Source organism: Marmota flaviventris, chromosome 4 (genome assembly GCF_047511675.1).
Source record: "Marmota flaviventris isolate mMarFla1 chromosome 4, mMarFla1.hap1, whole genome shotgun sequence".
Classification (NCBI taxonomy): Eukaryota; Metazoa; Chordata; class Mammalia; order Rodentia; family Sciuridae; genus Marmota; species Marmota flaviventris.
Genome location: NC_092501.1, coordinates 96726771 through 96798859, shown reverse-complemented (window position 1 = coordinate 96798859; position 72089 = coordinate 96726771). Strand labels below are relative to the sequence as shown.

The following is a 72089-nucleotide window of genomic DNA, read 5'->3' as shown; positions in this document are numbered from 1 at the left end:
AAACTGAAGTAAGTGGCTCAGGGGATGAACTACATGAAGAATTTAGATGCTACACGACTTATAAATAATGTTGGTTCTGAACTTTTGGGTCAGTTCAAAATCTGGATAGTGAGATGTGGATCCAGAAGAGAGATCTTGATGTAAAGAAATTGATTCTGCCAACAGATGGTCTAAATCATTGGGTTTGTCAAAAGTATGATCAATCCATAAGGCCCACACTATCACCAAGAAAAATGAATGAGTTTCTCCTTTCTTTCCAGGCTTCTGTTATGAGATATTATATTTCTTTCTGAGATGAACATTTATCGTAATTGTAGTTTGATTTCTTGATATTTTAGATGTGCATTCACTCCTAAGGATGGCCTAGTCTTTAAGCTAATTTCAAATTAGATGTTCACTCAGGATTTTCAATTTTCTATAAAGCCTCCAACTATATTAATTTGCTGATACCAGTTCTTACTCTCAGTGTATGTTCTTTCAGCTAGTAGTTTGGCTGCATCCCATGTGCATAGTCTGATAGGTGCTGAGGACAAACGGCACCTACATCCATGGAGCTTATACTCTGGATGAGAAGACTGGTATTAAACCACTGTACTCAGATTGATGGAGTTCCAAAGTTAAATGTGGAGCATGATAAATATGAAGAAAAACTGTGGTTCAAGTATTGCCTGATAGTTTTATGTCTACTGATGACAATCTCATTTGATTTCTCAAAATTTTTTGTTATGGAGGGAATATATAAAATTTTGCTTGTGTGATATAATGAGGAGAAGATACATTATTTGGTAGAAACACAGAAAAATATATTTACTTTTGGTTTGACAAAGCCACTTCTCCTATTCTTGGTATATAGTATCAAAGCCACTCAGAATTTGCATACAGGTCTAAGAATCTTCAGGGAAGGTAAAAGATTCCTTTTCTGAGACTCAGTCCTAGAACCTCGCTAATGAACCAAGATGTTTCTGTCACAGGCAAATGTAGAGCTGAAGCTCCAAGCTGTGGTTCTTATGTCCCAATCAAAGAAAACTTAGACATGAAAAGCTGAGCAAGAGAATTTTACTATAAGTGAAAGTAAAGCTCAAGCAAAGAACACTCTTAAGAGAAAGAGAGTGGATTGTCTCTGAGAACAACAAAGGAAACCTAGGGCTACTTCCAAATTCATTATTGTTTGGTGTTATCCAGGAAAACTGGGGTGCACCTTCTGCAGTCTTCACCAATACAGAGTTTAACTCCTCCTTCACTTTGGGTAGGGGAAGTTTTTGACCCTAGTTGGTCTTTTCTGGAACTGTCATGGAGACCATTCCATTAGGGGTGGGGTTTTATCTACAAGTCAATCCTTCCTTCATGTGGGTGGTAGGGTCAATGACCAGGAAGACTTTTCCTAGGACACCTCTGCTACCAATGAAATTTCCCTTCTGAAATATGTTAAAAAACTTGTGACCCTGTTAGGATTTAGCCCCATTGATCTTTCCTTCTTGATACTTTTCTTAGTTGGCTCCCTTTGTTTCCACCTGTTTACTCTCAGGGTTGTTTTTCTACAAGTTACTGATAATTCATTAAAGGCAATTGAAAGAAACCTGGGCACCCTGATGCATTATTGGTTTGCATTCCACACAGCTCATTATGAACAGCTGTATTTTGAGTGGCTTCCCATGGCAGTCTTAGGAGCACCACAGTCCTGTTCCTCTGAGGTGAAAACTATTAATTAAAGTGTAGAGAATTTATTACCTAAAATTTGTAATACTTACATACATAAAATAAAGTTTCTGGAAATGGCCTTAAGAGCCTACAGAAAATGGAAACACATTTATTCAAGAAAACCTGTCTCAGTAAGAATAATAAGAGTCTGTGGCACTTGAACTACACCCTGTTCCTTCTCCCTGAGTTCCTCCTCATGATGGAATCTTCACTCTTGGTGGGTGTTGCCAGGAAGAGAGGGCACCTTTGCTGCTCCCAGCCCCAACTCTAGTACCACTCAAGGGGTATTGTGTTTTTCCCGGAAGGGATAAGCCATCAGCAGTTTTTTCATTCTTCCCAGTACTTTATTGCGGAGGTTGAAACTTTAGCAACCTGTGGCTGAAAGGTTAATCTATATGGTCAAGGCTCTAAACCAGGAATGGCAAACTGGAATACTGGGTTTCCTGTGACCCTTGCCTAAACTTGCTCAAAGGGTGGAGGAGACCCCACTGGAGAGGCAAGTAGAAACCAAAGACCTCAGTCCTGCCTACTGCCTTGATCATGAAGCAGGTGTATCTCTGAGAGCAACAGGCACTATGCCTGTCTTGAGCTCTGGTGCTTTAGAGATTTTGCCTAGGTAGAGATGTGGTTTGTAAAACAGAGGGGCCTGACAGTCTCCCCCAAAGTGATCGATTTAGGTAAAACAGAGTGAGAATTCAAATCTAACAGTGATCTTGAAAACAATGCGCAGTTTGATGGTAAACAGGAGGAGCCTGTTGGCTTCATAAGAACAGCAAGATAAATTTTAGGTTAGCTACTTTATTAGAGGGAACCAGAGAAAAATATAAGAGCTCTTCTAAGGAGGGGAACTGACATTAATAATTGTCTCTATCAAGGGGCTTACATTTAATTGGATCAGACTATGGAGAAATTTATGCCCTAACATGTAATCTAAACAGTAGAGCAATCAGTCAGAATCTACAGGAGCCTAACAGAGGCAAATAGCTTAACAAAGAGATCAGGAGAAAAGATGGTTGAAAGAGCCAGTAAAACCACCATCATTTCAGAGTGGTTGCGTCTTGCCTAAGGCATTATCCTCTGAGGAGAAATGTCAGAGGTTTCAGTGTGGGGCAGCAGACTTCACTAAAATAGTATAGCCACATCAATTAAAAAAATAACTAGGCTAGCAGTAAAAAGCACTTGGGGATCATTACCCAGATTTGCTATAATTATTACCTAAAGTACTCATAATCAGGAATAAAGCAAGCAATAGGATCCACCTGTAAGAAGCATCAGATGTTGGATTTATCAGAAACTTCAGAGCAGCCATTATAAAACTGGTCTAAAAATGAAAGGAAATCATGCTTTAAAAATGCAGTGGAGTTAGACTAGTTGTGTTTTCATATCTGAACATAGGAAAGTAATGTCTGATTCATTCTACTGCCTTTCCTACTCCCATGTACAACTGCAATAATGGGAAGTTATACTCCACATGTATCATGTATGTATAATATATCAAAGTACATTCTACTGTCATTTATAACGAAAAAGAAGAAATAAGAAAAATTTAAAAATGCAATGGAAGGTATGATGATAATTTCTCATCAAACAGAGAATATCAATAAGTGACAGTTTTTTTTTTTACAGGACCAAATGGAAATTCGTATAGTAACTGAAAAGAAAGATCCTTACAGTTGCTTAATAGTAGATATGAACAGGCCAAAGAATCAGCTAACTTAGTAATAAATCAATAGAAATGACATAATATGAAGAACAAAGACAAAAAAAACCAACAAAGAAAAATGAATAGAATCTCAGAGAAGTGTGAGACACTAGTAAGCACGCTGTCATACACACGTAGTAGAAATACCAGGAGAGAAAGAAAGGAGTATAGAAAATATTTTAAAAGAATTAAAGGCTGAAATATGAGGAATATACCCATGGACTCCCCAGGGAAACTTTCCATGAAGGAGTCAGACCTGGGCTGGCATTCTTTTTTGTTCTTTGGTACCAGAGATTGAACCCAGGGGTGTTTTACCACTGAGCCACATCCCCAGTCCTTTTTATGTTTTATTTTGAGACAGGGTCTTGCTAAGTTGCTGAGGGGCTCACTGAGTAGCTGAGACTGGCTTTGAATTTGCAATCCTCCTGCCTCAGCCTTCCCAATTACTGGTATTACAGACATGTACCACCACGCCCAGCTCAGACTGACATTCTGGACCCCAAACCAAGTTTTGAGAAGGCTGGCTCAAGGCTCAGCATGCTGGATGCTGGCAGTTCTTCTGACTTGGCTTCCCTTGGTACGGGAAATAGCTCACATCCTAGAAGAAATGACATTGAAAAGGAGAGCTGAATCATTGGGATGCAGAGCAGCATTTGTGCCCCCACTTTGGACAGAGGGACTAGGTGCCATTTCTCTGAAACAGAATGGAGAATTGTGTGAATGTAGAGAGTGCGGGGAAGAGAGTCCCAAGTGAGGTTGAGGGTACGTTGATATTAGCCCATGCAGGGATTTTAAAAAAATCTTCTCATTTGGGACAAATCAGGCTCAAAGATATCCTGTGCTTCAACCCCTTGAATGGGTTGAAGGTTAAGACACAATTTTTGTATTCACTGGATTATCCAAACTTCTCCTGGGATGAAATTTTTTTTTTGTAAATTAAACGTACAGATACTATTCATAAGGATTGTTTTAGAATATGAATTTAAGAAAGAATCCAAAACTAGAAAATATAAACAAAAGTTATAGGTATGGAAATATATTTTAGTATAGAAAATTAGAAGGTAAAATAAATATTTCTGGATGAGAAAGTATTTTGTCTGGCAAAGTAATATTCTTGTGCTAAAGTCCAATATGAAAGAGTGGATAAAACTGAGAATGTTACAAGTTGTGAATGTCTAAATAATTCACAGAAGGTTTGTACTAGGTAATCTCAAAAAGTTTGTGTTTGTGATTACATTGGCTATAATTAGCAGTCAGTCAAAATTATTTGAATTTTAATGTATTGATATGAAGCAAAGGTTTTATTACTTAGGAAAAATAAGTCTTAAAGGAATTAGGGTTTGTACCTGTTTTAAAGCCTTTTAAATGATTAATTTGTGACAAGTTAAATAAACAACTTATTTTTTTTGTAACAATAAAGTTGACACCCTAAATATATGTTACTTGGTGTATGTATGTCTCTGAGAACTGAACCTGTCTGTAAGCCTTGTCTAAGTGTTATGTAAAAGTTTATAAAATGAAAACCTATGTAAGTTTACTGGCAAGATAACCAATAAGTGTTCTCTTTTATACATGATACCTTGACATGGAAGGACTACACTGTCATTTGAAGACCTGTCTTATATTTGTTTGCTTTGACTAAGTCCATTTCTGACCATTAACAGTGTTTCCTAAATGTATAATAGAGTTAAGGCTATCCTTTGTTTTTTAAAAATATTTATTTCCTAGTTGTACACAATACCCTCATTTTTAATTTATTTTTATGTGGTACTGAGGATCTAACCTAGGGCCTCGAACATGCTAGGCAAGTGTTCCACTGCTGAGCCACAACCCCAGCCCTATCCTTTGATTTTTGTTAGCACTGCTAACCCATGCAAACCTGTGATTTATTGTTACCATACACTCAGTGTTCTGAAGTGTACTTTAAAAGTTAAACTTAGTTAAGTGTAAAGCTTAGAGAGAGCATCCTACCAAGTAGCTTTTTTCCAAACTAAAATTATCTGTAGCAATAGTCTCAGATTTGAATAGAAATAACAGATTTGGTTGGTATTTATTCATGTCATTTTATGTTTTATAGCTGGATAAAATAACCTGTTGATAAGTTATATATACAATTTTGTGTTACTTTTCAAACTGGTATAGGAATTTAAATGTATTTTTGGAAACTAATAAAAACAGCCTGATAAATTTAAAGGTTACATTATAAAATGTTTGAAAGCATTTGCCACTTTTTCCACAAAAAGAAACCTAAAAGCTCTCTTGGCTTTTGTTTGATTTGTGTTTTAGATGTAATGTGTATTGTGTTATTTGTCAAGAACCTCTCCTTACCTGAGGTAAGGCTCTGCCTTCCACCTTAGAATGGCTCCAAAATAGGCTAGACTTGAGTTCACTTAGAGTTGTGTTCAAAAGACTGAATTTTGTTGTAAAGATTACTGGGATCTCAAAATAACAGGAGATATAATACAAAACTAAGTAAAGGTCAAAGATTATAAAAATCATCTTACTTGGCTCATAGCTATTACACAAACTGAGTATGTTTTTTTCTCTATTAATTTCATTTTGTATTTTCCTTATAAACTTTGTAACTGCTGCCTATTAGTGTTTTAAATTTCTTTTATTTATTTTTATTACAGCATCATAGTTAAACTCTTCTTTAAATTTGTTCTAATTAGTTATACATGATAGTAGAATGAATTTTGACACATCATACATAAATGGAATGTAACTTCTCATTCTTCTGGTTTTACATGATGCAGAATTATACCAGTCATGCAATCATAAATGCACACAGGGTGATAATGTCCTATTCATTCTACTATCCTTCCTATCCCCATACCTGCTCCCCTCCCTTTATTTCCCTCTGTCTAATCCAAAGTATCTTTATTCTTCTCTAGCCTCCTGTTCCATTATTGTGAATTAGCATCTACACATCAGAGAAAACATTCAGCCTTTGGTTCTTTGGGATTGGCTTATTTCACTTAGCATAATATTCTCCAGCTTCATCCATTTACAGGCAAATGCCATAATTTCAGTCTTCTTTAAGGCTGAGTAATATTCCATTGTGTATATATATATCACATTTTCTTTATCCATTCTTCTGTTGCAGGGCACCTAGGTTGGTTCCATAGTTTAGCTGTTGTGAATTGAGCTGCTATAAACATTGATGTGGCTGTGTCAGTGTAGTATGCTGATTTTAGGTCCTTTGGGTATAAACCAAGAAGTGGGATAACTGGTCAAATGGTGGTTCCATTCCAAGTTTTCTGAGGAGTATCTATATCTCTTTCCATAATGGTTGCACCAATATGCAGAAATTTATGAGTGAACTTTTTCCCCTACATCCTCACCAGTACTTATTGTTGCTTGTATTCTTAATAATTGCCATTCTGACTGGAGTGAGATGAAAACAGTGTAGTTTTAATTTGCATTTCTGTAATTGCTAGAGATGTTTAACATTTTTTCATATTTTTGTTGGTTGATTACATTTCTTCTTCTGTGAATTATCTGTTTAGTTCCTTAGCCCATTTATTGATTGGGTTAATTTTTTTTGATGTTAAGTTTTTTTGAGTTCTTTATATATCCTGAGATTAATGCTTTATCTGCAGTGCATGTGGTAAAAGATTTTTTCCCATTCTGTAGGCTCTCTCTTCACATTATTAATTGTTTTCTTTGCCGAAAAGAAGCTTTTTAATTTGAACCCATTCCATTTATTGATTCTTTATTTTACTTCTTGCAAGCCAATGTGATGGAGATTTGGGTCTACTTTTTCTTCTATTAGGTGCAGGGTCTATATTCTAATGCCTAAGTCCTTGATCCACTTTGAATTGAGTTTTATACAGGGTGAGAGATTTCATTTTGCTACATATGGATTTCCAATTTTCCCAGCACCATTTGGTGAACAGGCTATTTTTTCTTCATATGTTCTTGGTGCCTTTGTCTAGTATGAGATAGTGGTATTTATGTGGGTTTGTCTCTGTGTGCCAATATCATGCCATTTTTGTTACTATAGCTCTGTAGTATAATCCACTCAAAGAGAAATTAGTAAAACTACTTCATTCACAATAGCCTAAAAAAAATTGTGAATCAACCTCACAAAACAAGTGAAAGACCTCTACAATGAAAACTACAGAACACTAAAGAAAGAAATTGAAGAAGACCTTAGAAGATGGAAGGATCTCCCATGCTCTTGAATAGGCAGAATCAGTGTTGTCAAAACGGCCATACTACCAAAAGCGTTATACAGATTTAATGCAATTCTTATTAAAATTCCAATGCCATTCTTCATAGAAATAGAAATAGCAATCATGAATTTCATTTGGAAAAATAAGAGACCCAGAATAGCCAAAGCAAACCTTAGGAAGAAAAGTGAAGCAGGAGGCATCACAATATCAGGCCTGTTAGTATTTTATAGAGGTGCTACTTATAATAAAACAACCTGAGTCAATTTGAGATAATAATCCATCAGCTATAGAACAGATAAGATATAATTCTGACTTACAGTGCTGATCCTGACCTCTGGGTGTTTAAAACCAAAAACTTGGAGACCAAATTCAAGGAAGTAAAAGTTCCAAGGAAAAAGCAGTCAACATTTTGGCCCTTGCCCTGTATAGTCAGCCAGGACCCAGACAATGACCCCTCTGGGCCCTCTCTGGACCCTGCAGCTCTGGTGAGTCACCCAGTCTGCCATCAGAGGATTGAGAAGACCCTAGAGAACAGGAAGCCAACCAGTGCACATTCTGCAAAGAGGAGGGTCACTGGAGATGGAAATATCCCTGATGCTTCCAAGAGAAGTCACATATGGTCAGCAAGACCCTGACCCCATTCTGGCAGATGGCACCACTGGTAGAGGAAAGCTAAAGGGACCAAGAGGCTTTACACATGTCCCCAAGAATGATCTCTGAGGAATCTCAGCTGACTTTTAAGAGTATATAGGAACAACGTTGGTTTTGACCAACTTGGTCTTAAACACCTGGTAGAAAAGTTTAGCCTAAGCACAGTCCTATATGAACATTTAAAAGGAAAAACAATGTTGTGTGTGTTTACTATACCTTAAAATGTACACTTGGGTCAACCCTACCAAAAGTAAGTAAAGCTGGAGACTATAAAGGAAGGGTTCTTGTGTGGAAGTGCCTAATAATGATTACAAAGGACCTTAGAGTTGCAAATTTGTCCTGAGTTAATTTGAACCTGATGTCATAGACTTACAAATCTTCCTAACCTTCTGCATTGATAAACTCAATCTGTTTTTACTGGTATGATTATGAGTTACCGGTCTTCAGGTTTTCAGAGACTGGATGAAATACTAATTGCTTCTGTGTGAATTGATGAATTGTTCACAAAAACGTAATGCTTTGCCTTGTTTACTCTTGTCTTAGCATGGTCCTTGCCCTATGTATGCCTTGTCCAGTCATCTACCATCTGCCACCGTGGTCCTCTGGACTGCTCTGATGCTGAATACTCTTAACTATCCATACCCCACATGATAGAGAACAAAGACTTTGGGTTACTTCCTCCAACTTCACCCTATTTCAACAGGAAGGAGCTTGGAGATATTGTCACCCATATTTCCATAGAAATGGAATGTAGAAGTTGACAATGCAGAAATGTAACAGTGGTCCATTTTATGCTTTGGATATAGCCCTTGTTGCTCTGCTACTGCAACTTATTTTTAAAATGGACATGTTTCTTTCTCTTCCTCTCTCCCTACCCCTCCTTCATCTTCCCCCCAATCTCAAGGGAAACAGGATTACCTTTCTCCCCCATTTTAGGCAGATTTATCTGTCCTTGCACACACCCACTATAGGAATGAAGTAATCCAGACTTTGGGGCTGGTACCAGCAGATCTCAGAAATGACCATCTCCCAAATTAACAAGTGAATTACAACTCTAATAGAGAATACATGGAATGTAGACTTTGAATCACCTCTTTATTTATTTATTTATTGGTTGTTCAAAACATTACAAAGCTCATGACATATCATCTTTCATACATTTGATTCAAGTGGGTTATGAACTCCCATTTTTACCCCAAATACAGATTGCAGAATCACATCGGTTACACATCCACATTTTTACATAATGCCATATTAGTGACTGTTATATTCTGCTACCTTTCCTATCCCCTACTATCCCCCCTCCCCTCCCCTGAATGCCTCTTTAAAAGCCCCTGTTCCTAAGAATACGAGAATCACAGCCTCAGGGACAGGAGTCCCTGTGTTTCTCCTTTGCTAGCAAAGCAATAAACCTTCTTTATACTTCTTCTCAAAAACAAACAAACAAAAATCCCTTTTCATTTGGAGATAACTGTAGATTCACTTGTGTTTGTGAGAAATAACAGAAAACCTATTTACCCTTTACCCCATTTTCCCCAATGGAAATTTCTTGCAAAACTGTAGTACATTCAGAATATTAAAACCATATCTCAACATTGATAGAGTTAATATACAACATATTTCCCTTAACAAGTCCTTATATAGCTGCACCCACTTTCCTCTTGTTCCCACCTCTTTCTTTTTTTTCAGGAGATACCTGGATTGAACTCCACATCCCCAGCCCTATTTTGTATTTTATTTAGAGACAGGGTCTCACTAAATTGCTTAGCACCTCACTTTTGCTGAGGTTGGCTTTGAACTCTCAATCCTCTCCTCACAGCCTCCTAAGCCACTGGGATTACAGGCATGTGCCACAGTGCCCAGCTTCCCACCTCTTTCTTATCCCCAGGAAAACACTAATCTGTGCTCCATTTCCGTAAGAGCAATGGCAAATCATTGCAATGATTGCATTGTGAGATGGTAGAGTTTGAAAAGCAGTTAATTTTCCAAGTAGATGTTTTGTGGTAGGTAGAGATGTCAAAAAAACTTACACAATTGGACCAATACTAGTTAAATGATATCAAATAATATAGAAAAGTCTTGATATCCAGCTGTCAGTAAATTAGAAAATTGAAAAAAACAATAACGTGAATTGAATAAGTGAATTGAAAAGTGAATAAGTGAATTGAATAGCAAAATTCATGAGTCAGTCCAAACTTAGCTAAAAAGACGTTTGTATACCTCCTCCAAAGCTATTAGGAGGGGTTGCAAATTTGGAAAAAATAAAAGAAAATTGAAAAGAGATGCACTCATTTAGTCAGAGACTAGAAAAACTAGCAGTTTCTGTGGGCTCGGAACATACTCCCTGAGAAAGAAGGAGATATATGGTGAGGCGGGGAAGTGCCCATGGGGCAGGCTTAAAGTGTATCTAGAAACAGGCTTGAAGGGTACCAGATGCTCAGAGGCATCAGAGGCAAAGAAAGGCCACAGGAAGCTTTGGTTAGAAACTGAACATAAACTTGACTTGTTTAATAATTTCATCCATGAACAGTGCTTGTTTTAAGACATTGATAAGAGTGGGGAGAAAGTATAGAAAAGTTAATTTCCTGCACAGTAAGATCAGCTGAGGAGATTTAAAAATTATCAGTGCCTCAATCTCAGAGATGATGACTTACTCGAATCAAGGTCAGGTCTGGGCAACAGGAGTTTTAGCAGTTCCCCACGTGAATTAATGGATTGGCAAGGTTGAGAAAGACTGGTTACATAGAAATCTGTCCAGTATTATAAAATTGATGGTTTATGCATTTATGGTTTTTTTTCTTTCAAAACAATGTGAGTTGGGATAAATAACTTAGTATACAAATAAGACAACTGAAATTAAAATAAAGACCAAAATAATTCACTTACAAGAGGTAATTCAGCCTTACAAGTGTCTTGGCTTTCCCTTGAATCCCCTTGGAAAATATTTGAGATATTCCAGTATCTGGGTCCCAACCCTAGGCTCCATTGAAGACGTTTGAAACAGGGAAAATTTCTAATGTGCAACTAGAGTTGGTAGTTTCAGAAGCAACCTGGAGTATTTATAAGATGCTAGCAAGCCCTTAAACTTATTACCTCATTTGAATATTAAATTGAGTTCAAAGTCCTTGGCAAACACATGAGAAGGCTTCCATTTTCTGGATGAAAAAGTCTATAAAACTCTTCTTTAAAAAAGATATATCTCTTGGTCTGGGGATGTGGCTCAAGCGGTAGCACGCTTGCCTGGCATGCCTGCGGCCCGGGTTCGATCCTCAGCACCACATACAAACAAAGATGTTGTGTCTGCCAAAAAAACTAAAAAATAAATATTAAAAATCTCTCTCTCTCTCTCTCTCTCTCTCTCTCTCTCTCTCTCTCTTTAAAAAAAAAAAGGATATATCTCTGGAACAAAAATTAAAATGGAAATTTCCCAGGTTGACCCTCAGGTAAGCTCTTGAAATAGTGACTTAGAGTTTCAGCCAAAGCCTTACAGGAGACACTGGCATACTGCTAAAGCAAACAGTTCTTGTAGAGACCTGTTATGAAAGCAGAAGCTGCATCTTTAAAGTAAGTCAGTGAAATAGTATGTGGTTAGCTGAAAAAATAAGGAGATCTGAGAGAAGGTCTTTTATTGTTAATCTATTTTAGATATAACTCAGGTACCCTTTAGAATTAGTTTTCATATCTAGCTTGGAATCATAGACAGGCCAGAATACTCCGGAGACTTCATTCACACAGGTACTTCAGTGTTCCCGGAAGAGATAGTTATAATGATCTATCTCAATTTGGGTGAAGTTTCTTAGTTGCTTATAGTTCATTCATTGCCTGAGGAATTCTGATGAGAGTGCAGTGAAGAGCTTTAAGGTAAAAGCTATTTCTGAGACACAAGACAGGTAAGAACCTGAGTCTTGCCTTAAGGCATAAAGAAAACAGAGCTCAGAGGCCATCCAGAAGCGTGACACTAAACCTAGTAGGGCATATGTGCCTTAGAGCATATGTCTCTCATTGTGACCCATACAGAATGTCTGCTCTATAGCTCGCAGAAAGAGAATTCATTCATGAAATAACTTCCATCTTGAACATGAGTGGTGACTTATGTCTGGGCATAAAGAAATACCTAAGAAGCAGCAAGGAATTTAACAGACAAATTTATCTAGGCGTTATTTAGTTTCTCATGTTCTGTGCCTAAGTAGCTCTGTTGGGAACACTCTGTCAGCTTACTTACTCTTGGATTTATATTCATTTGTGCAAGATATTCCTGAGTTTCTGGGTGCCTAGTCTCATTGAGATTCATGGTAGGAAGCTGTTAGACCCTTTTCTAAGGATGAATAAGAAAAAGAAATCAATAAATTCCACCACTGTTAGGGTTCATATTGTGAACCCTCAACTTTCTAGATGAAAGTTTGTAAGTGGCAAGTTAACTCCTTTGTGTCTCATTTAGCTCATCTACAAAATGAGGGTAACACTTGTCCTAACTGATAAGGTTGCTTTAAGAACTCAGTGAGATAATGCTTGCCAAGGTTGCTTTGCACAACTCCTGATATACAGTAATTTCTCAATAAAAATTAGCTATTGTGGTCTGAATAGTTGTTTTCTTTCCTTTTTTTTGTACTGATGGTTAAAATCAAATGTGCTTTACTACTGGGTCTTGAGGCAGGGTCTTGCTAAGTTTCTTAAGGCCTTGCCAAGTTGCCCAAGCCTTCAGCTTGCAATCCTCCTGCCTTCCTCCTAAATCACTGGGATTATATAGGTTTCCACCGCTGTGCCTAGCTAACATAGTCATTTTCTTTATCTTCACCATCACCATCACTCCTTGAGTTGAAATACTGTGGTCTCTCAGGTAGGCAAGGGAAGTGAGAGGTGGAATACCTATACAGGGAATGTTAATATTACTAAGATATTGAAGGGTTGGGATATACAGAGAGACATTAAGAAAAACTTAATTGTGTTATGAAATAAATTTCAAAAATCACATGAAGTTTTAGGCTGAAATGCGACATCAAAGCAATGTGTGCCTGCAGAGTTGCCCATATCTGTGCAACTTTATGCTATAAAGCCTCAAAACTCTGGATGTTACATATCCTTTTTCCTCTGTTATCAGTGGAATTTTTCTGGAAAATTTGGAAAGTTCCATAGTACAGAAAAACTCTAGGGTCAATTTCATCATAAATAAATCCTTTCCCTGGAAGAGTTGTATACTCTTGTAATAATGAACTAAGTAATAATGAACTAAGGCTGTGATGGTGGTGTTGACATGGTAGTTGAGGGGTCAACTCAAGAAATAGCTGAAGCACTGGGAAACACATGCAAAACCCTGCATGTTGACAAGAACTGCTGTAGGGAGATGGCTACTGGTTCTCTGTCTTCCTAAGAACAGCTGGGAGAAACCACTGAGCCCTGGGGCTCACCTCCAGGACAGCAGCTGCTACCCTGCTGGACCAAATGGCCATGGGAAGCAGCAGATAGGGATTCTCCACATGTCTCTATTACTTCAGAATGAATCACTTGAAGGAGGAAGTGAGTGTGTATGTGTGTGTGTGTGTGTGTGTGTGTGTGTGTGTTATATGTGCAAAGGAGGGGACGGAGGGAAAGTTAAAATTATATTGGGATTTGTGGGAAGTGATGTTTTCCCTTCATCATTATTGAGGAGAGGGATTAATCCAGTGGGACTGCATGCCTGGGAATTTAGGATGGACCCTTGATCCAAATTAAAGAGACCTAATAGTAACAGGCAACCAAAGTGCTGGTGTCTCAGGGAGGAGGACTCGTAAAAAGCTAGAGTTGCTAAGTGATGCCAGGATTAGTCTCTCTCAACTCTCAGATATTTGGAACTTCATCAAATGCTGGATAAAGTTGCATTCTCTTTCTGAGTTTGGTAGAGCAGATATTTTATGTTGATTTAAAGGTCAGCCATACTGAGAGGATGTCAAATTAATCCCTTACTTGTGACCCACAGAAGGATTGCTCATTTCTGCTGTGCTTAAGTAGAAGTGGATCTAGGATTTTTATCAGAGGTTTGTACTTCTGAACTACTTGTGCTCATATAGGTATGATATAGTCTTTTAAAACACCGAAGTAGCAGCAGCCTTTCCACAGGGCTTGTGTCCCTCCTTGAAGTCCTGTGATTCTGACTCATTTACATTATACTTATTAGGGTCATCATTATATGAATTATATGAGTATCTGTTAAATGAACTTGTATAAATATTCAAATTGCACTTTTCGACTTATATTTCCAATAAAGACTAGTAACTGAATGGAAAGGAAATTTAAGTCCACAAAATGCCATGGAAAGAAATTCTGATTTGCAGTGAGCTCTTTTGTTTTAGATCAAAAGAATCTGAGTAATATCCTGTTATTTTAACCAAGGATTGCAATGAATGTCTAAAATGAAATAGGTAAATGATTTTTGGCTCAAGTGTGCTTAAGATGACTAGACGAAATATGAATTTCTATACCCTAAGGCTTAACATGTGGGTCTCCTAGTATGAAATACATAACTCTAATAATTTTATCCCAAATGGAAATTTACTAGACATGATAGGACAAAAGTCATTTTACAGTGACATGGATATTGCAAGAAAACTTCTCCTTACTTCAGTCTCAGCAGTGCTACTTACTGACCCTTCCGCCATGATGTTCTACCCCAGAACATCTTGTGGCCCAGAGCAATGGAGTCAGTAGTGAGTAGGCAGGGGACTGAAACCTCTGAAGCTGTATGTGCAAAATAAACTTTTCCAGGAATGCGTGCTTCTTGGCAGGTACTTCAGTCACAGCAATGAAAAGCTGACTAACATAGCAGGCGAGTGAGGACCTAGTGACTTTGTTCCTAACTGTGACGAGTCCAGGTGGGTCCCTGCAGGGCCATAAGAGACCTGAGCTGATTCACTCCTGGTACCAACCCTACTTTTACTTCTTAGGGTAATTAATGAATCAGTTTGATTAGATAAACAAGAAAATCCGTATTTCACAGATTTCCTCTAATTGTTTAAAACTGTTAGAAAAGAAAGACGAATGTCCTTGACCCTCCTAGAAAAGACTCTCTACTTTCTTGAATCCTCAGACTGCTTTTTCTCAAAATTAGAACTTTTTATTTGGTAAGTATTTCCCTTTTATCATTGTTAGCTCTGGAAAGTGTTGAGAATATAACCATTTTCTTAATCATTTAGCATTTTTAGGGGGTGCATATTAATTATGCAGAATGGTGGATCTCATTGTGGTATATTATACATGTGTAAAAACAATCTGGTCAGGTTCACTCCCCGTACCTCCCCCACCCCATCCTTTCCTGTACCCTGATGGTTTCCCCTCTACTTTCATGGAACCCTTTGATTCCTTCTGGCTTCCGCATGTAAGAGAAAACATATGATGCTTTTCTCTCTGAGTTTGACTGACTTTGCCCAACGTTATGATCTCCAGTTCCATGCATTTTCCATATATATCACATTTTCTTTATCCATTTACCCACCTATTGACTGTCATCTATGCTGAATCACAACTTGGCTGTTGTGAATTTGCTGGATCTCTGAGTCTCTCCAAGTCTTTCCACTGACAGCATAATACTGTACTTCAGTGCATTTCCTCTGTCACCCATCTCCCTGAGTAGCTATTATCTCCCTGTTTGAATTCCAGACTCTTGAAGAGCTAGGATCTGCAATCTGCTTCTACTCAGCATCTTCTCTTCCTTTTACCAAGTTTTTGACAATAGCTGGCTCAGTCTCGGTAAAGCGCTAATGTTTATGTGAATAAGCAAATACATATAAGAATAAAATCTTTTAGTGTTTGCAGCTCTTAAAGAAGTTTTTAGCCCTTTTAAAAGTTTTAGAAGCTGTGCTGAGCCATATTCTTTCAGGACTTACTGTCTGTCACAAGGATATTTAATAAACTCATCTGTGCTACTATGTTATATTCTTCCTGTTGGACAGTGGTGTCCTTTATTAAGGAAATTTTGAACTCTATCCAATAATTATATCTAAAACCTACCCCCATTGCAAAAAAAATCACTTAATACTGCAAAACTAGTGAAGGGGGTATATCAGGACTAGGGTGTTTTACATCATCTCCATAGGCTGTTTTCTCCCAATACATAATTCGATGACTTAATTATATGAACATTCAGAAGTCCATAGAAATGCAAATGAATTTTATCTGGTGGAAAAAATAAATCTCTATAAATCTCATTCTCACGTGAACAGATTTTCCATATTTAACCTCTTTGCTCTTTGAGAGGTCTTACATCTAGTCTCAACCCATATCTTCTGGAGTCACCATGAATGTTGGGAAGCTAGCTCAAGAGTAGTTTAAAAACAATTCCAAATCAATGGTAGAGGTTGCAAGGAATAAGATGTGGTGGGTGAGATGCACTTGTGATAGGTATACATTCTGCAAGAGTGAGCAGTCTGAATAGTTGGCCTCTGAGCAGGGAGAATGATACTGTCTTCCAGACAAACTTGAAAGGAGAATAAACAAAGCATTCCTCTTCAGTAAAGTACGTCACTGTGCTGATTTTTTTTTTGTGTGTAAGAGTTTACCAAAGACAATCTGGAACCACTAAATGCTGCTTGCTCAACCAGTACCCTGTGACTATAACATCTAGCTCTTTGGAAGAAAGAAGGATGAAGAGTATTTTTAATTAACTGAAGTCCCTGTAAATAGCAGGCACACCAGTCAGTCTTGAAGGGAATCAATGAGGTTTAGCAAGTTTTAAGACTATAACTCAATTTTAAATTTTATGAGCATGCACATACTTTGTTTCCAGTTGTATCACAAAAGAGGTTTACTGAACTGTCACAATATTAGTGACTTCTCATTTTGTCAAAAGTCTCATAGGACATAAGGAACATCCTGGGAAAGTAGTAACTGTTTTTTCCTTTTTCTTTTTAAACACATTATTTGGCTCTTTGTCAAAATCAGTTCTGTGATTACTCGCTCTTTTTTTTTTTTTTATGAGAGTAAACAAATGTTGGATACATAGACCTTGGAGGGAAAATCAAGAACAGATACTTCCAGGCCAATGGAATTGATTTTACAAATATCTTAACACATGAAAAATTTCTGTAAGTTTATTCCAGTGTCCCAGTGTGGGATTTCTCCTTCCTTAGCCATCAAACATCTTTTCTATTGTTAATACTCTTTAAAGATGCTTAATACATTGACCCTTGGCTAAATGAAAGAAGGCACTTTCTTATATATAGCTGTAAAGGAGCCACCAACCAGGGCCTGGATTTCTCTAGGCGCAGGATAACAGGTGGAGCTATGAATACAGCTCTAGATTCTGGGCTCCCTACGGGTTGGCTAATTTGAATAATTTCAAGCTCCAGGGCATAGGATTTTTCCTAATTGTCTGGTACCTGGCCCTAGGGCAATTAGGGCTATTACATGAGGTGGGGGATGAGAATAAGAGAAGTGGTTGGGAAGTGGATTTAATATGGCCTGAAAACTAGGTCAATACAGATTAAAAAACAAATACCTATGTCCAGCATTGTGCTTGGGCCTGGCAAGGTTTATGTTATAGAGATGTGTGGGAAGACATTCTGCTATTAAAGAAGCTCCAGTATAAATCTGGTTCCTGGCAGGACCAAATTCCCATTTACACACAGATGTTTTGCAAATTGCACAATAAGAGTAACCTTGGACTCTGGTTCAAAAATTCTGCTCAAGTAATCTTTTTCTAATATAACATTTGCTTTTTCCCAGCTTTACTTACCTTAAAGCTTATTTGAGCCTGCTCTAGATTACTGGTGCCATTCCAAAGTTTCTAGAGGCTGTATGTCTCTCTGAAAACTTTACTAATTTCTTGTGAATGTTTATTTCTTCTTTTCTTAAAAAAAAAAAAAAACAAACACAATTCTACTGTAATACAATGTAAGTGTTATAAAATTTATCTGATTTAAGTATATAACTTAACAATTTTTTAGTAAATTAAAAGAATTTTGTATCTATTGCTGTAATCTATTTTTAGAGCATTCCTATCATCTCAGGAAGATACATGTACCATTGCCATACATCCCTTTTCCAAGTCCCAAACCTAGGCAACCACCAGTATACTTCTTTGTGTTTTTTTTTATTATTCTTTATTTTATTTATTTAGTTTTATGTGGTGCTGCAGATTGCACCCAGTGCCTCATGCATGGTAGGCAAGCACTCAGCCACTGAGCTATAACCCTGGCTCTAGAGGCGTCTTATTTTTTTTTTAACTTATTTCTTACATACATGACAATAGTGGAGTGCACTACATTCATAATTATCCACTCACAGCACAATTTTTTTATATAACTCTGTATATAAAGTATGTTCACGCCAAATTATGCCATTATACATGAGCTCTCTTATTTGTTTGCATTACAATTCTTAATACACCTTTATACCACAATTTACCATATCTCTGTTTGTGTGTAAGGTAGGTTGACACCAAATTCACATCTTCATACATGTATTTTGTATAATGATGACTGTCTCCTTCCACTATCCTTGCTATTCCCCTTCTCCCTCCCTTTCCCTCCCACCCCTATTCCCTATCTATAGGTAATTTTCCACCCATGTTCTCCCTCCCTACCCCACTTTGAGTCACCCCCCCTTATATCAGAGAAAACAGTTGGCATTTGTTTTTTGGGGGGGATTGGCTAACTTCACTTAGCATGATCTTTTCTAATGCCATCCATTTTCCTGCAAATGCCATGATCTTATTCTTTTTTAGTGCTAAGTAATATTTCATTGTGTATAAATACCACATTTTTTTAAATCCATTCATCCACTGAAGGACATCTAGGTTGGCTCCACAGTTTAGCTATTGTGAATTCTTTTTTTTCTACATATATTTGCCATTTCTGGACATTTCGTATAAATGGAATTTTATAATAAGTGGTCTTTGCATCTGTATTTTGTGTCTGGTTTGGTTAAATCTAATGTTGAGATCCATCCATGTTGAAGCTTTAATTAGTAGTTTGTTCCTTTCCATTGATGAACAGGATTTCACTGCCTGGATATATCACATATTTTTTAATCTTTTGAGCAGTTGATAGACAGTTGGGTTGTTTGCAGTTTGGGGATATTATGAGTGAAGCTGCTATGAATGTTTATGTACAAGTCTGCTTCTGTGTGAGCACTTGAGTAGGTACATAGAAGTAGAACTACTTAGACATATTTTACATGCATATGCAACTTTTTAAGAAAGTACTGGACTATTTTTTCAGAGTAGCTGTGTTACTGGCATCTTAGGCCAGAGACCTGACTCTGGGAATCACCAACTATTCAGGTCCAGTGACTTACCTCAAAAAACCACACAGAAAAGGACATGGTGAGGAGCAGGAAAGAAAATTATAATCAATATGGCTGAATTGGGATGGCAAAGTGAGATCTATCATCTCAGCCCTGTCTCTGTAGAGGCAGTAGAGAGATCTAAAATGTTACTTGTGACACTAATGCTGGCCAGGAAGAGGGTAGGACACATAGCTCAATGCTCCAGAAATATTTGGAGTCAAATTGATAGGAAAATGGGTTTTATCCAAAGCCACCTCTGAAGGAAAATAGAAGAAACTTATTTTTTCAAAAATTCCCTCTTTTCCCCAAAAAATTCCTCCAGAAAACTTCTAGAATAAATGAATTCAGCAAAATAGCAGGATATAAAAACAACACCCATAAATCAAAGACATTTCTGTATATTAGTGACAAATCCTCAGAAAGGGAAATAAGGAAAACGACCCCATTTACTATAGCCTCAAAAAAAAAAAAAAAAAAAAAACCTTAGGAATCAACATAATGAAAGAGGTGAAAGACCTCTGCAATGACAACTACAGAATGCTAAAGAAAGAAATTCCTTGTTCCTGGATAGGCAGAATTAACATTGTCAAAATACCTTACTACCAAAAGCACTATACAGATTTAATGAAATCCCAATCAAAACCCCAATGACATTCCTCATAGAAATAGAAAAAGCAGTCATGAAATTCATCTAGAAAATAAGAGACCCAGAATAGCTAAAGCAATCTAGAAGAGTGAAGCAGGAGACATCACAATACCATTCCTTAAACTGTACTACAGAGTAATAGTAATAAAAAAGGCATGGTATTGGCACCAAAATGCACTGTAGACCAATGGTACAGAATAGAGGACACAGAGACAAACCCACATAATGACAGTTATTTTAGCCAAAGGCACCAAGAACATATATTGGAGAAAAGATAGCCTCTTCAACAAATGGTGCTGGGAAAACTGGAAATCCATATGCAATGAAATGAAAGTAAACCCCTATCTCCCACCATGCACAAAACTCAAAGTGGATCAAGGACCTAGGAATTAAGCCAGAGTCTCTGCATGCACCTAATAGAAGAAAAAGTAGGCCCAAATCTCCATCATGTCAAATTAGGCCCCGACTTCTTTAATAAGACTATAATAGTGCAATGATTAAAATCAAGAATCAATAAATGGGATGGGTTCAAACTAAAAAGCTTCTTCTCAGCAAAAGAAACAATCAGTGGGGTAAATAGAGAGCCTACATCTTGGGAGCAAATTTCTACTACATGCACATCAGAGCACTAATCTCTAGGATATATAAAGAACTCAAAAATCTTAACACCGAAACAAACAAACAAACAACAACAACAACAAAATAAACAAATAACCTAATCAATAAATGGGCCAAGGACCTGAACAGACACTTCTCAGATGATATACAGTTAGTCAACAAATATATGAAAAAACGTTCAACATTTCTAGCAATTAGAGAAATGCAAATCAAAACTACTCTAAGATATCATCTCACTCTAGTCAGAATGGCAGCTATTAAGAATACAGACAACAATAAGTGTTGGTGAGGATGTGGGGGAAAAGGCACACTCATACATTGCTGGTGGGACTGCAAATTCGTGCAGCCAATATGGAAAGCAGTATGGAGATTCCTTGGAAAACTTGGAAAGGAACCACCATTTAACCTAGCTATTCCACTCCTTGGTCTATACACAAAAGACTCAAAAACAGCATACTATAGGGACACAGCCACATCAATGGTTTATAGCAGCACAATTTACAATAGCTAAACCTGTGGATCCAACCCAAGTGCCCTTTAGTAGATGAATGCATGAAGAAAATGTGGTGTATATACACAATAGAATATTATTCAGCATTAAAATAGAATAAAACCCATGGCATTTGCAGGTAAATGGATACAGTTGGAGAATATAATGCTAAGTAAAGTTAGCCAATCCCAAAAAAACCAAATGCTTAATGTTTTCTCTGATATAAGGATGCTGATTCATAAGGGTATTGGGTTGGGGAACACGGGAGGAATAGATGAACTTTAGATAGGGCAAAGGGGAGGGAGGGCAAGTGTCAGGGTTTGGGGTAGGAAAGGAAGTGGAATGAGAAGGACATCATTAAGTACATTTATGAAGACACAAATGGTGTGGCTCAATGTTGTGTATAACCAGAGATATGAAAAATTGTGTTCTATATGTGTAATATGAATTGAAATGCATTCTGCTGTCATATAGAATAAATTAAAAAAAGAAAAAAAATCCATCTTTTGAATCTCTTAGGGTGAGCAAAATTTTTAAAGGGGAATAGACGGTAAAGTAAGACAAAAGGTAGGAAATATACCTATGCAGATTTAGTTAGCCCTATGCTAGGCAGGTCTGGGGAGGGGACAGTCTCCACTCTCAGCTTCCATGATTCCTGTAAAGACAGGTGGGATGAGGTGGAGTTTGTACTCTGTCAGCCTTTGAAGTTGCTCTCAATTTTAGGGGGGGCGGGCATAAATTCAGTCTGTTTCTGGAACTTGAGGTTCAAATAGAGGAAGAGTTGGGTGGTGCAGTATGCATAATTAAGCCAAATTTGCCAAACTGTGGTTTAGTTGATTATTCTCTGCATTCTGGTTCTGTGAGGTGGCTCCAGAGAGGTCCTTATCACTTGAGGGGGCAGTTTCCACTTGCTGCTAGGACTTGTCATTCAGACCTTTGATCCTGTAGGGGGCAATAACTGGAAACTTCTATGTACCACTCCAAGGTCTGAAACAGGATGCTACAAATCTTGCCTCAGACTGCAAGGAGGACAAGATAGGTTAGGTAAATTTAGAGATAATAAGCCTTGAATTACTAGATCTTTTTAAATTTAAATTTAAATTTTTTGGTAGTGAGGATTAAATCCAGGGTACTTAACCACTGAGCCACATCCTCAGCCCTTTTTAATATTTTATTTAGAGATAGGGTCTCACTGAGTTACTTGGGGCCTTGCTAAGTTGCTGAGACTTTGAACTCCATGGTCCTCAACCTCCCAAGCTGCTGGGATTATAGGAATGTACCCCCATGCTTTGCTCTTATACTAGATTTTAGATAAACACTCCTTGAATAATTAACATGCCTTAAATGATTAACATACCTAAGTGCAGAGCTGAGCAGTGTCACAAGGTTTAAGATAATGAAGACAGATATAAAGTAAAGGCAGAGTTACCGAGCTTTATCCTACCTTCAGTTACCTACAGGGCATCTGCAGGTCTAAGTAAAGAGCCAGTGCTGTCATCAAAGGCAGCCTAAGTTTCACTTATGATCCCTGCATCAATCTTATGAGGGTTCTCATGTTTTCACATCTTTACCAATACACATTGTCATCTGTCTTTTTAGCTGTTTTACGGGGATGTGTGAACAAATGTTGGTATTGATAGTATGTTTGCAATGTATCTTTCCTGCAGATAACATTAGAGTGAATCTTCTATATCTTGAGATGAAAATATTTCCCCCTATCTTGTTCCCCAGTCTCAAGCAAAGCCATTTGATTCCTTTTGTTAGGACTAAGGAATCCGAGAAAGGGGATTGCTTCAGAACAGCTAAGTTCTACTTGTGGGACAACTGAGAAGGATTTCCCTATGAATTCCTTGGTCTAGCAGAAGGTAAACATAGACCATATTATTTGTGTTTCAAAATGTATTTTTTTTTTAATGGGAAGGGAAATTAGTGTAATCACATGAATTTTGGGTTGGAAGTTAGAATACTTGGGGTATTGTCTACATTCAGGTACTTTAAATACCTTAGGCATAGAATAAAATAGAAATGGTGAAATAATCAGAGAATTTTACCCCCACACACACACAATTTTTTTTTTTTTTTTAAAGTAGAACTCATTTACTTAGAGCCCCAACATATTGAGGATTTGCTATGGTGGAAATGGAATGCAAAGAGGACTCCTAAAATTTGGTTTTCTCTTGGTGGCTATTTCCCTTTCTTATGATTTCACAATCAGATTCTTCAGGAATCTGCAGTGAGGAAATCATTGACTATATCCTCATTCCCCATTCAGTAACATGGAATCTATCAGTAAATCAGTTTTTGGTTCTAGGAAAATTGCAGAGATTTCACCACTGCTAGTAAACAGTTGGCATTAGGGAAGCTCTAGGCAGTTTATTAATAATATTTCACATAGAATTTATAAAGAACTTAAATGCTACTGGGAATCCAGAGTATTTTGTAAGGCAGAAATCATACAATAAAGGGTTAAGAAATTTTAGCCCAACTTAGTTTGGGATAGAAATGCCTAGTTTTTGCAAAAAAATCTCTCTGGAGGAGAGTATAGGAGAGACAGTAGAGAGATCTGAGCACTCATTCTGGATCCTGGACAACAGTATGTAATTGACCTGGAACCTAATAAGCACATAATAAGCAGTTGGTGAGTAAATGGGTTAACCCAGTCAATACTTATTGCATATCTTTATATTCTAGGCGCTGTTTGTGGTTCTGGGTTTGGAGTCGTGAGTTGAAGATTCATAGTTTCTGCCTTCATGGAATTGAGATTAAATCTAGTAGAAGATAACAACAACAACAAAGAAGCAGATCCATAGAGGTACAGATATGATAAACAGGAAACAATGAAGCAGAGGAATGGAGATGGGAAATACCAGGCAAGGAGGGATTGCTCTTTTATATAGGGTGGTTTGGGAAAGTTGGTATTTGAGTAGATTCCTCAGAGAAGCAATGGAGAACAATCAAAGATAACAGGTATAAAGGCCTTGCTGAGAAGGAGTGTTGTGAGCATGTTCAAAGAACAGGAAAGAAGTCAATGTGGACTGAGTGAGGAGTGAGTGAGGAGGGAGAGAGCAATCGAAAACATGGAAGTAGCAAGATGCCAGGTATTGCATTGCCTTGTAGGATGGACAACTGAGCATTGGGTTTAACAATATAGTGGTCATGGGCAACGTTAATAAGAACAGTCTTAGTGAAGGTCAAGGGATGAAAATTGTATTTTGGCTTTTACTTTGAACTAGATAGAAAGCTTTTGAGGTCGGAAGCAAAGGTTTATGCAGAAAAAAGAAAAGAAATGATCTGATTTACTCTTGACAAGGGGTTCTAATAATAATAATTAAAAAAGCAGAGAATTTAGTGTAGAAATTAAGGGGAAGAATGATAGTGTTCTAGACCACGGTAGTAGGAGTGGATTTAGAAAGGGGTGGTCATTGGATTAAAGATATATTTTGAAGGTAAATGCAATACTGATGGAGAATATGTTGAGTGAGAGAGAGAGAGAGGACACAAACATGATCGTTTTAAGACTTTTGTCCCAAGCAGCTAAAAGACTGGAGTTGTCATCACTGGAGATGAGGAAACTATGGAAAGGATAAGCTTTGAAGGAGAGCTGGATAGGCAATATCAGGAGTTTGATAAACATCCATGTGACTTTGTCAGATAAGAAATTGACTATGTGAATCTGAAATTCTTACAAGCCATTCAGGCAAGCACTAGAGCTTTTGGAGTTACCAGTACCTAGATGGGATTTAAAACCAGAGCAAGAGATTACTTAAGGAGTAGAGAGAAAATAATAGATTGGAGTATTGAGTTCTGGAGTACTCCAGTGTTTAGAATTTAGAAAGTTGAAGAATATCCTTTGAAGGAAAATAAGAAGGGCAGAGAGAACAGTATCTTTAAAAACTAAGGGAAGAGAGTGTTTTAAGAAGGAGGGAGTGATCGTATGTGGCAAGTGCTTCTTATACTAACCTATCAAAGAATAATACAGAAAACTGACCATCCATAGGTGACCTTGGTAAGAGACATCAGGGGGCAAAAAAAAAAATTCTAACTAACTGCTAGACACTATACAAATAACATTATCTACAGAGATGTGATGTTTATATTCTTTCAGTGTGACTATAATGAATATAATAGGGTACTTTAAGAAACTGCTGTTTAATTGGGAGACATTTACATAAGCATTCATATGATTGAATGCTACCATAGAAATAGTTACAAAGTACAATAAAAAACCATTTATGTTTTTTGTTTATTATTTTGAATTTGTTGATTTTTTTAAAAAAAATTTTATAGTTGTAGATGGACAGTATACTTTTATTTTATTTACTTATTTTTTTTAAGCAGTGGTAAGGATCGAACCCAGGGTTTCATTCATGTTAGGCAAGCACTCTGCCACTGAACTTGTTGATTTTTAACCTATTTAGTGTATTTTGATTCATTGTAGTCATTATTTCCTCATTCTTTAAATGTCATTTCTCTAGTCAGTAGGACCCCCTTCAAGTTTTTTTTCTATGTCTTCATATAACCCTAATCATTGTCGTTTCCTTGTTCTCAGTTATTAAAACAGGTTCCAGACCTATCTTGTACATTTCTTGCCCCAACACTGGAATCCTCCATTCTCCAAGGGGGCCTGATTCTTTCCAATGGCAAATGTTATTTAGAAACCAAACTTTGGGGAAGTTGAGGTATATTTTGCTACCATGTTGGCCATTTGTCTTAGGCCTTTTTAATGGACAGAAATAGAAAATACATATTTCTCAGAGAAAACACTTTGTGAATTCATATTGATATTTTCAATTTCAATATAGGATTACAGAGTTTTTACTTCTTTTTTTTTAAAAAAAATTGTAGTTGCAGATAGATACAATACCTTTATTTATTTTTAGATGGTGCTGAGGATCGAACCCAGTACTTCACACATGCTAAGCAAGTGCTGAGCCACAATTCCAGCCCTTACTTAACTTCTTTAATATCTGTACTGATGAAAATTCTTGGTTTCTAGTGACATCCACAGTAGGGAATTAAGAATCCAAGTTGTAAAGTAGAGCTAAAAGGGCCTTCTTTCTATAAGTCACTGTGAAGTTTAGGCTTCTGGGGCACCCTAGGGAGCACAGCCCTGTTTGGCATGCAAAAGAAGACAGTGCTCTGAGTGTGGCCAATAAGAACAAGAATTTTAGATGATACAAGTCCAGATCAATATGAGCTTCTTCATGTGATTTAGATGCAAATGCATTCTTATGCAAGTATAATTGTAAAATTTCATGGATTACCTCAAAAGAAAGAGCCTTGATTTGAATAACGGAAACTAGGGGACATTTACTACTTATCCTGTATTGGGAGTTTTATAGGATTTTCAAGAGGTATTTTTATTTCAGAAAACCAGACTGAAAAACATGCTGTAACCTGTTAGATAAAGGAGGCTGCTGCTGGGGGGAAGGAATGGAGGTTTTAGTTTCCAATCCGGTGTTGAGTTTTAAAAATGCTCTCTGGAGTTGGAGATGGGGAGTCTGTTTATATGTGAGTGTTTGTATGTGTTAGGCTAGAAATAGGGTGGAATAGATGGTTAGAAAAACTTCCCTCATTGCTCAACTTACAAGTAATGTGATGTAAGTACCTGATTATATGTAGACCCTGGCTATAGGTTGTATACAGTTAATAGTTGTGTGACGTCAGTTTATTCATATTTGCACATGACCGAAGGGACTGATTTTTTCATACCCACCACTTATTAGCTCCATTTCTGCACTACATATTTATTAGCAATCTTTCAGTAGGAATGAAAGCATGCTATATTCTGATTTTGTTTTCTCCTTTTGATAATTCCCTTCACCCCAGCTTTTTCAAACCTTTCCTTTCATATTTTTTAAAATATCTTTTTGGTTGTAGATGGATACATTACTTTTATTTTATTTATTTTTATGTGGTACCGAGGATCGAACCCAGTGCCTCACTCTTGCTAGGCAATCGCTCTACTACTGAGCTATAACTCTAGCCCTTTCTTTTCATATTTTTAAAGAACATTCTTTTACCGCTATTTCTTATTTTTTCTCTTAGATTTGAGTATTATACTTCTTGTATTTTCTTTACTTTTTAAACTATGAAGTATAACTTATACAGAGAAGGGCAAAATATATATAGTTAAACTATTTTAAAAGCTTATCATATAAAATGTTGTAATATATTAATATAATTATATTTTATACTAATTCATTTGTTAATATGCAAAATAGCTACATAAATCATTGTGTATGATTTTATTGCTTTTCCTTACTTTGGGCACAGTTTCTTAGGAAACACAATATTTGGAAAGATACACTAGAAATCCTTCTGATTATAATTCTTTAAGTAATAGAGTTAAAATATCGCATCTGGATTATTTCCTGGAAGCACTTTTTCAGAGATGCTGCACTTTGGAGTGGACATTTAAGAAAAGAATTTTGGGCTATTCCCCTGTATTGTCTGTGTATGGTCATTTGTGTTAGAGGGAGTTTATTGTGACACAGTGGTGAGTTCTTTGGGTCGAGACCATCAGGATTTGTTTGTTAGCAGTTGCTGTTGTGAGCTGAAAGCCTGTGACTTGTCTGGATGTGTTGAGGACATCCTCTGCTCTGGGCTGTGCATATGCTGCCAGGGAGGAACTTCTCTGCTCTTGTTCTCCTCTCTGGCTAATTTATTCATTCTAACTTTAGCTTAAATGTTACTCACCTTGGGAAACCTCTTCTAGATGGCATAGATTCTAGGTACCACAGTGCTATTCCTGTCAGAGTTCTTACCACACTCTATGTTGTATGATTAATTTTTGCTCTGCTCATGGGAATAAATGAACATTGTCACCTAATCCCAAAAGTTAATGGCTTTCTCCTCAACTTTTTTTTGGGGGGTCGGGGAGGGGTTGTAGTGGGAATAGTAGGCATTGAATCCAAGGGCACTTTAAAACTGAGTTATATCCCCAGGCCTTTTATTTTTTATTTTGAGACAAGGCCTTGCTAAGTTGCTGAGACTAGAATTGAACTTGAAATCCTCTTTGCCTCAGCCTCCTGAATTCCTGGGATTATAGGCATATGCCACCATGCCTAACTTAAAAAATAATTTTTCAAGTACTAGCTGTAATATCACTAAACAAAACTCACTTTCCACTACCCATAATTGTTTTTTTCCTCTGATTTTGCCAAAAATTTTAAACTTTCAGGAATTAATTTAGTAAAGCATTTTTAATTTACTTGGTTATTGTCTTGAACATATCATGGTTTTAAAGTCTTCTTTAGGGTTTGCTTGGATAATAAATCTTTAATTAACATTACTTAATGCCTCTATATTGCTTATTTAGTAAAATAATCTGCTTATACTTTTCTCAACTCAAAAGAATCAGACACTCAGCATCATTATAATTAATAAACACCATTGTGATTAAAAAGTAGGATAAATAATCTAGCCTGGATGGAAATGTGACCATATGCCCCACTCCACCACTATTCTATTTTCTAAGTTACTTTTTTAATATTTATTAATCAGATATACAAACACACTCCTTGTTCAGTGCAATGAAGCTCATCATGAATAAATAGCAACCTCCTGGCCCACAAGCGTTGGCTGTCATGAATTCCACACCCTGAAAATGATAACTTTCTTTTTTTTTTCCTTTGCTTTTTCATGCTTTCCTTTCCATATTTTAAAATAACATGCTTTTACTACTATTTCTTAATTCTTCAATTATAGGTTAGCTTTTTACTTTCTATGTTTTCTTTATTTTTTAAATTGTGAAATGCAAATAAAGAAAAGGGCATGAGATACATATACTCAAATAAAATATATGCAGCACATACATATACATATATATATACTTGAAATAATTATAAAAGTTCAAGTATTATATAAAATATGTTGTATGATATATTAGCATAATAATGCTTTATACTATTGTGAATATCTATATGTAAAATAATTATATAAATAAATAATGTAATAAGTGATCATTATTATTTACAAGAATACTTCTCCAAGGCCTAAAGATCTTCATGCATCTCTTCCAAGTCCCAACATTCCCTTGTCTCCCAAGAATGGCAATTACCCTTGTTTGCAGGATAATTTCCTTGCTTTCCCTTATTGATTTTTATCAACTATAATTATTCCCTTAAAATATAGGTCAATTTTGCCACATTTTGAACTTCATTTCAGTGGAATCATACTGAAATACAGCAGTTCTCAGTGGGAGTGCTTCCTCTCAGGAGGTGTCTGACAATGTCTGGAAACATTTTGATTTCCACAACGTGGGAGGATGCTTTTGGAATCCAGCAGTTAGGGGCCAAAGATGTGGCTAAATATCCTACAATGTACAGGACCATCCCTACAACAAACAGTTTTCTGGCCCAAAATGTCAGTAGCTCTGAGGTCTACTAGTAACCCATAGAAGAACTTGCCACTGTATGAAATACTGTAGAGCATTCCACCAAATTTGTTATTTGTTTTTCTGGCTGAAACAAACAATGTTTCTGTGAACATTTTAGTATCTATGTGCTGGTCGCATCAGCAGTTTGTCTACAAATAGAATTTTTTGGTCTTAGGTGAAGCATACCTTCATCTTCCCGGGATTAGTTCCCAAATATTTTCCAAAATGGGTGTTAGAATATTTACTATGGGAAAAACAGATTTAGTTGTTTTGCCCCATTCCCATCAAGCATACTTTTCCTTCCAATTTATATGCATCATAGTTTTGGTTAAAATAATCTTATTTAGCATAGATATGAAACATATCCAAGTCATATAGCTATGAACATATCCATCTATTTATCTATTTATATATGTGTGTATATGTATATATATATATATATATATTATACAGCTACATATTCCCATGAATATGATCCAATGTACCAGGCAATGTCTGTTCTGTTTTCTTCTTAGAGATAGACTTCCTCTGCTTTTCTGCTCCTAGCCAGACTGACAGTCTCATAGGCTAAAGAGAACTTTCCCCTGTCATCTTGGGAACTGATTTTGATTCTTTCCTCCACTAGCTTCCCCTGTTTCCTGGATTCCTTAACTTCCTTCCTTGTGTGCTGAAGCACACTTTGGTAGAGTAATTTCACATTCTAATTTCCTCAATTTTGACCTTTGAAAAACTTTTTTATTGTGTTTAAATTTGCTGCCCCAAGCACATTTTAAGGTTTTAAGCAGGCTTCTTGATTCTGGAGTGCTTCTTTTGTTCATTCAGCATCTGGTTTTGCTTCTTGTTTCTTATTGCTCTGAGAAAATTAATGATAGTTTTGTTGATTTTTTTTTCTTTTGCTCCGGCACTTTTTCTGTTTCCTCAATCTCCCCACTTCCCCCCCCCCCTGTTTGTTTCAGCTTCTGTCTTCCATTTCAAAGTTTCCTAAAATGTCTCTTGGCTTTTACCTACTTATTTATCTTTAAAAATATGGCATTAAGGGACAAATTGGAAATTCTATGTATGTGGGTGGAATGAGACAGGGCATAACTCATTTTGGTGAAAATTCCCCTTATCCTCAGTGTTGACATCTGTAGGATTTTTTTCCCCTTGGATTTTTTATGTCCTTGGAACAGAATCTTCATTTTCTTGCCTGGGACATACAAGGCTACTAATCATTGATAGTATGGATCAGAGCTGGAGATCTCACTGTCTATGAGTCAGGTCTTTGCTGATTGCCTGGTTCCAGTAAGGGGCCACGTTTCTACCTTCTGCTATCCTTGCTGTGACCAAGTCCAATCATACATAATCTGGTACAGATTATCTGGAAATAAAAAAACCACCTTCTTTTTTTTTTTAGTATATGTTAAACTTTTAATTAAGTCCTTTTATTTTTGACCCCACTTCAGTCTGGTGTGTTCAAAGATGTCTGCTACATCTGGTTCCTGAGTGCATTCTGGATCATGGAACATGTTAGCCTAACTCACAGGTGGACACCTGGTAGAGGAAAGCAGAAGCCAGAATAGCTGTCCCTTATCTATCTGGTTGTCCTCTTACAGAATTTGGCTAGCATTTCTGCTTGGCTGGTGTCTTCTCTTTCATCCCTGTCCTTGTGAGTTTATACCTTTTACTTTTTCCCCTCATTTTAGTGGAGTTATAGCAGGTGAATAAAAAAATATGTTTAATCCACTGTCTTTATATAAGTTAATTCTTCTCTAGCACTAAGGTGACACATGCATTCATACTACATGTGTACCTCACAATCAGCTCCAGGTAAGGTCCCCATTGTTTGTCTAGTCACCACCTTCCAAGGTCAGGTTTCTGTTACCATTGTACTCAGATTCTCAGCCTACACCTTTGATTTGCTTCTCCTTCCCCTTTGGCTTTAATGACACTGGTCTTCTTTGTTCCTTCTAGTCTCTTCTGAACTCTTCTCTGTCCATTCCTTTTGCATTTGTGATCTATAATATTTTATTCACTATCTCTTCTTTCTTTTTTTCTATTCTAGCTTTTCTTTGAGCCTCTCTCTTGGATTTTGGAATACTTGCATATGCATAATACAATATCTTGGGTTTAGGGCCCAAGTTCAAGCAGGAGACCTGTTTATGTTTCATTTACACCTCATACACATAACTTGAAGATCATTTTTTAGTAGCATATATAGTAGTATATTTGGTGGTCTGAGTTTTGACTGCAACCTGTTACATGAGATCAAGTATGGAGTTTTCCATTTGTGGAATGATGTCAGTGCCCCAAAAGTTTTGGATTTTGGAGCATTTTGGATTTCAAATTTTCTAATGAGAGATGCTTAACCTGTAATAATTTCATTCTGCTTTGCATATAGTAAACACTAAAATAAGATTTGGAAATGAAATGGATAATCCTCAAATATAGTTTCAGTCTTTCCCCTTTGTTTATGGTACAATAATGGTTAAAGAGTGAAATGCTCCCAAAGTAGCAACCAGAGAAAGACATTAAGAGGCCATGGCAACTACCATCCAGATAATTGACCTTGGGAACTTCAATGTCTGTCTGTACATTTGGTTCTTCACACAATGAAACATACCAACAACATAGTCTAAAGACAAGAAATGTAGCATTTTAATAATTTTCATATTTCTTTGATAATTGTATGTTTAACATAAATAATGTCCACTGTTACATCTCTATTTCCTTTAAATACTTATTCAATATCTAATGAGTTAGTGCCTGCACAGTGAAAAATAAGCTATTTTTTAAACAAATTTTATTGGTTTGGTTTACATAATAAGGAAACAGCAACTACAATAGTTGCCACTTTAAATGACCACGGGGGGTGGGGGGACAAAATATATAATTATTTTACATGGTTATATTACAATTTTATAAAGTTAGCTACAGCATACCCATGTTCTGCTATAAACTGTATTCCTTTGGCCATGTGTAAGCTGTTAATATTAAAAGGTGTCTGAAATTATACCCATGTTAGCAGTGAGTAATAAGGAAGAAAACAGGTTAAAATCACTTGCAAATCTCTTAGCTATAAGATCCATGTTAACACCATTTTTGTTGTTATATTAAATAGTTCTTTATACTAGAAAACTTGCTTTAAAGTCAGAGTAGCACTTTTCTATCTTAGTTTTCATCATGCAAAGAAATCATGATTGTTTGTAACCACCCTTTATCAGTATGTCAAAATTTTGAACAATTTTTTTTGAAAAGCTACTGAATATCATTTTATTACAAATAGTGCATAAGTCTTCTTAGTTTCAGCTTTAAGACTAGGCAAGATGATACAAATCGGGATTCTGACATAGAGAAGGAACAGCATTGGAGTGTAAACGAGAAGGGTATTAGGATATAAAATCTCAGTAAATGGTAATAAAATGATCTAAAATTGAAACAGGAAAAAAAGATCTATTCATAAACTGTGAAGACAATTAAATGGCCCAAAGTTGATTTAAAGTTGAAAATCTGAAATGTCTTTTATGATGACAGGCATTTGAAAAAGTGATTGAGAAGAAATTAATAAACAAATTTGCAAAGATAATCCATGTGGCATTGAACTAATTATTTAATTATTGCCCCCTCTCTTTTTTTTGCCACATTATTGAGTTTCGGCTTATTGTATTGTCACATTGGATTCTGGCAGAAAACAACATTCCTAGCTTATTTCCAACATGTGGCCTGACTTCCTAAAAGAAATAAATTGGAAATTCTGTTATATTTTAAGACAGAAAGCTCTTGGGCCCAATTTGTTCCTGAAGTCGCTCTGAGAACACTGAACTGTGTTCTGCTGGAACAGAATCAGGACCTTTCGCATTGATGTGACGGGGCCATGACGAACTCCAGGCTCTGAATGGGAATCGGTCCCCATGGGTTTCCTCCCACCCCATCTCATTTCCTCTCTCTGCCATTTTCTCTTGTACATACTTTCAAACACAACTCATCCCAAATTAATCTAAGGCACTTTGCTGCAGAGATTAAAAAATTAGATCAGAATGCACAAAGTGAAGGTTTTTTTACACTCTTAAAAAGAAGTTTTGCCTTCTGGTGATAGAAAAGCACCACGTCAAGAACACCTTTCTGTTGGTTATTAAAAAAAAAATTAAAAAGTTAGTAATAAGCCTCACAGGTAGCTGTTAAATTGGTTAATTTGTATGATTTTAGAAAGTAATATTCTAAGTATACTTAGAGCTAGAGATCATTTTGACCAAAGCAAGGAGGGAGGCACGGTGCGCCTTGCTCTTTTGCTGTGTGGACACTGCGCCAGGCAATTCACATTTTGTCCGTTTTGGGGTCACTGGAATCTCCATTGTAAAGCTATGAACACAGGGGCCTGCCCCTTGTGTAATCATCTACATGTAGTGTGTGTAGTTAAGTATTTACAGATGACAAAAGTAAACAAATAAACTACCATACCGAAGGAAGAATATGCAGTAATCCTGAAAAAACTGTAGGTGGTATTTTCTTTGTAGATCATGTGACTGGGAGATTTTAAAGTCTTCTGTGATAACAGTTCAAGCCTTCTCTTTCTTTCCTGACATTTGATTTCATTTCAATGCAAAGAATGTAATGATTTTTAAAAACTTACCCTTGATCTCTCTCTCTCTCTGATACTCTCTCCTGATCTCCTAAATATTTCTATCATGCAAAAAATAAACTAGCTAAACTCTTTTCATTTTGCATTCACTTACAGTTTGACCAAAGATGTGATGCCATTCATTAGAAAGTTGCTTATTAAAGGATTTTTTAAATTTTCAAATTGAGCAACTGAAACTTTACTTAAAAATATGTCTTACATAATAAGTGGCACATTTTTCCTTTATTCAGACCAATCTGATTTAAAAATAAACCTCTTTACCAGGAATTATGAGTGAGCTCATTTTAAAATCTAAGGTGTGTATGAGTATACTAAAAACAATTAATAAGAACTACCCTGAAGTGCTAACTGTAAAAAATTAAGTGCTTTCACAATGAGGCTTTCCTTAATTCTCACTGATTTTCTTCTCATATTGTAAACAGCTCATAAAATGTCAGGTGTAAGGATGAGTGTTAAAATAACCCTGCTTACGTTTTTACATGGTTTTGTACCAACGTACAGATTTTTGTTTTGTTTTGGCAAATGTTTCATTTTGTTTTAATGACGTCTGTCCAAAATCAAGAAAATGAGATTAAGTGAATATTCGTTCTTTCAAGATGAGCTGTATTTATTACTGGAACGGAAGTTGTCATATCCATGATCATTGGCTTTGAACTTTAAGCACGACTGCTTTTCCTCCAAGGACTGTTTTTCTTCAAATGACTGGCACCAGCAGCACAAACATGACTACAAAACAAAGCAGCTTGTCATATGTGCACATGACTCTCTGTCCCCACTCTTCCTGCTCTCTAGGGTTGGACTTTCTCTGCAGAACTGGGAGTTCTGGGGCCCTTTATTTCAATGCTCTTTTAATTCCCCCTTAATGAGATATAATTATATTAGTGGATTCTTATAAAATTTTTCACTAAAAAATATAAAGGAAAAAAAACTATATAATCAAAATTCCTCATGTAAGAAAACTACTCTTAATTCTTGATATATACTCTTGATGACTTGATAAACACAGTATTTGATAAATGTAGAATTTAAAACTTTTTCCCCTTACAAACAGAAATATTATCACATACACGACTGGATGCCGGCAGGTGTTTATGAGTGTGTATTTTGTTTTAATGAGATTGTACTATATGTGTACTCCATGACCTGCTTTTTCTTACTTGACAGTATCATAAACATCTTCCTAAATCAATGAATTTAATATTACTTTGTTATTTTTTTCAGTTGCATTTTTTAGTTGTAGTTGGACACAATACCTTTATTTTATTTATTTATTTTTATGTGGTGCTGAGGATTGAACCCAGGGCCTCATGGTGAGTGCTTTACCACTGAGCCACAATGCTAGCCCCCTCAAACACCTTTTCAATGTTGTTACACAATAAAGCTATGAAGTTGCAGGCGTCTCAGTTGTATTAATTTAGTTTTGTTTTCCTTGGACTTTTTAAAAATCCAAAACTTTGTTCATTCTGTTTGTTTTCTGAGAAACTATAAGAAATTGTGTTGACTGGGCATGGTGGTGCACGCCAGTAATCCCAGTGGCTCGGGAGGCTAAGGAGGAGAGATTGCAAGTTCAAAGCCAGCTTTAGCAATTTAGTGAGGCCTAAGCAATTTAGCAAGACCTTGTCTCAAAATAAAAAATGAAAAATAAATAAAAAGGGATGAGGATGTGGCTCAGTGGTTACGCTGAGGAGAAAGAAAGAAAGGAATTGGGAGATTGGGAGGTTCACTCTTTTCTGTTTTGTATAATGAGGGAGTTGAGAAAAGTTCTTTTTCAGATCTAAAATCTGAGTGGCCAAAGAGTTTTATAAATTGCTTTATTTTTTACAAGGAAGCCAAATTTTTGGCTTCCCAAAATGAAATACCAGGGACAATGGATCATGCCCATCCAAGAGGAGGGCATTTTTTATTGTTGTTTAAGGAGTGAATGGATGGGTGGATGGATGTTACAGTGCCAGCAGCTACATGAGGAACAATGAGACACGCAAAGGAGCAGCACATCTCTGTTGTATAAAACTGGGGAAAAGAAGAGTTGGAACTTGATTCAGATTTCTTTGTTTGACTTGCTATTCTCATAGCCCATGTAAAAAAGTGACTAACATATCATAATATGAATTATGTCTAAATAGTTCAAAATCTACCAAGAATAGAAGAATGGTAGATTTACTTACGTTCAGCTTTTATTTATCATGTGACACCTGTCCCACATCAATGAGTGTAACTTTTATTAATTTTCTGAGCAATTCCATGAGAATAACTGGCTTTGGCAACAGGGAGTGTGGCTGGCTAGGATTTAGAGGCAAAAAATTGACTCGAGTGACTTATAAGCCAAATTCATATTTTAAAAATCACCCTTGATATAATGCAAGGGAATACTAAAGAACAATTTGCCAGATATCTACAGATATAAATATTGATGATTTCAAAGGGTTATACTTGATGTCATGCTACAAAGAGCTTTTTCTTTTGAAATAGTCTCTTACCTTAAAGCAGTTTTTGAATCTTTTGCTCACCAAATACAGAGCAATTGGATTAATGCAGGAATTCAAGGAGGCCATGTTGATGCCAATATAATCCAATACCAATAAAAAGCTGCAAACAGACAAAAACCCATAACATGTCTATGAAAGATGCTGCTCTGAGTATGTGTTCACTGCAGACTTTTGTGTTTTTGTGAGGGGGAAAAATATTGCCTAGATCCAGTGGTTCTGAATTTGTCACTAATTTGCTAGTAACGATCGCTGTCCCTTGCCTCTGTCACTCCTTCGGTGTCTCATCTCCACTGCCCTTTCCCATGGTCCCCTCCCAAGCCCAACTTTCCTTTTTTAAAATACAACTTCATTGGGAAGTGCTGAGGATGGCCGAAAAGAAAGCATTTCCAGTGTCAGGGAAAATCAGCTCTGACATTGTCAGTCTTGCCACTCACTCATCACGCTGTGTCTGTGTGTTCCCAGGGTTGTCCCAGGCCCCCTTAATTCCTCCCCCTCAAACAGGAGTGTAAAATTGGGAGTCTTAATTGCTCCCTACGGACTAAAAAAGTGGTATTTTGTGTGCCTGTGAAAGGGATCGATGAAAACACTCCTGCGTGGCATTTATTTACAAAATGATTTCCATTCCACCTTTCGTACCTCAAAAGTTCGCATCTGTTGGGATCATTCTGATCGTAAATAGTGAGCTTCAAGATCCTGCTGAGGTGAAGGGGAAGCCAACAGAGGGCAAAAACAAGGACCAGGCAAAACACTGTTTTGGCCACTTCTCGTCTCTGAAATAAAACCAGTCAGATCCTTAAACATGAACCTTTTATATATACAGCATACACTCTTCCCAAACAGCATATTTGATATCCCTTAACTAAATTCAGCGATATTTGTAAAAATTTAGAACACTGATTCTTCTTTTGAATAGTTAATATCAATTAGAACTAAAATGATGATGAAAGATTCATCTGTCAAAAGTAATGGTTTCTCTTCTTTTAGATCATATAGACTACTTCTAAATAGATAAAATATAAATATTCCTTATAATAAAAAATAACCTGGAGGAAGAAAATGGTAATGCGCTCTGGCATGTAATTTTAGTTTATTCTCATCAAAATCAGTTTTCATCTCTCTAGTGGTAATGACAGCCACAAGCCATCCAACCTTGGCACCTTCTTACCTGCTTTAGGTGGTCATTCAATGCGATTTGCATGCCGCTCTTCTTTCTCAACATTTCACAGGTCATCAAGGTGTAAAAAAGTGCAGTGATGGCCAATGGCAAGCAGAAGTAGAAACTGAATAGCCACCAATCTTTAGCTGTCTTGTAAAACTATGGGGAAGTGGGAATTTTCTATGGTTAATATTCCTCTTTTTTTTAAAAAAAAATTATATACCAAAAGTTAAACCTAAAAAGAAATTCATCAAGGGGCGATTATCTCCTAAAGTAGATCCATTTTATAAATGCTATATAGAATCTTTAAGTCCACAAATATTTAAGTAATATATTAAGTGAAGCTTTTCTGAACAATATTTCAGTTCTTTGGAAATAGTACAGTGTGATTATGCATAAAATTTAAATAGCTGGACCAAATTTGAAATAAATGGTGATTCAGTGTTTCATCTTTACATAGATTATAGTTAAGAGTATTATTTGTGTGAAATATTATATCTGAATGTGTAACAATATCCTAGTATTTAGGGGAAGTTTTAACTTTTTATTGTGTTTAATGGGAGAAACTGACATGAAAAGGTCTATGTTAACCATTTGGGTAATAAAATGTATAAATCAAAGCTCTCAAAAACTCAAAGTGCTCATGAAATGTTTTTTTCTCTTGTTCTTTTTCTGCTCTGTTATCTTTTTTTAAAAAAATACTATTATTCCACATATATTTGTGTTGGAGAATATCTTATATAACTGATACAGCACTTTTCCCTCTTTTTACTAATAAATAAGTAATAATCTTATTCTCAATTTCACATTAATGTCCTTTTAAAATTATTTTATTTACTATGATATACACAGATAAATTTTATATAGTATTATTGTATATAAAATAGAAAATAATTTTTGGCTATAGTTAGATCAGCCCCTTTGCATATTCTCTTAATCCATTCTGTTGAACAGGGTCTTTATATTTAGGATCGGTCTTTTAGAGACTGGTGTCATCAATCTTTTCCTATTTCCCAATCAACCCAAAATTAAACTAGGTGTGGTGGTACATCCCTATAATCCCAGTACTCAGGAGACTGAGACAGAAGGATCACAATCTCCAGGCCAAGCCTGGGCAACTTACTGAGACCTTGTCTTAAAATAAAAAGTAGAAATGGCAAAAGGGCTCTGAATCTTTAGCTCCATCGAAGAAAGCTTAAGCCCTGGGTTCAATCCCCAGGACTGAAAACTACAACTACAAAGCATTCTTCAAAAATGGCCAACATGAAAAATTCTTTGCAAAGGTAGCTTCCCTTTAGCATCAGAGACAGAGAGCAGGTTTGCTGTTTCTAACACACCCATATTAGGCATCTTCTTTTGAACATTTGCAGAATCATCCATTCCTCCAATGCTTATGCAGATATGTAAAGTGGTCAGTCCTTGTATGGTTTTAAGTGGAAACACCATAAACTCATATCATTTCTCATGTGAACTTGGTTTATTTGTATCTCTGAGATTTAGGGTGTTCTGGGAAAAGCTCTGATCTCAATTCTTGCACTTGGGTCATTAGTCAATGTTAACCCACAGTACTGGGATCTATACTCTTAATTGATGCCAAGGACAGTCATAAATCAATAGCTGCTCAAGGAAGGGGAACTGGGAAAAAATATCCATACATTTTATAAGGCCGGAGCAGAAAGTGGGGGTGGAGTAAAATTTACCTGCATGAAGGTTGTTTTCTGAATGGGATGAAGCAAGCAGATTCGCAGACGACTCCCTTTGTAGTCCATTGTAATCAGATCAAAACCTATGGCTTCGGGGATAGCCAGAACCACAGAGATCACCCAAATTAAAACAATTTCTACTGCTGTCCATTTTGGAACTCCTATTCCTTTAATTCGGCTCCAAGAAGCAACAGCTCGATATCTGAAGATGAAAATGGAATTGTTTTTCAAGCTGGTTGGTTTTATTGAATTACATAGTTTATTGTCTAAGTAACTTAGCCAACAGTATTATGGTGTTTAGGATAAACTTGACTTAAAAATAAATTCCTACCTGTCAATACTTAGAGCACAGAGACTCAGCACAGTGATTCCCACGGAGGCTTTCTGTATGAAAGGCACCAGCTTACACATCTCAGCTCCAAATGGCCAGTCCTCTGCCAGCAGCTGCATTGGGGAAACATGGAGCTCTGTTAGGGAGGCTTTCACAAGACGCTCTCTGAACTACATTACTTAGTGCAGAGTAATTAACATGCAAGAGGAAGATAAGACATCTCAGCGCTCATTCTTTTTCTCACGGACTATGCCTTTGAAAAGCACTCGTGTTTGATATATGGAAGGGGAGAATGTGTGGGGAATAATAAAATGCAGCCAGCTTATGAGAATTCATCATGCATACACAATAGCTTGGTCTGAATCCCCTCTGCAAGGCCAACTGGGGGCCCTTACTTAAGTTTCCCTTAGAAAATTGAAACAGCATATTGTCATAGAGTCTCAAAGCTCAGGTTATGGCCAATTAAAATACAGGTTAATTAAGAATAATGATAAATTTTCTAAAGCTGAGGAGGCTAGACTACCCCCATGGAAACGTACTCTGGAGAATAGTGTGTTCATTCATGCACTTGTTCATTACCAGTGACTACTCACCGAGTATTCACACTGTTCCTTGACACATTGGGCACAATCCTACCTACTTCAGGGTGTTTGCTCTAAATCTTTCCTTATCCTGGAAGGCTTTTTCCCCATAGACCCACTTGGCTAAATCACATGCCACCCTTGCCCTGCTTTTAGGACCTGCTCTTTTCAATGTGACTGACCCTCACTACACTATTATAGTAACCAGCTGGCCCTCCCTTACCTTCTCCACTTTTTTTTTTCATCCATAGCACTTCCCAACTCTTACTACATTTAACATTTGCCTATATGTTTCTTTAGTTTTTTTCTGTCTGATTCCCTGGAGTCTAAGACAGAATATCAGTTCCATAATTGCTTAGAATAGTGCCCGACACACAGCAGCCGTTCAGTAAATATCCTTGCCTCTAAAATATGTAGGCACAGCAATACAATGAATGAAAAGACACAGTTTTTGCTTGTGTGTGTTTCTCTTTATTCTAACTGTAGACTATGTAACCTTCTATTATTAAATGTGGTTATTTTCTTTCTTAGGATATGGGTGTGTCCCCCGCTAACAATTGAATCACTTTAGGTAAACATCTGGACGGAATATTCACGAGGTTTTGAAAATAAAGGAAAATATCTCAAATCTATGAGGTTGTTTTTTTTTTTTTAAATAAGGTTTTCCAAAATAACCTTCCAAAAGTGAAAACTGTTTTGAAACACAATTGGTTGTTTCTGTCTTTTCAACAGTTACGAAAACTCAACTGAGTTTGTCAAGCGAGGTTGATTGTTCTTTAACTAGAATGGCCAAAGGCTAATATGCATGTCTAATTATGAATATGGCTTAGAGATGGAATACAGGACAGGTTTCATTTCTAAATGAGACAGGAAAGATTACACAAATACATGGGACAGATGTTGGAGGACTTACCACATATGTGCTTACTGTAGGCCCTGACAACCTGCAGGGCCAGGCAGATTAACACAAGGCAATAAAGAGAGCCAGGTGTAAGCATGCCATCAGTGTCAGGAAGGCAACAGGGAGTGGTGGAGTCTGGGGTAATCCAGGTCAGAAAGGAGCAACTCTAATAGACAAGCTCTAATAGGTCCCTCTTTTCTAAGGACCCCCCAATACAAAAATCTATTGATTTTTCAAAAGAAGCCAGAAGTTGTTGTAATTTTTATATGAAATTTCACAATTAATAAAAGCTGTCAACTAATTCCTAATTTAAACTAATCTGAAACACTGTTACACACTGTTGTATTAACAAAATAGAACCGTGAGCCAGACTATTTTCCATCTTATGACTTTTAGATTAAACAGTTGACTCATAACTCTGCTTAATTCACTCAACTAATATTTATTGAGTATTCACTATGAGCCAAAGAGCATTTGGAATAGAGGATACATATCAGTGATTAAGGCAAACCCCCTGCTTAGTCTGGGGAGGGTGGCAGACAAAAAAACAAATACTTGATACAGTGTCACACAGAAGCTGTCATATTAAGAGAGTGGTGGTGGGATTTGAGGTGCTTCCTTGATAGGCTTCCTAGTAAGGTCTCTTGGAGGAGATACCATCTGAGTAGGGACTTGACCAAAATAAGAGAGTAAGACATGCAAAGGGCATGCTAGACAGCAGATAGAACATGTGCAAAGGCCCTGGGGGTAAAACAAGACTGGTGGACTGAAGTGGAAGCAAGAAGGTTCTCAAGGCTGAAACAGAGTGACCCAGGCCAAGTATATAAGAAATGAAGTTGGAGAGAGAGAAGGAGTTGTATTTTTTTTTTAAACTGAGGATTGAGAACAGGAGTGCTTTACCACTAAGCTACAACCCCAGTCCTTTTCCATTTTGAGACAGGGTCTCTCTAAATTGCTGAAGCTGGCCTCAATCTTTACAATCCTCCTGCCTTAGCCTCCTGAGTTGCTGGAGGTCTATACCACTACATCCAGCCCTGAATGCTTTTTTGAGGAAATTCATGATAATGTTTGGAGTAGGGAAATAGCATTACATTATTTCCCCTTTTTAAATGGTCACTGTGACTGCTTAGTATAGAAAAAAATGTAGAGTCAAAAAAGAAGCATTGGTGGCAGGCCGGACCATGTGGTGCCTTTATAACTGAGCCCCCCAAGTGAAATTAATAGAAGGTTTTCTTTCTTAAGAGGCTTGGTCCATTCTCCCTCCCTAGTTAATGAATCCCCAAATCATATTCATGTGCCCAATGTACAGCAAACACCAAACATCAAACACTGGGCAGAGCACATTCTTCCTTTCCTAAGCTGATCAGACCTTGAACACATACTCTCTGTTCCCATTCTTATCAATTATCAATTATCATTAACAAGCTTGGTATCTTTACTGCAGAAGAATGAGCTAACAGGGTCACAGAGTGATTTTATAAACTTGATTTGCCAAACTATAGATTGCTCATCGGTTCACCAGATGTCCACTAGAGTCAAGAAAACTACACACCCTGGTTTTATTGAAACTTGTGAAACTACCAGTTTCTGCCTTTTGTGCTCTTTTCCCTTGTATAACCCACAATTATACTTGCTGGGGGAAGGTGGATCTGACTTTCCCTCAACCTTTTTGATTGATACCTTCTCAATTAAACTTTCTCTATTCCAAACTCTGGTGTTTGATGTTTGGTGCTTGCTATACATTGTGCACATGAATATGATTTGAGGGTTAACTGGCAAGTTTTGTTGAGCCAGCCAGGAGTGTTGTACCCATGGTGAACTGACCCTAATACCATGGACATCTGGAGAGCCCCTCAAGTGCTAAGGTACTGTTTGTCCAGGGGATTTCTCCAGACTGTCTTCTGTAACGACCAGTCACTTTTGGTGCACAACCACTTGAAGCAGAGAAACTCATGAGTTTCATAACTTTTGTCCCTTTTTCTTTTCTTTAAGAAAAAAATTTTTTTGTGGTGCTGGGGATGGAATATGAGGCCTTATGCATGCTACACCTCCCAGCCCTTGGTTTCAATTTGAAACTGTTGAGTGAGTTGCCTTGGGACATGTGGCTACAAAATTCTTTCTTTCCATTTTTATTCAATTTCTTGGATTTCATGTATAAGGATCCCCTGGGAAAATTTAATAGAGGAACCCTTGCTTAATAGGCTTTAGGCTTAGGAGAAAAATGGCCCATAAATAGGACCCTAAGCTATTATACCTTCTGACAATTAGAAGTATTTTGTAAGAGAGAAGGCAAATGGGAAGGCTTCCTGTTACTTTATCAAAGTGGACCTGCTTGGTGCAGATGTAAAATCATCATTCAGCAGGCAAAAAAACTTAAGCTTGTCGTCGCTGATACAGAATGGGAGAAAGATAGAGAAAAATCTTTAAATGTTTTAAGTCCACAAATGGCTCTGCTATCACAAGCTCCTCAACTGGTGGTTGCAGACACTCCATCCCCTAATGGGAGCATATAGTAACAGAGAAATTATTCAGAAGGGAGGAAAAGTCTATAATGGTTTTCTCTCCTATACCCATGAGGGCACTTAATTTGGCCTAACCCACACCTAACCCTGGAGATGTAACTCAGTGGTAGAGCACTTGCATTTGTGAGGTCCTGAGTTCCATCCCTAGCAACACACACACACACACACACACACACACACACACACAAATTAAGAAGCCCACGCTCTCCCTCCCTTAGATTTAATATGATTTCTCCTTATATCACTAGAGGAGCCTTAACTACAAATGACAGGGAGGATCAAATTAATCTTATGATAAAAGAAGGAAACTTATTCTGTAATTAACACATGCCTATCTCCTGATTTAAAAAACCATATGATTGTAACTGGCTATCAGGGGAAGCCTTTTTCGTAGCCTTTGGAATGCCACTTTGGCAACATGAACTTAAAGCACAGCTTTCTATCTATGCCGGAATGCCTAGCAAAACTGAATGTACAGGTAACTTTTCTCAAAAGATGGGCTAGAAATAGCTATTTCACCTGAACATGCCTGATATTGATAACTGGCTGGATAACCAACTATTGCTACAGAATAACTTGAGGACTCCTTGGAGGTACCAGAAGATATCGTGAACTGGGTATGAAAGAGGAAGTATGGGTGGACAGGAAGTCAGAATGTTCCTGGATCACACACATGTCTGGGAGCTCCTAAAGAAAGACCATGAAATATCTAATTTCAAATAATATCCCTTACAAAAGAGGAAAATGTAATATGATTATTTCTGATGGCCTTTTTAAGTTAAGGTCTAATATGACCATGCCATTCCCTATATAATATCCCTAGCCTTCCAGTGAAATGGCCGAATTCTGAAGAATGCCTGTAGAGGCCCGCAGGGCCTAAAATAACATGGTGCAGAATCTATACTCAGTTCTTCCCAACCCTTGCACTCTCTTGGTTCACTGTACTAGGCTGAAAGGATGACTTTTTCTACATCCCACTAGAAGAAAACTCTTAAAGAGTTATTGGTCTTTGAATGGCAGATCCCAAACCACAAGCCAAACAAAAAATTTGTTACGTTGTGCTTCCACAAGGGTTTAAGAACTCTCCCACAATCTTTAGGGAAATACTAGCCAGAGACCTAAGGAACCTTCAGTTAAAAGAAGTGATCCTCCCATAATATGTAGCTAACATTTGGTTGTAAGTAAGAACAAGGCAGCTTTAATTGAAAATATTGTTCAGATCTTAAATTTCCTGGCTGAGAGGGAATATACAATTTCCAAGAAAAAGACCAAGGAGACTGTTAAAACTTAGAATTTGAGCTCCTAAAGAAATTAGCTCCACAATTGAAGAGATCATTGCCCAGGTAGCCAGCCCTACTACCTATTGACAATTGTGGTTTTTCTGGGGATGGTCAGATTTTGTCCTATCTGGATTCCTAACTCAATGTTCATTGTCAAATTTCTTTCTGAGCTTTAAAGGGAGGACACCATGAACCCTTACAATGGACTGAGGGATGACAATCTGCTTTCTACCAGATAAAGTATAAACTGTTTGTTGGTTTAGCTCTGGGTTTCTCCAATTTAAGAAAGACTTTGAACCTTTTTGTACATGAAAAGCAGGGACCGAGACTTGGGGGAATAAATCACAATCTTGGTCCTTTTCACCACTCTTAGCTGACTTGTCAGAGCAATTGGATCAAACTGCAAAAGGATGGCCTCCTTGCCTCTCGGCAGTAGCAGCAACTTGTGATGTTCTCCAGGAAGCTGAAATGTTCACTCTGGGGCATGCAGCACCATGAACCCCACCCATCTACCCACCCACAGCCCACATGGTGTCCTTCCACTGTTAGAATAAAAAGAGATCATTGACTGACTTGAGGTTGATTGGGAGGATACCAAGCCATCCTGTTAGACAGAACCCTAATAAAAAATTAAAAGTGATTTCCACCCTAAATCCTGCCACTTTATTGCCCATCGGCTTTGATGATTATGTTCAGTAACTGAATAAATGTTTTCCATTGGACTAGACCTGACCAACAAACCACTGGGAACATCAGACATAGGCTTTTCACTGACAGTACATTTCATGGATCAAGAATAGTGCCAGATTAGTGAGGGGAAAGGGAAAAATAATACAAGGGGGACAAATGAATGACAGTAGAGGGGGCAGAGAGAGAAGAGGGGAGGGGAGGGGAGGGGAGGGGGGATAGTAGAGGATAGGAAAGGCAGCAGAACACAACAGACACTAGTATGGCAATATGTAAATCAATGGATGTGTAACTGATGTGATTCTGCAATCTGTATATGGGGTAAAAATGGGAGTTCATAACCCGCTTGAATCAAAGTGTGAAATATGATATATCAAGAACTATGTAATGTTTTGAACAACCAACAATAAAAAATTTAAAAAAAATGATAGAAAATAAGCTTTATAACATGTTTTCCATGGTTAGGGGAGGGACTACTCCAGTCATTTCTGTAACAAAAGACATATCAACATGAGGGGTAATGTTTGCCAGGCATTCGTTAAGCCTCAGCTACCTGGACACAGCATGCTGGGATTCTTCATTACTGGCTTCCCCTGCCTGGCCCTCACCTACATGCCAGATTCAGTGTACTGGGATGGAGAGCAGCTGTGGATGCAGGCCAGCTGCTATAGCAAAAGGAAGGGGGCTGCGTACCTTGTGTTCCTCTTTTTTGAAATGCTATTTCGATCTTTGGGAACCGGTGGTAGGGTGTTTTTTCTTGCTTAACCAAGCACTGTCTATGATTTAAATGCTTTGCTGGCCCCCTCCCCACCACCACAACCTCTGCCTTAAATGTAGGAGATCACACTCTGCTCTGACTAAAGTGTGCTTTTCCCCTTTGCTGGCACATAATGTCACTACTTCCTGTATTTACCCAGTTTGTTCACGTGCAGATACTTTTGTGCATGTCATTGTCAATATTGTCCATTTTTAGAAGCAAGTCTGTGTAATACTAAATTAAGTTGTGCACTTAAAAAAAAAAAAAGAATAGTGCCAGATTAATTGTGTCACTGTCACCTTTCAAGAGACCACTGAAGCAAAGGCCCTACCCTCTGGCACCTTAGCACAGGAAGGTTGAATTCATTGCCCTCAGAAGAGCTCTACACTTGTATATAAATAAGGTGGTCAATATTTATACTAACTCCAGTTGTGTATTCTCCGTGGTTCATATTCAAGGGGTTATCTGGAAGGAAGAAGACCTACTCACCTTAAGTAATAAGGATATCAAACACACTTCAGAAATTTTGGCTCTATTATAAGATATTAATGAACCAAAGAAAATAGTCATCATAATTCGTTGCCTGAGACACCAATGGCTGAAGAAAACCCACTAGCTGACTAACTTGCTAAAAAGGCTGCACGAATCTTGAGTTTTGAGGATCTTTTGACTCTACCTGTGTCACAAACTGATTTCAATCAATACCAGCTCCATTATGCCCTTTGAGACTTAAAAAGACATAAGAGTGGGTGTCTGAGATGTCTTTCTCTTGTGCCAGAGGCTATACTAAAAGACCTCTTAAGATAATTCCACTGGAGTACCCATTCCAGTGGAACAACACCCTTCAGTGGGTCCAGAGATACCAGATAGGCCCCAACATACAGAGTCCTGTCCAACAAGATTTCTCAACAATGTTCAGTCTATGCCAAAAGTACCTCAAAGACTCAGCCTAAAACTTGTGAAAGGGAATTCAACACTAAGGGTGAAGCCTTGGTGAACACTAGCAAACAGAGTACTGTGATGCAAGGGCTTCTGGAAATTTTAAATATCAGTTCATTTTCTCCCATACATACAAGGCTTCTGAAATAACTAAAGCCTTATCAAAAGAAATAATTTCTAGATATGTACCATTTATGTCTATACAAAGTGGTAATGGGGCTTCCCTTGTGGCTAAAATAAGTCAAGTATTCAGTCTTGGGCCTCGACTTGGAAAATCCACACTTCATGGACATCACAATATACCAGAAAGATGGAGAAGATGAATCTCACTTTAAAAAGAGCCACTGTAAAAATGTGCCAAGAGACCAACTTGACTAAGGTGTGGCCTATTGCTTTGCTTTGAGTAAAGGTGGCATCTAGAAGCAGACTTTGGTTCATCCCATATGAATTAATATGTGGGAGACTAGTCTAGGTACCCCACCAGAGGGAGACTTGACTCTAGAAGGGGAATCACAATCATTGGTTATTTAGAAACCTTAAATGAGGTCTTGACTTCTATTCATGAGTTTGTTTCCAACAGGTTGTTGTTCCCCACAATTGTACCTCTCTACCAGTTGAAGGCTAGAGACTGAGTCTTTCTTAAATCCTGGAAAGAAGAATGATCTGAGGACCAACTTTCTGTCAAGTGCTACAGACCCTATGATGTTCTGATGGCTACCTGGGATATATCACACCCAACTCAAGCTAGCCGTACCCTAGTCTGACTCCAAAGAACCCAAAGACCAGGGGACAAAGAACTTGATCACAGACTTAAACCTTCTCTTTAAAATAACTGCTTTTAAAAATAACTGGCCAAGACAAAATGTGATTTCACATGTATTATTACTGACATTATTTTCCTTAGCTACATTTTTATCATTTCCTTGGGAACTAACCAATATGATTTCTATTTATATTATTGTTTTCCTCACCCTTGTTCATATAGAAAAATAACTCTTTATGATCAGGATCTCTCAAACCCTGTAAGGCAGGACATTTAACTGATTGTTGGGTATATTACTCAAATCCCTCTTGGTTTATGACCATAACAACAACCCCTTGGCTTTACTAAACTTTCCATGGTTACTAACTTTACTGTGAGATATCAAAAAAGACCCTCCAAAGTGATATATAGAGCCTAGGTGACAACCCAAGATCACATGTACCACCTCCCCTGGTATTTTCTGAATCTCTCCATGCTAAAACTTGAGTTTTTGTCATATACCCTGAGGTTATGAGCTATCCTGAGCCTTTCAGTAATACCAAAATTAACAGACCACTTAGACATCCTCTTAACCAGTAACAGTTTAGCTAAATTCTGTGTAAGAGAAAACCCTGATTACTAGGCTCCTGTCTCCTGTAACCATCTTGATCAAGTCTGCCAACAAAATAACCACACTCTTCCTCTTTGACCTATGGAGGGCTCAATATTCAGGATGCTCTGAGTCCATACTCCTCCTACAATATATCTTTAAGAGTCTGTTCAAAAACTCCAGACTCTTATCTTGGTTTTCAATAAATAAAACACCAATCAGAAGTTCAAACCCCAGTGGTTACAGATGCATGGCTTGATCTAATCTAGGAAGCCTTGCCCTGAGACTCAGAGCTCAATTTTTAAAAATTATTGTGGATTTTACACTCTCTGACAGGATACCTATTTGTCTGTGGGGACTCTTTGAAGAAGTAAATACATGATTGGAATTGGAGGGAGGGTTGTCTACTGGGATATCTGGTCACATGTCTTTTTATCCATTGGTTCCAAGAAATTAAGTATTTGACTAACTCTATAAAATTATTCTCAAGATCTAAGAGAGAGTTTTATTACTATTTACTGGATAATAGGAAGATGGATTTTGGTACACATTTGGCAGAACCTTCTTACCCTGATGGGAGTTAGAAGCTCATGAATACATAATTAGAAAGCTGTCTATCACCCTGAAGATTATAGCTAATGAAACTGCTTAGGTCATTTCCCTTCAGCAAAAAGGAATAGAATTCTTAGATAGAGTAGTGCTTGATGACCACATTGCTCTAGAATATACCCTAACCAAGTAAGGTGGGGTGTGTGCTATGGAGAATACTTCCTACTGTGTTGCATTAATGCCTTTGGTGAAGTTGGAACTCATGTTGAGAAGTTCATAAACAGGCATCCTGGCTTCAAAAAATATCCCCAGAAGCACCAGAAATTAAAAGGCAGGTACTCAGGATTGTTTCCCTGGACCCCCTAGGGCTATGAATCTGTATTTTCTGGGATGCTTAAATTCTCAGTGTCCATTTTACTGATCTTATTTATGATTTATGCTATGATTAAATGTGCTTCAAAATGTCACAATAAAATATTTGTAAAAAGAGCACAGTCTTTGGTTTTTACACAGTCTTGAATTTACCCTTGGAACTTGTAAATATTTTGAATTTTAGGTGCAACAATTTAATTCCTCCATCCCCTATCCTCCACTCCTTCTCAGCAGTAAGTACCAGATGGGTTATCATCTGTAGTCCTTCAAGATTGAGGAATAATAAAATGGACAGTAGGGATTTGTAACAGAGTTTCTATAACGGAATTAATAAAGAACTTTCTCTTGTAAAAGGCTTGGATCATTTTTCCTCCCTAAAGTTAAAACAACAACAAAAACAACAACAACAAAAAAGGTCACATTCTTTCTTTCCACTAGTTAAGCTGACCAGACTTTCACGCATACTTCCTGTTCCCATTCCTAAAAGTATCAATTATCATTGATAACCTTGTTATCTTTGTTGTAGGAAAATGAGCTAACAGCAACACATGGTGATTTACAAGCTTGATTTGCAGAACCATAGCTTGCTCGGTGGTCCACCAGATGTCCACTATTATCAATAAGTCTGGGAACCTTGATTTTATTGAAACTTGTGAAACTACCAATTTCACCCCTGCATTCCCTGTTCTGCAAACTTTTCCCTTATATAACCCATACTAATGCTTGCTGGAAGAAGGATTTGAGGCCTTGTCCCCTGCCATCTTGGGCGATACCTTCTCAATTAAACTTCTCTATTCTGAGCATCAGTGTTCCGTGTTTGGTTTTTTTGTGTGTGTGTGTATCAGGCATAAAAAAATATGACTAAGGTTCAACAGTGTGCTGGCCTGGGGGGAACAGGTGATGAACCATGTATATTTTGAAGGTAGAGCTAGCTAGCAGAACTTGCTGATGGGTTCAGCATTGAGATGCCAATCATGAGTACACTCACAGAGCTATATCATGTAAATAGCAAAGCCATTTATGGAAATGGAGTAAACTCTGGGACCTACAAATCTGAATAAGTCTGGAACTTGCTTTAAAAGAACAGCCAGTTGCCCTTGGAACATAAAAATAAAAAGATTCCAACTGGTTGCAGGGATACTGGGAGACCTGGTTTGGTATAAATTATTCAAACAATATTCTGTCCAGTTATTCTTATTGTCTTTAGATGAATCAAAAAAAAAAAAAAACTATACTTACATGCCACCAATGTTGGTCTAGGCACCATACTAAGCACTTTATATATACTGTATTATCAAATTCTTAAGGCAATCCTGTGAAGCAGTGCTACTGTAATCCCCATCTTATAGAAAGGAAAGCTGAGGCACTTAGAAATTTATTCGTTTGCTGTGTTGGTTTTAAATATGTCCACTTTATATATTTATATATTTCTTCCTTCCAATGACAAAGCCTAATTTCTCTTTCTTGAATATGGATTGGACTTTGCTTTTAACAAATAAGATGTGGCAGAAGTGATGATGTGCAATGTCTGCGAGTAATTCGTGAAAAGCATCATGGCATCCTCCTTGCTCTCTCTGGGATCACTCAGTGTGGGCGAGGCCAGCTGCTATGTCATGAGGATACTCAAGCACGACTTGGGAGAGGCCAACATTTAAAGAGCTAAGGCCTCCTGAAAATGAACAAGAATTTGCCCTTTGTGTGAATGAGAGGATCCTCCAGTCTCAGTCAAGCCTTCAGATAACTCTAGCCTCAGCCAGTAACTTGAGTGCACCCTCAGAAAGACCCAAAGTCAGGACATCCAACTAGGCCACTCCTGAATTCCTGACCTACAGGCACAGTGGGAGATAGTGAATGTTTTTACTGTTTTAAGCCACAAAACTGTGGGGTGATTGTTCCTCACTGGATAACAATATATCTATCTTGGGTCACTCACATAAGTATTAGATCCACATATGTACCCAGCTGGTTCGACTCCAGAATCTATGCTTAAAATCACTATGACACCTGCAAGATAGTGTTTTTAAGAACTGATCTTACAAAAATAATACTTGGAATTAAATAAAATATTTTAAAACCCTTAGCTATGTGTTAAAAACAGTGGTACAATGTCTAAACTCAGAGTAATTTTTTTTCCTAATAACCTAGTATGATGGTCAACTTTATGTGTTTATTTGACCAGCCTCTGGGGGCCCAGATTATATATTTTTGGGTATGTCTGTGAGATTAGCATTTGATCTGGGGACTCAGTAATGGGCCTCCCCAGTGTGGGTGGGCATCATCCAATCTGTTGAAGAATAGAGCAAGGATGGGGGCAGGAGGAATTGACACATTTGGCTTTCCACCTCATCTCATCTTCTCTGTTCCTCAGAACTGGGATTTATAGCATCAACTCCCCTGGTTCTCAGATGTTTGGAGGTGGACTAAATTATACTGGCTTTTCCTGGATTTCCAGGTTGTAGATGCAGATAGTGGGACTCCTTGAACTCCATAATCTCCTGAATCAAATCCTCATTATCCACTCTTGCATTTATCTATTTATTGTACTGGTTCTATTATTTCTCTGGAGAAATATCTAGCTACTTTACTTATATAATATCCAAACATTTGGTTATTTTAAAAAATTATATTCCTTCTCAAATTATTTCCAAATATGTTAATGTTGATATCATGTAGGTACAGCCATCAGAAGAATCAAAACGCATGAGTGTCCAGGCCTTTGTAGGGGAAGCAGGCCAGCCAATGAAAATGAGTTCTGCACTGAATCCCAGCTCTGTTTTGAGGTTGCTATTGTTTTTGGCTCAGCCTAGAAATTGGATTACAGCTCTTCATACCACTGGGAGGCCTGCAGCCCAACCTCTGACCCAAGCTATCACAGAAGATAGGGAAACATAAACTGAAAATTGTAACAATGCTCTTCAAATTCAACACAGAGATAGTAAGAAACCTACTCATAACTGAGAGATTACAATTTTCCACTCTTAAATATTGAAAGGAAAAGGTCTATCCAGAAGGCACCCTTATCCTTCATGAATTTTCAGTATTTCATGCTTTTGATTCAAAGCTGGATGCTACTGGTTCTGAGAAACCAGGAAGACAGGGTAAGAGTTTGCACTGCTGCTTCCATTATTTTGTAGTGAGAAGGACATTTTGTAGTGGCAAGATGTTAAGTGCTCTTCCTACTAAAAGCTCAGCCTTTGCCTCTCTCTAATCAGAAGGCTCTGTGGAGACACAGCACAGCCTGATACCCTATGACAGAAAACATGCCCACTATGATGATGCTCATCTTTGTCACTGAAATGCCACTAGCAAGACAGTCTCTGTGCATGGCTTTGGAATTTATTTAAATGCAAAGACATCAACTTCTTATTTAATAAAAAACAAAGTCTTAGTCATGGGAAAGCTGTGAAGTTTGGTAAGAAAATCATTCTCACCCAAGATGCCATCTTTTAATATTTGGTGAGGGAATGTTCTTACAGATTTTTTATGATTCCTGGACATTCACTCTTTCACCATTCACTAGAAAAAAAAATAACAGTAGTCAACATCTATAATTTCAAATCGAATAAGACAACTTCCCCCTCTGCAGAGGAAATTGATTTGCTTTATTGCAAGAGGAAGCAACTTCAAACCCAGCGTTAACACATTTCTTAGTCCCTATTTTTAGTTTTTTCTTTGGACTTTATCCCATTAACTAGATAACTTAAGGGCAAGGTCTGAATGCCAAAGACAAATCAAACATGTAAACAAAAAAGTCAGTCCCAAGCTAGGGGACAGCTCTGTGGTGAGTGCATGCTTAGCATGCATTAGGCCCTGGGTTCAATCCCCAGCACCAAAAAAGAAAAAAGTCAGTCTTACCACTAAAAGGAAATTGGAGTTCACTATCCTTTCCCATGAGTTAAATTTTTAGGTTCTGATTAAAATTAAGTTTGAAAAATCTGTCACCTAATATTTAACAAATGTGAACCAGTTAGCAGATTCTCCTGCAACTGACACTGATTTTCACATCATGCTGTCCGATCTAACTCAATAGATTTGTTAGCATTAGGTCCTCCTGGCAGTGCATGTTCCCATGACAAAGTGGTAGCTTATGTTAGTCCTGCTCCCTTTTCCCCTCAGGCTTATATTGTTCCCTAGCACCTTTCTTTTGGATGATAAAAACAAACAAATAAATAAACATAGTGGTTCTAAGGTTCCTATTTGAGGCTAGCCACCATTTCATAACTTTACTTTGGGATGACCAAGAAAGAAAAAAGGAGAATTTAAATAAATTACTTTTATATTACATCATAAAATTATTCTTATGTGACATAGTTTTAAATTTTTTTCTAAAAGGATAAGAACATGAATAGGAAATATCATTCCTTTAAAGATATTGTAAAAATACGAAATCTCTCCAACTGAAAGATTTACATTTTCATTTCTCCTTTAATTAAAAATTACATTCCTAACAATTTTTTTTTTTTAAATCTGTTAATACATACCCTGTTCATGCCAAAAGTAATTAAGCTCCCACAGGAAACTCTAATCGTCTTGCGCTAGTAAATGTTCACTTGCCTCATTAACCAAACATACCACTTGCTTTTTCTAATCTTTAAATTTGAGAGTATATACTGAGCTTTAACTGTTTCAGAATATTCTACAGATTTATAATGCCTAGCACAGTACCTGGCACACAGAGGCACACTGAGTGCTTTTTGAGTAAAAATGAATGAATGAGTGAATGAATGAATGAATGCATTTGAGCACAAGGCATAACCAATGGTAAACATTTGTCAGAAGCCTTTTAATCTCATTTTCTAAATATATTCTTTGGAGAAATGCGGTGACTGTGCATTAGCTTTTTGTATTTTCTAATCCAGGTGGATGATCAGGTCTTCCTGACATGCAGAGACAGGAATCTCGGATCAGGGCTTGAGGGCAGGCTGTACTCTTGTTGGACTTCTGTCCTTCCCAGCAGGCAGGAAAAGGTGAAAGACAAAAATTCATCCCCCACTCTCTTTCCTACTCGAACTTGTCAAGGAAATGACTGATACTAAACAGATCCTACTGTTTCTCACCATCTAATGTGACTTGGTGAGGAACTTCTGTCCCTGGGGAACTGTAAGTGTGATGAAGATGGCTGCTATAAACATGGACACTGTAAGAGATGACAATTTAGAGGGTGGGTGAGCGGCTCATCAAGGAGGATACTGGTCTGTTCCATCTTGTGATGAATTGTTAGCAGCATTTGTTTCAATAGACCCATTACAGAAGTGTTTTTACAAAGAGTCGGAAGAGGAAAATAATGGAGTGCTTGCACATCACAGCCTGGGAAAGGGTGTATTCTCTTTTTATCTAGGTTTCCTATAGCAGATAAGTTTTTCAGTGTTTGAATAAGATAGGGCATCCCCATTCAAGGATTTCCATGTCAGAACTCTTTTTTTTTTTTTTTAATTCATACATAGAGAGAATTCAAAGTAAGCTACAGTCAAGTGTATAGAAAATTTTTTTTGACATTCATTGTATTCATGCCCTCGGGGGAAAAATATAAATTACAAGTTCTACTCTGTGAACATCAAAATGCACTTAATCACTCAAAGATTGTGATATGTGGGTTAGAAATATGTGGGTCAGAAATAATGTCAACCTATTCCCCAGGGCTCCATTTAAATAGGTCATGATGTATTCAGTACCCCCTGGAGTTGTGCCAGGCAGAGTTCCTGGGGAGTTTCTTTCATAACACCCATAAAACATAGGGTGCTCCATTGCTCTGGAAAGATTCCTATGACTTACTGAAATAGAACAATGGTTTTATGTTGATGAATTAAAGTTCTTCTAACAAAACCTCGCAGAGAAGCAGAGACAGAAAAGATATTTTGAATATATTTCTTAAGAGAAATTGAAGTTTACCTCAAATATATTTCTCTACAAGTATCACAGTAAAATTTATTTCTAAGTCTGTAATAGACCAGTAAGAAACTGGATTGCTACTCCCCTATTATCTGAACTTAAAAATATACCCACAGTTTAAGCTTAAAAACTGTCATTGAGCCAGGTGTGGTAGCTCACAACTGTAATCCCAGAGGCTCAGCAGGCTGAGGCAGGAGGATCAGGAGTTCAAAGCTAGCCTCAGCAATTTAGCAAGGCCCTTAGCAACCTAGTAAGACCTGATGTCAAAACCAAATGTAAAAAGGGGGTGGGGGATGTGGCTCAGAGGGTTCAGTTTTCAGTACCCAAAACAAACAAACAAAAACCCAACAACTTTCATTGACACATTGTATATCTTGAAAAGATCCAACAAAGCCATTAGATTCATTTATCTGAGGTAGATCTTTCAAGATCAGGGGACACCTGAAGAAACTAGAGAATGAGAAACCTATGGCCGTGGAATAAGATTCTCCAACTGAATGAATTGAAAAATCTTCATTAAGTAATTTCTCATGCGGTACTTAGACCTATTTCTGTCTGTGGAATATGTTAATGAACATTGATCAGCTTAGTATCAGAAGATGTCTGTTTACTATGGAATTTTAAAACTCTTAAAATAGTTTGTAAACACCAAGTGATGTGTACAATGTAAACAACCCAAGAACAGTTTTCCTCCTTTCATGAAACTGCAAGAGAAGTACAGACGGGAAACCCATCCAAAAGCATGAGTACGGTTTGGAGCCTCAAAGAGGAGAATTGCTAGGAAAATTCTTCAGTCAGCTTTGATAATAAATTCATGAAAAATGATCTTTATATCCTCTTCTTCTGTTCTCTCTCTCTTCCTGTCCCCACTCCTCTACCCGCTTCCTGCCTTTTACCACCACATCTCGTCCATTTTCTTATTCTTTTATATTTTCATTAGAGGGTCTATAGATAAAGAGAAATAACTCTAATACAAAATCATTGGGAACAAAATTAGACAAGTTGTTGGCCAAGGTATACCCATGCCCACACTGAGCTTTCTCCCAAACATAACCAACCTCTTCTTTGAAAACTTCGGAAAGAAACTGTTTCACATCATAAATTACATCGCATATCTTATTTCAGCTCAGGCTTTATCTGTTAACACCCATGAAAGCACTTAATCACTTATTAACATTTGACATGTTTCTCTAAAAATAATCAACTATAGCATATGAGCCACACAGAGAACCTTATATGGTTTTCTTTGTGAGATGAAGAACATGGCTGCCTGGTCTTGAGACAACAGAGTCTTGGCCATGTTGTCCGTTTGTACAACTATGGAAATATCTACAATCTTGAACAACTCACTTTAAGTGAGCAAAGAAAAAAAAAATGTAAATGCTTTGATAGGTAAGTCTTGCACTATTGAAAGAAAACATTACCTTGACATTTTTAGAGACTTGGATTTATGGAGTGATCAAAGGCAAACACAACAAATTCCATAGAGTCAACCTAAGGAAACTTTCATTGCCCAGGATCCAATGTTTGCTAACTCCTTGTCACAGGAATGTATGGCTAACATACAAAACAGTGCATTGGAAGCATGAAGTCTGGAGTTTTCGTGTTATTTGAATTCTGCTATTGATCTGTTATTTGGTCATGACTAACATACCCTCATACAGACGGGACCAAGCTTTCCCCCTGTTTTCTTTTGAATGTTTGTGAAAGTATGAGTAGAAAAAGTCCATAGAGTTATATGTTGTATATAACATAATTTTTTTTTCACAAGCATTAATCTGTTATTGACTATTCTAGGTACTATGTTGGATGGGTGTTGGGAGTATTTATTTGTTATTCCAGGTCATCTAGAGCTAATAGTCTTATTCTTAACACATTTTAACAAACAGATAATATTTTGTGTTTACTTAGTGCCTCTTAATTTTTTTTTGCTATAAATAAGTAAATCTCAAAAGATATATAGTTTCCATTTTTGGCATAAAATGCTTCTGCCATTAAGATATCTTTAAATGTCACTAAAATATCTTAGTTATTTGACTAATTTTATAATATTATTAAATTAGAAGAAATTAGACTCCTTCCCTAATGATACTTGTGTTTCTTTTTATTTCTGCATATGCATTTACTGCAGTTTATTGATGAGAAAATTATAACTTCAACAGTTAAATTTGATGGTGTTTCATCAACTTCTCCTTCTAACTATGAAACTGTTTAATTATGAACAAACTTGTTAAGTACTAGAAGTAGTCTAAGACAGGATGAGAAAGATGAATTTGATGAGAAATTCTGGCACAAAATATCTGATTACCTGCCAGGGTCACTTCATTGAAAACTCATTTGTGGGCTCAGTGAAGCAATTCCACTTTTGACATGCCAGCATTTTAATGTTATATATATTCCATCGTATCTAGTTAAACGTTAAAGATCAGCAACTTGGCCTTTCAGAACTATGAAGGCGACCTCCTTACCTCTTCGGGCGGCCTGCAAAGTCTTAACAGCAAAACCATCTAAGAGTACTCCAATGAGTCACGAGGCTGTTTTAGCTTTTCACCGGCATTGCATACCTGATTACATTTGGATTCTTACCAAGCTAGTTAATGCAATACTGATAGCTGCCTTATTAGTTTACAGATTATTTTTCAAATTCAATTTGCTTACACATAAAAGAATCTACATTTGAGAATTATATTGACTCAATTATCCATATAAATATAGTGTAAGGAGAGTTACATTGATAAATAAAATCCAGAAATAATTTAAGAACTCATTATTTGCTCAAGAATTTTAAATTTCTTTCCAACCTGCAACCAAGTCATTTTAAATATCGCTGCTAAAGCAAACTAAGCAACAACATAAAAATTGTCCCAAATACACTCAGTACACAAGTGTACTCAGCTCTTTTGCTTTCTTCATAGCTTTTTGACCTCTGAGTGACCACAGTTTAGTAGTCAGATAACAGGTTTTAAGTGGAACAAACATCTAGATGACCCTACTCATTTTAGCACATGTAAGAAGAACACAGTGAGAAGCTTGTGAACAAGGAGAGAGTCACCCCTGCATTAGATAGTTAAACACTAACCACTGGTGTATAAAGACCTCGTAAATACTGGAAATCAATGAAGAATCATAGACATTTTAGAAACAGATATTAATAATATACATACATTTATGTGGAGAGGTTATATAAAATAATGACTAGTACTAAGAGTATAATAACTTTGGAATGCAATGTGTCAGTATCTATCAAAATCACAACTGCATACAACCTCTGAATTGGTAATTCCACTTTTAGAAATTTACCCTCTATAAGTAGTCATCTATGTGTGCAAAGCTATATGTACAAACATGTTATTTGTAGTTATATTTGTAATAACAACAGCTAAAAATAATTAAAAAATCAGTTTCCATTCTTATTCAGACACACACACACATTCTAATAACATTTATCATTTGATATCTATATGCCAGGCCCCATGCCAAGTGATATTCATCTATCTACTTATGTATCTGTACATTCATATAACATTGAATATTTCATGTATGTATGGGTGTATACACACATATCTATATTTACTTTGAAATATCTACTTTGGATGTGTGAATTTTCCATTTTCATCTGGATTGTGTTGTGCAATATAGGCACAGCCTTATGTGTACTCATGTGATGGGTAAATGAGGCTTATGATTTTCAGCATGTTCACTAGAGTATTTGAAGTGCTTCAATAGCCACAATTTGCTCAGTGTCCTTAGACTCTCCCTGATCTTCAATACAGGATTGCCTGGCACAGGAGGCTGGAGAGTGGGCTGACTCTACCTGAACATTTCTAGGGACCCAGCTCCTGTAGGGAGGCCAGGCAGGGCAGGGCAGTCATGTCTCCCAAGGTTGTCAGCTCCTCATAGCAGCACCCCTGTGAGAAGTCCTGCTCCATTTTATAGCTGCATCAAGGATTGTGGCTTCCAGCAAAAGCTGACATTCTCTGGCTTGTAAATTTCTTGAACACTATAATTACTGAACTTCAGATTAGTATTAAACAATTATGCAATCCAATAAATTTAATCAACACTAAATAAATTAAATCAGCAGACATTTTTGCACCCACAGAATGTATCAACAAAAGCTATGGGGGACTCTATGAACTTGCAGAAACTGTGTAAGTTGGATTCTCAGAGAGAACTATAGCACTGCATTACCCCCTCCGACTAAATTAGAAATTACTTGCTCAGAGATTCAAGTTGCCCACTTTGAGATACATTTCAATGACATTCATAATTCACTTAAATTAGAAATGATTCTCTTTAGAAATTATTATACCTGACTACTCTGAAATTCTAAATGCGTTTTAAAAGAACTTACAGTAGTGCCACAATTATTTACAGGAATAGATGACTTTTAACTGGTCCTGGGTTAAGCATTTTGTGGAATAAAGTCTTTAGAGTAACATCCACTGATATTATTGTTATTATACACTACAGACTATCTGAAAGGGATTTCAAGAGATAGAAATCCTCAAACAAATTAAATTAATCCTAGTACTTGTTTACCAAGTATCCTACTTGCCACATGTCACATAATTCCACTAATATACTCAGATGAAGTCCTAACAATGCTCATTGGAAGCCATGCTCTGCCTGATTACACTTGGTGCAGTGGGATGGGGAGGACCACAGGTTCTAGGGCCAGATGGCCTGGGTTCATACCCAGTTTAATCACTTTTTAGTGCTGTGACATCAGGCAAGTTACTTCACCTCTCTGATATGTAGTTTCCATTGTTCTGAAACAGGGGTGATAATAATACCTTTTCCATAAAGTTGTTGCAGTGATTTAATGAAAAAAAAAAAAACACATAATGAGTGTTAACCATCATTGGATTAAGCCTTAAGTTAAACCAAAGGCAACAATGTAGGTTGGTTCCATGTTATTCAAACTTAGCAATGGGACCTAATTTATGTAATGGATTTGTTTCTGCCCAATGTAGAGAGCTAGTTGGTTAGATATGTAATGACTCATTAGTTTATTTAAAAAGTGAAAACACAATTTTGACAGACTGGATGGCTTCAGGGAAAAGGATGTAACTGCCTAGGGAAGGAGTAAAGGAATTTGAAATGAAAGGAAACCTAGGTGCTTAGTCAGATAATAATTTCCCCACTTAACGGAAAACACTCATTTGATCAGACAGAAAGTAAAATGGTTCTGGAAGAGCTGATTTACATCTGATCTGGAGGTAACACAACAGACAAAAACATTCTCAATCCCACCTTCCACACTGTACTTCAGCTGCTGGCTTTTTTAGGGAGGTTTCTAATGGGACTAGATGTGTGAGTTTTTAAACTAAGATCTTCCTAAACAGAACTTCCATAAAATTCTGAGCAAACCTAACAAAACTAGATTATAATCTCCCCTTTGTGAGGGATCTTGTTTCACTTTTTAATTTCTCACAATACCTTGTATTGAAAGTTTCTCTGTTCCAGTTTGATGAATTGAATTGAAATGCCTCTGCCAAATGGTGTGGTATGACTTAGACTGTGGGACTCCTTAAAGAACAAATGGGTCACTTCTTGTCCTGCTAGAGTTGTGACTACATATTAACAACTATTTTCATTGCACACTTCTCCAAAAAAAAAAACCTGTAGAGTTCATCAGAACCAGTTGCCATCAAGGATTTTGGGATTTCTTCAATTTATCCCCTGTTTCCTAAAGCATTTCCCTCCAGATCCTGAATCATAACCTGAGTCTCATCTCTAAATCTCAGAAATGTGTGGAATTCTTTTAAAATATGGCTATTAGGGTTAGGATTTCCATTCATGAAGGGAAATGTATAAGTCTGCCTTATGGTAACCATTTCTACCACAGAGGTCAGAGTATCCCTTACAGCAAGTCCCAGCCCTATAGTCCATTTTTCTGTCTTGTACTGAGGCTAGGGGTGGCCTTTGGCAATTTCAGAAAGTGCATTCTCATTTCCTTACACTTTGGTTGTGCTTTTATATAGAACTTCTATTGCTGCTGGTGATGAGAAGGTTGAGTTTTAGATATCTGCATAGCTCTTTACAATTTTCCATCTTTTTTCACTGGTTCTCTTATCACCACAGATCCATAGAAGGGGGCACTAGCAGCCTTATCATAGAGTTGTGGGAACTGAGACCAGAGGTGTTGGGATGCGTCCAGAGTTCCAAAACACCCTGGAGTCAAACAGTATGGGTGCATATGTTCTGCCTGGTTCTTTAAGCCTGTTTCCTTTGATATGTGTGTGGTAATCACACAGCAATATTAACTACTGAAACCATTGTAGACTTTAAGTGCTTCTTGGTCCCTGAAATAATCAACAGGGTACAGTCATATGTCTTGTACTTTGGAACCTCACAAATTTTGGCCTGATCTTCTGGCTCATTGTGAGACTTTCAACATCCTATCATTCATCTGTAAAATGGTGGAAATATCTACTTGAGGGCTGCAGGAAGGAGTCTGGGAAGTAACATATCTAACCCAGATATGTTGTGACCATTCAACTAAGAGCCACTTGCAACAGATGAAGTTTTTCCAACTCACCTGCCTGGGCTTCTTTCTTCTTGGCCCTCTGTTTCCTAAAAACCTACTTCAGCTCCCTCACTTTCAGGGTCCTCAGAAACAATGGTTCCCAAAGTTAATATGCATATGAATCACCAGAGCACATTATGATGCAGAATCTGATGAAGTCTGGGGTAGATTTGCATTTCTAACAAACTGTCAGGTAATGTCAACTGCCAGTTTGTGTACTACACTTTTGAGCAGAGAGGATATACCCAGATAACTGGAGTTCAGAACTAGTGGTTTTCAAACTTTACAGTTTAACATAATCACATAGACAGCTTTTAAAAATACAATCATTCTGCTCCACCCCAGAGTTTCTGATTTGATAGGTTTGGGGTGAGTAGAAAAAAAAATCTTCTTTTCTAATAAGTTTCCAATGATAGTAATGCTGATGGTCATGGGACTGACTACACTTGTCTTAATAAGTTTAGCAGAAGTTTACTAGACCAGAGAGAATTTTAGACCAGAAGATAATTTGGGTCCAAAGACTACTGTTAGGTGGGGAAGAATATTCTTGAGGAATCTTTTTCTAAAGACTGTCTCATCTCCCTCTTTCCAGCTGGGACCCTCCCAGAAGCCCGCCAGGATATTAACAAGGAGCCGGTTCTTTACCTTGTAGACATTGATAGGAATGTCAATGACGATGTGCAGCAGGTCTCCCAGGGCCAGGCTGGCAATCAAGATATTGGGACCGTTTCGCATGCACTTGTTCTTGTAGATGATTCTCAACAGTGTGGAGTTCCCGATGATGCCTAGCACGAACACTAGGCAGGATACAACCGTGTTGATATATTTGAATGTCTCCTTGATTTCAATGTTTCCTTGGCATGGGGGAAGGGAGGGAGTGCGTGGCGGGGGTCCTGCCACTCTCCCTCTTTTAGGCTTCTGTGCAGGTGCTAAGGACTGTGACAGGCTGGAGTTGGAACTTCCCGACCAGGAGGTCTTAGTAGGCGGCGTCATTATCTCTCGGGTCCCCAGAAGCCACGAAGTGGCGCGGGCTGGCGGGAATCCTCTCTCCTCTCCCCTGACCCCCGCTACGCCGCAGGCAAGAACCAGCGCCATCAGGGCGCATCCGCACAGGCTTGGCGGCGTCAGCATGCCGCTGGCTTCAGTGGGCGTCCGGTGACCGCTGTGCTGCTTTTAGTCTGGATTCCGGCAGGGGAATTAAGACAGGACACTAGGATCAGCTACCACAAGTCCAACTCTGCGAACGCTAGCGCAGAGCTCAGAAGCGTCTCCACTACCCGCGCGCGCAAAAGTAACTTAAGTTTGCGCGCCAGTGGGGAACTTTGGCTAGCGTCACCCGCCCGGGCGAGTTGATTCTCCTTCCCGACTCCTCTTCCAGTGTTATTTCCTAAGTCCGGCCAAGGGGTAAATCACTGGCAGTGGGGCGGGGCATTCTGGAAGGGGTGTGACGGGGAGGGAAGGATGTGTGTCCCAAGCAAAGCTTGCAGCTCTTCGATGTGCAGGGAGAAAGACAAGTATGTTTTAGTTAAACGTGGGGAATAAGGCATCAAAGCAGCATGAGGCCAAGGGCATATGCTATTTGCCACATTTTGCTTTGTAAGGGAACTTCAACCACCCAGCGTCTGAATTTAAAGACACCTCTGGGCGTGCGAAAAGCCGCTACTCCCTGGTGGACTGCAAAAAGGTTACCCCTGGCACCGCCCTGGAATGCTTCTGTGGACTAAGAAAAATCTGAGACTTCTCAGCTCAGTCCAATTTAGGGGGATATCCGCTTTGAATTGGAAAGTTCTGCCTCTTCCAAGTGGCTTCCAGCACCCCACTTACTCGCCTTTACCCTAACCTCATTTTAATTTGCTGTATCTATAAGTTATGTGGATCTAGTTACTTAACCGCGCCCCCCAAACCAGTTAACCAAGCTGAAGCCCCAGAACAAGATCCAGTCACTGATATTAATTAGACGCTAAGCCAGAACGTTTACCTTGAAGATCCGACGCCCCAGGTTCATCCCAGACCTCGTTGCCCAGACGCAGAAGGGCCGCGCTCAGCTCGCAGCTAGGTTCCAGCCGGTTCCCGGAGGAGACCACGCCTCCCTGTACTGCAGGCGGGCCTGGTTCTGACGAAACGTGGAGAGAATGCCAGACTCTGTCGCTTCCACAGCTCGCTAAGGGTCTCTATTGTCCCCAGACAAGTACTTTTATTCATTCGTCTCTTCCCCATCCATCACCGCAGACTCCTCCCGCGCCTTCCGACCGCGCGGCAACCTTTCCCCTTGGGCGATGCCTGGACAGCATCAGCGGGAGCTGCTGGCTGGAGAGGGCAGTCCTCGGCCAGAGACGCATTCTAAAAGGCTGTTTATTTGTCATAGTTCTGAGTTCTTCCAAAGAAGAACTAAATCACGAGCAAGTAATCACGTACGCGTGATTCTCTGGGACTCCAGACTAGAAGGAGCTTCTGCATTAAACGTGTTAACCTGGACTTTAAATGCCGAGTTGAGTTTTCTTTCAGATAAATGTCCCGCGGTCATATTAAGGCCTGGTTGGTTTAGGGGTACTACTTTTCGCGGTGTTTTTGTTTTATCCTTAAGTTTCAAGTCCACAGACGCCACAACACGGAAGAGAGCGATCCTTTCTTCCCAGGCCCTCATTACACCAGAAAAGGCTCTCTCTTTTTGTTTAGCACAATTCTTTCTCTCTGAAGTCCTGAAGTGTCACTGCCAGGCCGTTTCAGGGATTTTGATATTGCACCTGTGACGGATCTGATACATACAGGAGATATGAAAATTATCAGAAAGCTATCATGCAAATTCAACATAGTATTTATTTACCAGGCAGAGCAATAAAATGGATTCTGCCTGCCATCCTTATGCTCCATTTTTATGGCACAGAGGGAAATAATAGTGACTGACAGATCTGCCCAATCCTGTCTAAAATTCAGGCTGTGAGGTGCAGTGGATGATACTCCTTTGTTCTCAACAAAGTCCTTGCAGAATCTGTGAAATTTCAGGCCCCAAAGGAACCCTTCCATGTAGCAGTTTGGCCCAGAGACTAGGTGGCTTGTTCTTGGCTTCCTAGCTAAGTAATGGAATGAGTGGAAGAAGAATCTTGGATTTGGGGCTCTTGTGAAATGCTTTATGCGAAACTAGAAGTAGAAAATCAATTTCTACTTTAAAAGGTGAACTTTCAGTGTGAAATATGGTTAAGAACATGATTAGAGTAAGGTGGAAGGAATGAGAAATATGGTCTGGGGTTGTGAGTAGTAATTCCAAATCTGGCTGCTTTGAGCACAGCCCTTATCCTCCTTGTCTCAGTAAAAACAAGGTCAACATTCGGTTGTTTCATACCAGAGCCCAGCAGCAATATACAGCCTTGTGTGGATAAGGGATTGTATGGGTGCATTTGGTGTATGAATATTTTGCTCAGTTGGCTCCACCAAGGGCAGTTTTGTACCTGTCCTTTTTAGGCCAGCCTTGTCTGCATACATCGGACCCTTGTAGGGTGGCTTTCTCTTCCCCATTCCCCCCTCATCTTTATCACCACCTCCATTCACATGTCCTCTACTGTTTCCAGGATGGTCTTTCCATTCCTCACTGAGGTTTACCTCTTCCCTTTTCTCATTGCGCTTTTTGACTGTTAACCACTGCTTAGCACTCAATCATAGGGACTTCTGTGAATTATTATTCATTTAATGTGAATTAATTTCTTTTTTGTTGAGCTCAAGAAATGTGTTCTACAAAAAAAAAGAAAGAAATGTGTTCACAGATTGACAATCCCATTTACACTATTTAATTGTACTTTTAGCAGTTCTAGTTGTCATACTCAAGAACAAAGCCAAATAATTTTAAGGTAAACATATATTTCTAATGTGGAATTGAAAACACAGTATGGGAACTATCATCTATATTAGGCACCTCATCCATAGAAACTCATTTACTTCCTTAGAGTAGTTGTTGAACTGGATATTATTTTTCATGATTCGATAAATGGTGAAATTGAGTCTCAAAAATTCACTTAAGATCACAAGACTAGTTGTGAGACCAGGACTTGGAGCTAGGATTTGAATCTACATTATCTGATTATGGAAAATGTAGTTTGGATTAACTTAATTACAGAGACTAAATCTTTTTTTTTCCTTATTTTTGAGAAAGCAGTGTTTTAAATTAATAATAGTTCATTGAAGTTTAACCTTAAAAAATTTACTTTAAAGTGTAAAGGTGATCACATAAATTAACACTTTAATCCTCATTATCAAGTCATAAGAAATTGGTATCACTTTTCCCTTTTATAAAAATAGGGAAAGGATTAACTTGTTTCCTGCTGTAATTAATCAGTCAGATTGACAAACTGACCTTGAAAGACTGACCTTGAAAGAGTACAGAACAGTGGGAACAGAAGAGTCTTTGGCCAACTTCCTTTTTCTTTTTACATTCTATTCTCATGCCTTGGTTAGTACTGGTATCACACAGTGTTTTTCACCCTATGGTTAAAAGTTTCTTACTAATCAACTTTATTTATAAATTCAATAGAAGTTAAATACTTTGCAAATTTCATTTGTATATATAAGCCAAATATTGTATCAAAGTTTAAGAAGTCTTTCCCGAAAACTTGTGGATATAGACTAATTTTGCCTTTCTGAAAATTTTACTTTGGGGGTGCTACATAAATGTGGAGTCGTTTACAAAGTTGCTTTTCTGAAGACCCTTTTTCAAAGTGTTCTAGGAAATCTGTCAAAATTCCAAATTGACTCAGACTACCTTCCAAAGTCAGAAAGGTGGTGATGGACAACATCTCAGTATCTCCCTCAAATGCTTTCACCAGGAAGTCCTAAGACAGGCTTGAATGCACTTCAGAATTCATTCCTCAAAGAGGCTTGCCATGGGGAGCTCACCAAAGCAAGCCTTTTCCCCTGGTAAGAGAAAAAAGAAAAGCCCTTTTAGCCACAAAAAGGCTAATACTTTCATGTAATCCTCTTGATACGAATGTGCTTTTCTAAACCTACCTTGAACTTGCTAATTCATGAATGCTGAGGGACAAGGTGTGTGAAAAATGCAGAGAGAGTTGGTTCAATTGCTATTCCACACATTTCCTGAGGATCAGATCCAATGATCAAACAGTGGTTGAAGTGAGAGCATAAAAAAGATTTAAAGTGACTGCACAAATCAATAGCAAACAGCAGGAACATTTCTATTTCTTGGATTTTTCTCTTATATTAGGTGACTATAGTTATGTGGGCCTTATGTCTAAGGAATTTTTTAAAAAATTAAAGTATAATTTATGTACAGCTATATGAACAAGACTTAAGTACACAGTTTGAAGAGCTTTGGCAATTGTATACAACCCCATGACCCATAGCTAAAGGGCTTTTTGAAAATGCATTTATTTTTGCCAAGTAACAAAATCTGAATATTTTTGATTTGGCTACTATTTCTACTAAACCTTTCACTCAACAGTTACTAATATGGCATTATGTAAAAATGTGGATGTGTAACCGATGTGATTCTGCAATCTGTATTTGGGGTAAAAATGGGAGTTCATAATCCACTTGAATCTAATGTATGAAATATGATATGTCAAGAGCTTTGTAATGTTTTGAACAACCAATAAAAAAAAGGAAAAACAAAAACAAAAACAAAAAAGACATTATTTCTGCTTTACCAATTTATTTTATGTACATTATCAACTTCTGTAATTAAAATCTGGCTCATAAATTAGAAGTATGCTTAAAATGAGAAAATATAAGATTTGAATTTTATCCGTGATTAATTGATAGTACCTATAATCCACATCCCTAATGTAATGATAGACCTAAAAGTAATTAGAAAAGATGCATAATTGCTTTTTTTTTCTGTTTGTAGAGAATATGAGGATCAGGAAGGCCACACTTCCTTTTTTGTCTGTGGAAAAGAAAAACAACATAGTTCAGCTTCTTTATGGTCTACTTTAATTAAAGGGTAATGATTTTCTCCCCTTTTATGTAAGTAATTTTTTATTTATTTTCTGGCATATTTTTCTATACAAATCTCAGTAAAAGAAAATAAGTATAACTGGGTCTACAAACTTAAAACTTTTCACAGAAGTGTTTGGCACAATTAAAAATATATTAGAAATTCCAATATAAGCAGGAAGTCTGACCTATACTTTCATAGATGGTCAATGCATATGATATTTGCATAATTTATTTTTAGACCATTCAGTCATGGAGTAAACACTGTTGTAACTTTGTTAGCACAATCCTATCTGTGTAAGGCATTCTTCATATAGGGTATAATTTATGATGAGTGTATGCCTTTCTTCTGCAATTGTTTTCTTTAATTTTCCCCTTTCCCTGTTTCCATTCTCTTGATATGCAAATAGAGTGTCCTAAGAGATGTGAAAAATTAAAGGAAGTTAGAAAGAAGAAAAAGAGAAACTTAGGACCTTAACTGTCCAGTGGGGAGTAAAGGAGAGCTGCTGTCTTTTAACCAAAGAATCCTTTGCAGTATTCCACAGAGTATCCAAAAAGACACCAAAAGAGAATTCCCACTGTAGTCTTTTTCTTTTTAACAATTACATTTTATCAATGAGATAGTTCTATGTCATTTTTGCTAATTATTAAATTTTAGTAATGAAAATCTTGTCACATAAAAGTTTCCAATCATGCCAGGTATGGTGGCGCATGCCTGTAATCCCAGCAGCTCAGGAGGCTAGGCAGGAGGATCATGAATTCAAAGCCAGCCTCAGCAATTTAGCGAGGCACTAAGCAACTCAGTGAGACTCTGTCCCTAATAAAATACAAATTAGGGCTGGAGATGTGGCTCAGTGATCAAGTGCCCTTGAGTTCAATCCCCAGTACCGCCCCCACACCAAAAACAAAAACAAAAACAAAAACAAAAAAACCCAAAATACTTTCCAATCATGTTTTGAGATTTTGTTGTAGGGGAAGAGAACTACTTAAGCCAAAATTTAAAGGAAGCAGGATTTTTCTGAGAGTTTATTTGCTGTACAATGTATGATCCCTGTGTTCTCCAGACCAATCTAAAATGATTAGTCCAGAGTGACAACACACCTTTGTCAAGAGGAGGAATTATGGGACTTTCAAAGTGTGCCCAAAGTCATAAGGTGTTTTTGATCTACCTCTTAGTGATGTATGCACAGGAAATTGCCTCTTCTCTTTAGTTTAGCCTTGCTAGGAAAAACAGCTATCACTACCTGCAGAGAAAGCGATTCTGAAATGGTTGTATCAGCAGCTGGGTATCCAAATGAAAGTACTCCAATAATCTCACAGGAAATTCACAGTAGACTTACTTCCTCTGAGAGCAGTCAAGCGATGCAAGGCAGGCTTTTGAGAGAGAAACTGCCCAAGTAGCAGGTACCAAGAAGCCTGCAGAGAAGGAGGCAGGATATAGCAATAGAGAACTCAAAAGGTGGTAATCCTTTGAACAATGGCATAGTGTAGATACTGTTTTTTATTGTGGTTAAATTAAAAAATGGAGAATTTAGCATGTTAAGCATTTTTAAGTACGCCATCTAGTAGTGTTAAGTACACCAATGCTATTGTGCACCAGACCATAAATATTTCATCTTGCAAACACTAACCACCTACTGAGGGACAGTTCCCTATTTCTCCCTGCACCTAGTCCCTTGCATTCATGGTTTTAAATTTTGTTTCTGAGATTCTTACTATTTTAGATACCTCATATAAGTGGAATATATATAGTCTACATTCTGTACAGAAGGCATTCTGTACATTCTCTAGAAGGCATTCAGGCAAGGTGAAAATGGTGATGGAGCAGAATTTTCCAGAAATGGTCAGGCAGGAAGGAGACAGTAGAGAGGAGTATGGTGATGGTCAGTATTGGGCAGAAAGAATTTAGCTATTTTAAGCAACAAACTTTAGCTATGTCATAATTTCCATGGATCAGGAATCCAGGTGTTCCTTAGCTGAATAGACTATATAAAGTCTTGTTCTTTTGGTGATTGTCTTATTTCACTTAGCATAGTGCTATTAAGGTACCTCCACACATGGCACCATTTCATGGGATTTCCTCCTCTTTATGACCAAATAATCTTCCATTGTTTGTATATACTACATTCATTTGGTTTATCCATTCATCCATCAGTAGAAAGTTTGGGTTTCTTCTGCCTCTTAGCTGTTATGAATACTGCTGCTTTGAACATGGGTGTGTAAATATCTCTTTGAGACCATGCATTTAATTCTTCTGCATATATACCCAGAAATGGAAGTGCTGGATTATATGAGAATCTACCATACTATTTTCCATAGCAGTTACACCATTTTTCAATTCCACATTTTCTTAAAAAATGACATTTTTCAATTAAATTGTTTATACTTAAAACCAACAATCTTTCAGAATTTAAGTAGCTTTTAGTATCAAGAATAGAAAAATATGAATAGTTAGATTATAATATGTCATGACACAGCTCTTTCTCTATATGTTTGGATTTAAATAACTATTTTAGTGACCTTCCCTCATTATTAGTCTGATATAGTGGAGAGTACTGATAGCAAGTGAACAAGCAGAGAAACAAATAATTTCTAATGTAAATTGCAATATTACAAATCCTAAATTGCAATATTACAGTTCCTCTGGAGTTTACATAAAGAAAAGAAAATTTTCTGTTTGCTGCAGAGGGAAGGGATTCCTGTGGGGTGGGGTGAAATATGCTCAGCTATATGATACAGTAAGGCATGGGGACTTCTGAAAAGCCTTCTTATAATCACTACCCAAATGCATACCTTCCCTTTGGCTACCTTGTATCTGAAATTCTACAACCATTAACAAGTGTGCTCATGCTCCTTCCTTAAGAGCAGTCTTTTCCTATTTGGAAAGCAGAGAGAATCATCAGGATGAAACAGGCCCAGAAAATATGTATTCCACAGTCTCCAGAAGGCTGTCAGGCGAGGTGAAAATGGTGTTGGAGAGGAAATTTCCAGACATGGTTGGACAGGAAAGAGATAGTAGAGTGGAATATGGTAATGATCAGTACTAGACAGAAAGAATTTAGCAATTTTGAGCAACAAACTTTGCCTATGTCACAATTTCCATGGGTCAGGAATCCAGGTGTTCCTTAGCTGAATGGTGCTAGCTTAATATATATGCCGAGGCTGCAATCAGGGGTCAACTGGAACTACAGTCTTCTTGAGGCTTGAATAAGGGAGCATCTGCTCAGATTTCTCAGGTGGCTTCAGAAGATCCATTTCTCAGCCTGCTCATATGGATGGTGACAGGCTCTTGAAACTTACTGGCCAGACATTATTTTCTTTCTAATTGGGTTTCTCTGTAGTATAGCTCACAACCAACAACTAGATTCCCCCTGAGCAAGCTGGAGAATGAGAGGGCAGCAACCTATCACTTTTCCCATATTCTATTAATTAAAATTAAGTCATGGTGCTAGCCACTTGCAAAGAGGGGATTACAAAAAAGGTATGATATCCAGGAGATGGGGATGACTTGAGACCACCTTAGAATCTACCTACTAGAAATCCTGAAAGAAGATTAAAAAAAAAAAAAAAAAAAGGAACTCTAAAGGCTATTACTGTAGGACTGAAGGACAGTACCCAAGGAAGGTGAATGATCTTGCCCCAGTCAGCAGACCATGGCTGGTGAGCAGAAACCTCCTGTTGGGGTGATGGGCTGAGGCTGGTATGTAGAAACCGCAGGTTGGGTCTGGAAAGCAGAGAGCCTTGGTCCAAAACTGGTATATAGATACCTTTTGTTGAAATGGGAGCCAATGGTATCCTTCATACATGCTGCTTCTGGCAGATGTCTTAAAGCAGGGTTCCAGTAGATATGAGAACTCATTGCCTCTTGGTTAATA

General features: G+C 37.6%; 1 protein-coding gene across 3 annotated transcripts; it reads right to left on the bottom strand.

Annotated features, from left to right (window-relative positions):
• Window positions 1-17943: 17943 nt before the first annotated feature.
• Window positions 17944-64454, bottom strand: Ednrb (endothelin receptor type B). Of its 3 annotated transcripts, none has more exons than XM_071611406.1 (8): window positions 64253-64454; window positions 62920-63763; window positions 39914-40026; window positions 39580-39784; window positions 37889-38038; window positions 37360-37493; window positions 36715-36823; window positions 17944-18046 (listed from the first exon to the last, which is right to left on the bottom strand). In XM_071611406.1, exons 2-8 carry the CDS (start codon window positions 63403-63405, stop codon window positions 17984-17986), a joined length of 1260 nt encoding a protein of 419 aa, XP_071467507.1. In that variant the 5' UTR covers window positions 63406-63763; window positions 64253-64454; the 3' UTR covers window positions 17944-17983. The 3 variants fall into 3 exon arrangements, with proteins under 3 accessions (XP_071467507.1, XP_027797382.1, XP_071467506.1); XM_027941581.2 differs by lacking the exon at window positions 17944-18046 and adding an exon at window positions 33665-34963 and having other exon boundaries at window positions 64253-64450; XM_071611405.1 differs by lacking the exon at window positions 17944-18046 and adding an exon at window positions 33665-34963 and having other exon boundaries at window positions 62920-63452; window positions 64253-64450.
• Window positions 64455-72089: the final 7635 nt, after the last annotated feature.

Excerpts from the sequence above, each read along its gene's own strand:
- Ednrb (XM_027941581.2), bottom strand. The coding sequence starts at position 63,405 with ATGCTGACGCCGCCAAGCCTGTGCGGATGCGCCCTGATGGCGCTGGTT. Across the intron at positions 40,027-62,919 it reads TTCCTATCAATGTCTACAAG|CTGCTGGCAGAGGACTGGCC; the intron begins GTAAAGAACCGG and ends TCCCCAATGCAG. Across the intron at positions 38,039-39,579 it reads AGAAAACAACCTTCATGCAG|TTTTACAAGACAGCTAAAGA; the intron begins GTAAATTTTACT and ends ACTTCCCCATAG.